Genomic DNA, 72,089 nt, shown 5'->3' with positions numbered 1-72,089 from the left:
AAAAAATCTAAAGTTTAACACTTATTTTATAACTTTTGAAAGTTAAATGACTAAAAATATCATTTTACTATAATTCAAAGATCATTTGTAAATTTTACCCTATATTATATCCATACACATTGGTATTAGACGTTCGTTGTAGACTCATCTATATGTAAAATGATTATCTAATCTTTATCATCGATAATTTATACTAAATAATAAGTAAATTTATGTCTATTCATAATAGATGTTAAATAATAGATAATTTTGAATAATAGATATATTAAGGCTCTATCTGAATCGGTGTCATGAGTTAATCAAACATTAAATCAATTAAAAATATTAAAATATTTATTTTTCAAATAATAATAAATATTATTACAATGATTTTTTTTTAATTTTTAAACATTTATATAATTTTTAAATTAAAAACCCAAAGGTCAAACATATACATGTCTAGCAAAGATCTAAATATAAACTATTTATCACTCCACCTACAATCATTCATTAATTTTTTTTAAATAAAATTTATACAAATTATTTTTTTCTTCATTTAAATCTTGAATGTGACAAAATTTAATATTATTTATCTATTAACTGAGTTAGTTTCACGAGTTAACTGAGTCAAAATTAGTTAAAAATGTCATTTTCATATTTTTATATAATTTTTAAATAAAATAATTAAAAATTATTTATTTTATTTGAAGATTGAATATATGACTAGTTGATTTTTTTAATATATCTTATATAAATAATATCACTCTACCTATAATTATTTATTAAATTAATTTTACATAAAATATTATCTTCATTCATTATATATAAATTTAATATCAATAATTATGCATATTCAAAATATCCTAAACCTTTTAAAATCTTATAAATCAAAATTCCATGAATTTGGATGGGCTCTTCCACGGCCGGATGCATGCAGTAATCCCTTAAGGGGTGTTTGGTTCAAGGATTGTGGGATTCCTATAGGATGGGAATCCCACATTCCCATGTTTGGTTGGACGAGAATCTTATTCTCGGTAATGTTTTATTATCAATAGTAGATTTTTTAGGGTATATTACAGGGAATGTCATTACCTCCCTTCCCTTAGGTATCGTAACATTACCGGCGTTTTGGACTAAAATGCCCTTAAATTTTTTATTTTTTTTCAAAAATATCATTCTTCTGTCATTGAATAATAAAAATTCTACGAAGGTTAAATTACAAATTTATCCTTAAATTATTTTAGATTTACAAAAAAAAAATCTATAATTAAAATTTTATATGAAGTTCAGGGGTTAATTTTTTTTACCCTTTCATTAAACCTTTTTTATATTTTTAATTTTGTAAAAAAAATTATATAAATATTATGAATTTAATTTTTAAAGAAAATATATAAATATTTTACAATTTGTAATATTATACAAATATATAATAAGGACAATTTGGTCAAATATACATTTCAATAATCTTTTATTCCTTTAACCAAACCCGGTAATATTACATTCCTGTTAAACCAACCAAACACAAAATACAACATTCCCAGTAATCATATTCCCTGGTAATCTTTTATTCCCACTGGTAATCTTACATTCCGTGAACCAAACACACCCTAAGAGTGTGTTTGGTTGGGGAATGTGAGATTCCCATGGAAATAGAATCCACATTCCCCTGTTTGGTTGGCCGGGAATATCATTCCCGGTAATCTTACATTACCAATAGTAGACTTTTTGGAGTATATTACTGGGAATGTCAATACCTCCCTTTCCTTAGGTATTGTTGGATTACCGGCATTTTGGACTAAAATACCCTTAATTTTTTTTCTTTAAAAAATATCATTATTCTGTCATTGAATAATAAAAATTTTACGAAAGTTAAATTATAAATTTATCCTTAAATATTTTAGATTTACAAAAAAACAATCTATAATTAAAATTTTATATGAAGTTCAGGGGTAAAATAAAATTTTACCCTTTCATTAAACCTTTTTATATTTTCAATTTTGTAAAAAACATTATATAAATTTTATGAATTTAAATTTTTAAAGAAAATATATAAATATTTTACAACTTGTTAAAAAAACAAATATATAATAAGGACAATTTGGTCAAATATACATTCCAATAATCTTTTATTCCTTTAACCAAACACGGTAATCTTACATTTCTGCTAAGCCAACCAAACACAAAATACAACATTCCCTGGTGTAGACACCCATTTTTGTCTGAGTTTATATTATTATTATTATTATTATTATTATTATTATTATTATTATTATTAATTAGTATTATTACACTATTTTGCAGGCCCAAAACAAATACAATCCAGAAGCCCAACAGCCTACCAAGGCCCAAAACAAATATAATCCAGAAGCCCAACAGCCTACCAAGGCCCAATACAAGTAGATTTGACCCAGCAGTAGAATCCATCATCAAACTTGGGTACAACCCAGACCTACAACCCAAACCCATGAACCCGATCCAGTAACCTGAACCAGTTGTGAACCGAGTCACCCGAGCCATCGACGATCAGAGCCAACAACCTTCTAGCCGCCGTGTCGTAACCGTCTTTCGGTTGGGCCCTGCAATTGGGCTTCGACTTGAAAAATGTGGATTGGAGTCGTCACCGATCATTTTAAAACGAATTTAGGTGGGTCGGACACCATTTTACCTGATCTGCATTTTTACCAGAAATGTGTCGGGTTCGGGAGTCGGTTACGGTCAAAGAAGGATTAGCACCCTTGAACCGCCCTTCAATTAATTTTCCAGTTATCTTAGTTGCGAAAATTCAAAATTAAAATTAAAATTTAACAGACCCGATTCAAATTACTTACAATTGCTCCCAAATTCCCTTTCCCCTACGCCGGTTTCTGACTTAGATCCCGACGCCGTTCGAATTCCGATCGTTGTTTTGAAATCACCATCGTGTTGAGTTAGGAACAATCCCCTTAAATTAATTGAAGCGAAACGCTGCCAAACGTCGGGAATTTCAAGTCAAAGCATCGACGTTTTTTTTAGCTCTATCGCCGGGAAAATCTCAAATTCACTGCCGATCGTTGCTCCGTTTATGACACCTCCTGCACCATCGTGTTCCTTATGCCGTTTCGAGTCTGTCGATGTCATCCTCGGTCTCAGTCGACGGCGGCGCGTGAGGAGGTGGAGCAGTCAAAGATTCGGCCGAGTTGAAATCAAGCTCTCCGCGGTTCAAAAATTTGAACCGATCTTTGTAAGTATCTCGAAATTGCTCAAAATAATTTTTAGAAAATTTTCCGGGATTTTTACAGCCCCATAGGAGGTCTCACGTGCCACACGCGCCGCCGCAGGGAGAGTGGAAGCTGGAAAACCGGTTTAACCGGTCTGAACCGGTTTGACCGATCTGACCCGATCCGACCGTTGACCCGACCCGACTGTTGACCTCCTTTGACCAAAACTTAAAATGGCTTTGACCGACCATTAAACGACCGTTAATCTTTTCCGAGTATACCTATTCTGATAGTTTTCGACGTCCCGAATCCGTTTTCGAAGTCCGTTTTGTCAAATTCGAACCCAAAGGCCTCCAAATCGACGGTCAAAGTGGTTGACTTTGACTTTGACCAAGAATTTAAATTTTTTGAAAAGTCATACTTTATGTTTTTCGACGTCCTAATTCCGATTCCGCAATCCGTTTGACCAAATTTAAACTCGAAATCCTCCAAATTGATAATCAAACCCTGAAAATACTTATATACTTAAGAATTTTAGCTTTGAACAATTAAGTAAGATTTGGGGCTGATAATTATTATTATTTGAAGGTATAAGAGACTTTTCGGATCGTTCGACAGCTTGACCCAACTCTTCTAGATCAGTTAAACCACGTTCAAAAACTGTAGCAGAGCGTGGTGAAACCAGCAATCAGTAAATCTACTATTTGAACATATTATCGAGATGTGTTCCCTAATTATTACTGAACTGTTTTATTGGTTTTAATATGAGGTACACTGAGTTCTTTGGTTACTGTTTTATTGATGCACCAATTTAATGTGATGATTTATGGAATTTGTGTCACGGTGCAATTGAACTTTTGGATTGAATTACAATAGTATAACTCTGATCAAGCTAATAAACAGAATGAGCCTAATGTGACTCTTTGGGCCCCAAGATACATTAGGTTGGCTTCCCTTGATGTGTGCTTAGGGTAAGCTATATGAACTTGGACTTACGAGCCTAAAGATACAAGATCTAAAGCTTATCCTTAGGTTGGCTTTCTTTTTGTTGTGTGCTTAGAGTAAGCTATATGGAAAATAGTTTTGGAAATTACTGATGGTGTACAAGAAAAGAGTTTAAACTATGATTTTCAAAAGTTAAACTCTTTTATGAATTTATGAGATTTACTGGACTATGATTTGTTTAATGTACCTATTGTGATTTTAAGGTAATATTGGGACACACTGAGCCTAGCTCACCTTTCAAAAATGTTTTTCCCCCTTTCAGATACTGTTGGTTAGATACATCGGTTCGAGCACTTGGAGGATCAACATATCTCTTGAAGTATATTTGATTGTAATGTTTTTATCATTCAGGTTGACTTTATTTTGGTGACATAGACCTTATTTTAAAGTATTGGATTTTATAGTGATTACACTTTTGCTATTAATATTCGGTTTATCGTGATTTTGATTTTTAAGACATGTTTTAAATTAATTTTTTTTACTTATTGGTATTATATTTATGAGTTGGGTTTTGAAAGTATAATATCATGTCATTTATAATGTGATTTTACAATGATTGAATAACGGTTTCAGAAAATGTCTTTAAGAATCATGTATGTGATCCACTAGACTTAGTCGAAACGCATAGGCCGGGTCTAGGGGGTGACATGAATACCCTTAAAAGATAAAAATGTTAGATTCGTAACAAAGTATAAAACTGAATTAGGATAGCAAGTGTGCAAACGTGAGAATAATAAATAAAACAAGAGAAATGGAAAATAACAAAACACATAAAAAATAATAAAAAAATAAAAATAAACAAAATGAATAAAATGTTAAAAAACAAAAACACAGATAAAGGGAAAATATTAATTGAGTAAAAAAATAAAAAGGTAAAAGAAATTAAAAAGGAATAAAAATAATGTGTACATATAAAGTATGTTTACTAATTAAAAATAATAAATATATAATACTAAGTAAAACAAATAAAAAATAAAGAAATACATGATATTAAAAAATAATAGAAAAAAATAAAATAAAGTAAAAATAAAATATATATAAATAAATAAAAACAAAAATAGAATATTAAGAAAAATATATAAAAACGTATAAATATAATATTAAGAAAAAATATATGCATAGTAAATGGAGAAAAATTAATACATCTATACATATATATATATATATATATATAATGATATAAGATATATATAAAATAATATAATATAAATAAAAAAGGAATATAGTAAAAAAATATAATTAAAAATATATATATAGGGGACGAAATTAATATAAAAGTAAAATTAAAGGGTAAATTTCAAGGTAAATTAAATATTAAGATTAACTTAGGGGAATATTAAAAACTTTAAGAAAATGAACATGCCTCGGGAGTAGATATAGGTTCGAAACTTCGAAACCCCACCCCTTTTAGGTCATCAACACAACCAACGCTTTGGGCTATTCAAACCAAATCTCAAGAAAAATAACATGCATATGCGAGAAATAAACGAATCAATGTAAAAAAGATGCTACCTTTCATTTCCTTTTCGAATCGTTTACAATAGTTTTGCCTTTGTATTTTTTTCGTGCTTTCCTCTATATCTTGTATGTAAATCGTTCTGTTACAAATGGGGAGGATTACATGTATTTATAGTGAAAAAAACTAACTAACAATAGAATCCTAATGCAACTAGACTCCTTGCTCAGTTGTTGCTTTAAAAGATATAGTGGTGGAAGAGTCCTCTTAAGAGATAAACTCTTGCTAGTTCTTTCTTTTAAGAAAACGAGTGTCTACACGCCGGGCCATCAAGCAATTGTTGACAAACCTGCACCAAACCCATAGACAAAATCACACCAAAGTCAAAAGAAAATTCATAAATCATACCTAAACTTCTCATTTTCATACCAAACGCAAAGAAATTTCATATACATCCATGAAGATTAGGTGGAGATATCAACCATAAAATACAAAAAGGATTCAAAGACAGAGGGGGATTTTATTTGAAGAAAAGAGAGGGGAAAATACGGAAATCAGAGAAATATTTTGGGGAAGGGGGTCTAGAACGAAACAGAAAAAATAGAGAGATATTCGAACGGGGGGTTTTGAATGAGAACAAATACAAAGGGGGAAGGAGATGGAGAGTTTTGTAATGGGTATGGAACCCAAACGAAAAGCAATGTAAGGAGGACCGATTATCAGCAATAAACAAGAACATTTTCATCAATAATTGAGGCACAGTCCTTTTAGCAGCAAATCAAAAAAACAAATCGAAATATTCAAGCAAGTTAAGAGATATTTAGGTCCTTATTTTCGGTTTATTTGCTAGATTCTTAGAATGTAACAATAAAGGAGAGTTTAAATCTTGTTCTTGGTTTCATGTAATTTTAAAGCTTTCTAAAATAAATAGGTTAGGGATTTTAGAGTTATCTTACTGTCGTTGAGTGTTCTTTGGGGTAACACTGTCATCGGAGAGAGGGAATAGGTGGTGTTGGTTTACGGTTCAAGGACCACCGCGTAGGGTGGTCTGATGTTTGTCTCTCGGTCGAAGAAAGGAGGGCAAAAAATGAGAGCGCTCTCTCCTTTGATTTACACCAAACAGTTGGGATTTAGAAAATGGGAAATACTGTTTCAAAATAACCTTTAAATGGATTATAACTAATGCATGATGGGGTTTAAGTTCAACGCATAGGCCACTAACTCATAAAATATGCTATGCAAAATTGAGATTCTTTAAGTAATTGGTTATAAATCAAACAATGGCAGACAAACCAAAGTGGATTTGACTACTAGTGTGCTTAATTAAACTTTAATCCCACTATCATTTTAGCCCAAAATACATGTCTTTACTTCCATACGCTTGTTTTAATGTTTTGAAAACTAAGTATTTCACTTAATCACATTTGTAATTTTAACTTTTAAATTAACTCATGGTCCCCAAACTGTTATAACACTTGTATTCCGGTCACTAATGAATTTTCAGTTCTTTTTATTTGAGCAGTTTATTTATTTATATTATATTTTAATCTTGAATTTCTTATTAAACATGTTTATATTTATATTTATACATTTTCCATCGTATTTTAACTTAATCATGATTAAGTAGCTTAGGTTGATATTGTTTCGTTTTAGTAATCTTATTCATGTTGTTTTATATTTTGTTATGTTTCTGTTTTAAGCATGACATTTTACCTTTGTTATACTTTGGTCCTGCATATTTCTTTAGGATTTATTGCTGCTTTAGTACTCAGGTTATATAATGTTTACATATTAGCTACTATTTTATGTTTGTCACTTATTATGTCCTTAAAGCTTTTGTTTTCCCTATTTTGGTTTTTGTTTTATAAATTTAAATACATATTTTTGCTATTTGTATTTAGGTTTGTAATATTTATTTGTTTTTATTTCAGTCCTTCCTTTAAATTATTAATTTGAAGCAAATTAATTAATATTCAATAAATGGATCATATTTTAACTTGATATTTGATTCAGGATTTCCACCATTACGACAATATGTAAGTGACATAGTACCAATTTTGGGCGCTGTAGGGGTGTTAATCCTTCCCTACAGGTAACCGACTCCCGAACCCGTCTTAATCGAACTTTTGGTAAACGCATACCAGTTTTTTGTCTTAAAAACGATTTTTCTTAATTTTTTTAAAAAGACATTTTTAGGTATTTAATCTACCTAACCCAAAGATTGATGGCGACTCTATCCAATTTAATCTAAAACCGCCAATTTTTCAAAATTAAAGTCGTAACTATTTTTAAACAATTAAACAATTGTTCTACCTAAAAACGGTTACGACAGCTTGGGACTCTGCTGGGGACATTTTTTAAGAGAGTCAAGCTGTAAGTCGTTTATACATTTTCGTTGTAATGGAAATTATGAGTTCAAGTTTTTAGTTAATTTATGATTCATTTATTGAAGTTTGTAATTGCTTCATTTTTGTTATACTAACATTTTGGTTTTTGCTTTCAGATCTGTCAAAGTTTTTGTCGTGGTTTCATTTTCTTTTTGAGTTAAAGGGTTGAATGTTCCTCCTCACACACATCACATTCATTTGCATACCATAAGCTCACTTACGAGCTTTGTCCCTTTTAAGTTGAGATGAAAGCTTAACCTACGTGAGATAATTTGTTTCTCCGCATGGGTTTTAGTAAGTAATCTTTGGGGTTCATATACCTTATGTCTACGTGAGATAAATTGTTTCTCCGCATGGACATAAGGGAATGTATCCTCTCGAATTAAACTCGATCCGTACGAGCCTGTAATGGGCCAGGATTGAGGGTTTGGTAGCTCAAGGGGGCACCAACTTTAAGGACAATTCGAGTACCTTTTTCCCGTTAGAGCCAAAACCATGCATATATTGAACCGTAGAACCGTTACCCTAGGTATTAGACATATCGAACCTTTAACCGTTAGTAGGTACCCAAATTAAGTGTACACAAAGGAGGAGCGTTTCTGAACCTTTTTATTTTCTGTTGAATAACATCATGTGAACTAGATATTGTACGGTTAGGATCATTTCATTGAAATAATTATTTTGGGTAGAAAACATGTTTGGGTAGGATCACTGTCTAATAAAAGCATGATCGGGTAGATATCATGATTGGGTAGGTGTTATATTTATCTTTAAATAGAATCTTTAATTTTATGATTATTTCTCCCATACTAATTTATTTATTTCTTTTGTGTATGCCATTTTTTCATCCTTCTTTGCATTGCATCACTTTCGCATATGTATTTGCATCTTCACATTTACATAATCATCATGAATAAAAGAAAGGTGTTGATTAAACCAAGTAATCATCAGATTAGAAGAGCGATCATTGAAATGGAAAAGAGTTTTCATAACAAGGAAGAACTCAATCCAGCGGTTTAAAATTAGTCTGAAGAAACACAAAGGGCGAAAGGAGACAATTTGTCTGGGGATTATGTATCACAGATGATCACAAATGTCAATGTCAATCTCAAGCAAGAATGATCTACAAGATCTGATAGAGATTTGGGATATTTAGAGAATAGTTACCAAGGAGAAATTTCACAAAAAATATGGTGACATGGTTTATTTCCTCTGCGCAATGATAGATGAGTCGTTGCTTAAAATCTCCGGTCTAATGCCGGAATTCTGCATACAAATGTTTCACTTTTAAAAAATAAGATTTGACACCAACGATAGAAGAGTAGTGCTCTATTTAATTTTGAAAACATACATGTGGATAAAGTTTATTCCAGACCTCCAAAAGTTCAATCCTTCAAGAATAAACTGATAAAGATTACAGGTATAGGTGAAAATTGGATAGTACAACATTCAACAGAAAGAAGAAAGTGAAAGATTTCATTAGCATTGTCTTAATAAGGTGATACTCGAGCATATAGATGAAGATAAAAGATTGGACACATTTTCTCTTGCCATGTATGGTCTAGTGATATTTCCAAAGACTTTGTTCCATGTAGAAAGTGTTGTTGTAGATTTCTTTGACATATTGGAGAATGGTATAAATCCAGCACCAACAGATTTGGCAAAGACTTTTTGATCCCTAATTGACTATCATAAATTGAAAAGAAGGCAATTCAGATGTTGCACTCAAATACTCACCGTCTGGATTCAGAATCATTTCTAGAAAGAGGAGAAAATTATTGGGGTCATGATCATAGAAATAAATAAAAAGGCAAAACTGCATTCATAGATTGATCTTTCTTGTAAAGATAAAAGTTCTTTTGGAAGAATGAAATTCTTTTTAAGAATGATTACTTTTGGAAATCGATACCTTTTGCATTTGCATTTACATTTGCATTCACATCTTTGCATTTTTTACGTTTGTATTTACGTTTTTCGCATCTTTGCATAGTTTTAATCTTACATCATGCATTTGCATTTTGTTTCAAACTAATTTACATGCATTAAATCATGAAAATTTGAGAATAATTCATGGAGGATTCCATGACAGAATTTTTGAAATCAAATTGGAGCTAACTTGGTATTCTTAGAGAATGATAAAAACCATGAACGAGATTGTAGCAAGGGTTGGTAGAATCGAGAAACTCCAAGAGCAACTTATCAAGATTCAACAAGAAATGATTGATGAAGCTAGGAAATTCCAAGTTGAATCCAGAGAACATATGTCCAAGTTGATAAGCATGATGGTTACAGTAATATATGGAGAGAAATCATTAGAAGACCCTATTATGCAAGAAAAGATGAAAACTTCAAGTGATAATATGAATAATAGTGGTGCAGCCAATGCGATGACAGAAAATGATCAAGAACCTGTTAGGGGATATGGTAATTTAAGTCAACTCCAAAAATCAATTATGATTCCAGAAAATACTATAGAGATCATACTGGGAAAAAAAGAAGTTAATGGTGAAACTTCTAATACGAAAGTAAAGCCAGACTCAAAGAAGAGAGGCATAGAGGATGTTCAAATGGCAGTAAAAAAAGCCAAAAAGAATAGAAATAATAAGAAGATGATACCTCTGATTCCGATTCCGATCTCATATTCATACTTGTTACCCTTTCTCTTTGAAAGTGGGCTCCTAATGTCTATTCCTCTAAGGCCTAATATTTATTTACATCCAGATTGACAAGGTGCCAAAAATTAATGCGGTTATCATTCTGGAGAGTTTAGCCACTCCACGGAAAATTGTGCGATACTGAGATTAAAAGTTCAAAACCTCATCACAGAAGGATTGTTATACTTTGAAAATGGAAAACCTAAGCTCCCCGGAAGCTCAAAACTTATCGATGAAGGGATATCTGCAAACCAATGTCTTTCCCAAGACATTGGTCAAATGTTGAACCTTTAAAATGAACATCTCAATGATCAGTCACATGGTCTTCAATATGGTCATAATAATGGCAAGGAGAAAGTGAGGTCAAAAGAACTTTCGTACAACCAGTTATATCCCAAGTATCTCCAAGCCCAAATGATTGCTCCACGACTGGCTAAGCCTCTACTTCCCCCTTATCCGATCTTGCATAATGAGAAAGTTTCTTTTGAATATCACGTCGGAGCCCGAGGACACTCTATCAAGAATTACAACAACTTCAAGCGACAAGTCTCAGATCTTTTGACTCATAGAGTTATAGAGGAGGATGTTAACAATCAGTCTGTTTAGGTCAGACAATTGGGAGTCAGTTCCCTGAATGGTGTTGATGAGGTAAGAAATGAAATGCAAACGGAAGAGGACGTAAAAAGAGGAATGAGCAAAATCAAGGAAAGCAAGGCATGTGAGGCAGATATAAATGATACAACTTTTGAGACCTCTCTGACACTGAAAAATAAGATAAGTTTGGGAAATGACAGGCAAGAAGCTAAAGGAGAGGTAATCCGAGACTGGCCGCAAAAGATGTCTTGGGAAAATACGACCCTCAAGGTTTTTCAAGTGCCCATTTCCAACTTGCTATCCCCTTTAATCAAGAATCAATACCTCACTCCAAGGCCTTTAAGAGTGAAGACTAGTCCATATGCTTATGGTTATGACCTGAATAGTGCTTGCAATTTTCATCTAGGGGCATTGGGCATCATACTGACAAGTGTATACCATTGATGGAAGAGATAGAAAGGCTCGTTGACAATGGAGTCCTAACTAAAGAAATAATCAAGAAATGGGGGGCAGATGAGGACAAGGACCCCGGGCAGATTATACACCCAACATTATAGGAGTAATGAGGCATGATAGATAAATAAGTGGAAGTTATTATCTACCACTGTAGTACTTTCTATTTTCAACATCTTGTTTGAACTTGTTTTTGTTCCTTTCTCTACCTTTTGTGTAATAATTAAATTTTTGTTACTTTTAAGGTTATGAGCATTGAATCAATTTTGAAATCTTGCAGTTCTTTGAATATCAACAGGATTAAAAACTCTTTATGATTAGAGTTACACATCTTTGACAAATTATCAAGATTGGAAACTGGTAAAACAAGGACCTTGACTTGACTTCAGATGAAATATACCCAAACATTGTACCCTTCTACAAATATGAGATAGCCTTCTCCAGTGCAAGGAATTAGATAAAAGACTTGGTATTTACATATAGGAGCATACAATATGGGGCATATTTTGTGTGACTTTGCGAAATTGTCTAGATTACTTTCTATTGATGATGTTCGATGATGAAATCTTCACAATTAGGTAAAGTCAGTTGCTTGGGAATTGAACTCTAACGATGAGATTTTCTTATTTCCATCAAACCACCTAGACTATAACAGGTTTTTCTTAAGAGTTATATCTCCATGTTATATTATTATATATACAATAAAGCTTGAGTTATCCCTCTAGAGCAATTGGTTAATAGCCCCAGCTTTATGGATAATATTCAGCTAGCTTATTATATTATATGTATACAATAAAATTGAGCTATTCCGCTAAGGCAATTGGTTATAGAGGAAACTCGAAAGTCCTGGCTTTATGAATAGATTATATTCAAACCATGACCTTGATCGGGTATTTGGCAATTCGGTGTATGCTCCACTGTGATTGTCAAGTCAAAGACTTTGTGATGATATGAACCCTTCAGTTAGCCTGATAAAGGCAAATTACAATAAAGCTGATTTCAGTTAGCCAAACCATGGCAAATTTTAAAGATGGACTAAGGGAGTTAAGGAACACCTGTTATAGTCAACTACACATGAGCACACAAAAATTTCATTTTTAGATCGATATTTTCGTATTGCTTTGGTTAAAGGGGAGATTTCAGAGAAGTGAAATAGAGGTATTCTAGATGGTCTAGTAATTGGCTATGCTAGTTGCGTCATTTTGTCTGCATCTGGTTAAAATACCAAGTTATAAAAGTGAGGAATGTGGCAATGTTCACAAAGAATGAGAGAGGAGTGACATCTTCAATAGATGTAACCATAGAAAATAGGAAAGCCAACCTGAAATTTACCCATAAATCTTGATACTTGTCAAAGAACTATAACTTTAAAACATTAAAGATTTGTTGATTCTATTGATATTCTTTAAACTCATGCTTATGATTTGATTATATTGTGAACCTGTAAGAAACAATAATTTACAAAATTCTTTTATTCTTTGATAAAGAAAGAAGGAAAACATTTTTAAACAGGACAGTCTCAAATGAGAAAGGTTCTTGAATTAATTTGAGGAATGTTATGCCTCTACTTGAGAAAAATAATGAGCGATGAAGCACTTCACATTCTTGAAAGCAAGTGGTCAGGAAGATCAAGAGGGCTGGAGGAGAGAACTTGTAACACTCTCTCGTGACATTATCAGCAACATGATAAGAAGAGGATGATTGTCTCATTCGAAAAAAGATCACATATCCAGTGCATAGCAAAAAAGGCAAAAATGCAACCAACCAAGCAGAAGATGACCACCTTACTTAGAAGAAGTACATCTCTAAGTCATTTCTGTTAGAAATATTGATCACTTCTTAAGTTTGTGATAACATGAAGATAATCCCTCAAAGTTACTTGACAACACTGTTGTTTAGTAACACCAAAATGAGAGTATTCAAGATAAACACGTTTAAGCACGAATAAAGCCACAATGATCCACAAATAGGGTATTATCAAAGTTGACTTAAAGGTTGGAGGTCCATATTATCTATGTGGGGTATCATGAAGGTTCACATTAGCATGAAAAAGATAGAAATGATCCATGTGGGGGCATTTTGAAGGCACATTTTAGACAGAAATGATCCATGTGGGGCATATTGAAGGCTCACACTAGCATGCAAAGGTTGGGATATTTTGAAGGTCCATTTCAATCAGAAATAGAATGTTGGGGCATTTTGAAGGCCTATCTCAGACAAAAAATGATTCATGTGGGGGCATTTTGAAAGTTCATTTTGAAGGCTCATATCAGCAAGAAACAATTTTGAATACATTTTGAACGTTCATATCAGCAAATATTGGGGGATGATGATATGGGCCTTCATCATGCCCCAATATCAGCAAATCAGTGAAAGTGGAGCTAACTATACATAATTGTTTTGTTCATCAGAAAGTTGTATTATTCTGGTGATTTGATGCTGGCAGGTAAAGTATCTCACTTGCGGTCTCACTGAGCTTTGTTCTTAAGTGACATCCTACAAAAGCTCCAAACACTATTCAAAGAGCATCACTGATTGAGAAATCTGAGCATAAGCTACAGGAAATGATGAATGTGTGTCAAATACTTTACAAACCAGTGATTATGGTGTTGAACGAATATTGTGATCATATTGTGTTTCTATTTATGAAGTTTGTCTTCTTCAACCCCAAGGTTAGAAGTGAGAAATGATGAAGATTTCTTTCCACAGAAGGGGATCTAAAATTTTAATAACGAGAAACTAGTGAAGTCAACTAAGGTTAACAACATGTTGTTGTTAAGCATCTCGAAATCATATGGTCCAAATAGCATTGTTCGAGATCTGATTGGATATGGAGATTAGGATAAATCTTCCTTGTAATGTGTTTCAAAAGTCAAATTAGAACAGACGTTGCTCTCCTAATTAATCTCTGCTGAGTTTAGCATATCTACATTTACATTTTTAAAAGATGATAGATTCTCTTTTTAAAGATGAAAGCTTTATTGGATTTATGCACAAGTCCAAGCAAAGAAAGCTGGTGTTATCTAGGACAAAATGGGGCATCAAGATCATAATTTTGACTACGATAAGAGTTCCAAAAATGAAACATTTCTTTTGAGGCTTTAATGAAACAAAGAAAACACAAATATACAAGTGGATCAAATGGTTTATCAGAAATGCCAACTTGAAATGACATTTTGACTAAGTGAAGGAAGACTGAGTTCACCATTTTGAAGTCAAATGAAGATTGCATCAACATTTTTCGCATTCATAAGAACATCATTTGCATATAAAAAAGTCATGCATTACACCTACATGAATTTGCATCTTTGCATCAAATATTCATTCATAATAGTTGTATTCAGCTATATTTTTGAAGATTTCTGAAAAAAAATGAGAGTAAAAGACAACAAGACATCCTCAGCAAGAGGGATCAATCATCTCATTTAATACAGAAGATTTTATCTCACTCAAGATTGTTTTTCCTTGAAACATAAGATTTTATCTCATTCAAGATTGTTTTTCCTTGAAACAGAAGATTTTATCTCACTCAAGATTGTTTTTCCTTGAAACAGAAGATTTTATCTCACTCAAGATTGTTTTCCTTGAAACAAAAGATTTTATCTCACTCAAGATTGTTTTTCCTTGAAACAGAAGATTTTATCTCACTCAAGATTGTTTTTCCTTGAAACAGAAGATTTTATCTCACTCAAGATTGTTTTTCCTTGAAACAGAAGATTTTATTTCATTCAAGATTGTTTTTCCTTGAAACAAAAGATTTTATCTCACTCAAGATTGTTTTTCCTTGAAACAGAAGATTTTATCTCATTCAAGATTGTTTTTCCTTGAAACAAAAGATTTTATCTCACTCAAGATTGTTTTTCCTTGAAACAGAAGATTTTATCTCATTCAAGATTGTTTTTCCTTGAAACAGAAGATTTTATCTCGCTCAAGATTGGTTTTCCTTGAAACAAAAGATTTTATCTCGCTTGAGATAGTTTCCCTCGAAACAGAAGATTTTGTCTCTCTTGAGATAGTTTCTCTTGAAACACAAAATTTTGAGAACGTTTCCCTTGAAACGAATTTTGTCTCCCTTGAGACAGTTTCTTTTGAAACAAGTTTTTGAGACAATTTCTCTTGAAACAAAGTTTTATCTCCCTTAAAATGGTTTTTCTTAAAATCAACTTCGTCTCGCTTGAGACTGTTTTCTCTTGAAACAAAGTTTTGTCTCCCTTGAGATGGTTTTTCTTAAAACCTACTTCTTTTTGCTTGAGACAGTCTCACTTGAGACAGTCTCGCTTGAGACAGTTTTCATTTGAAACAAAATTTATCTCACTTGAGATGGTTTTTCTTAAAACCCTTGAGACAATTTTCCTTCAAAATAAAATTTATATCACTCGAGAGAGCTTCTCTTAAAACAAGTTTCTTATTAATTTCCATCAAGTGTTAAATTTCTGACAGGAATTCAAAAAGCCAACAAAGATTTTATTTCACGACTTCAGCAAAGAATCAATCCATATTTTTCACCATCGAAAGAAATGGATCTCAACAAAGATTCAAGAACCTTTAGGTAAATACCTTCAGGTGCTTCAAACACATTTATTACTAACACATGATAATCTTTTGTAGGTTTGAAAATCTTCAAAGAAAAAATAATCAGATCAACATTCCCAATGGAGAGTTCATAATGAGAAGAACTCATCAAATAAGAGATAAGAAGTTCATAATGAAAAGAGCTTGTTCGACCTATCACTCGATTCACGACATTTCGAATCAGTGACGCCTCGCTTAAGGAATCAACATTTTCAGTGAAGAGTTCATAATGAGAAGAACTCATCCAACGAGAGAGAAGAAGTTCATAATGAGAAGAACTTGTTCGATCTCACATCAGTGTTTCCAGTGGAGAGTTCATAATGAGAAGAACTTATCTGACAGAGGGAGAAGAAGTTCATAATGAGAAGAGCTTGTTCGACCTATCACTAGATTCACGGCATTTTGAATCAGTGATGTCTCGCTTGAGGAATCAACATTTTCAGTGAAGAGTTCATAATGAGAATAACTCATCCAACGAGAGAGAAGAAGTTCATAATGAGAAGAAATTGTTCGATCTCACATCAGTGTTTCCAGTGGAGAGTTCATAATGAGAAGAACTCATTCGACAGAGGGAGAAGAAGTTCATAATGAGAAGAGCTTGTTCGACCTATCACTCGATTCACGGTATTTCGAATCAGTGACACCTCACTTGAGGGATTGACATTTCCAATTGAGAATTCATAATGAGAAGAACTCATCTGACAGAGGGAGAAGAAGTCCATAATGAGAAGAGCTTGTTCGACCTATCACTTGATTCACGACATTTCGAATCAGTGACTCATCGCTTGAGGGATTAATATTTCCAAAAGAGTTCATAATGAGAATAACTCATCCTAAAGGAGAAAGTTCATAATGAGAAGAACTTGTTCCTTTCAAATTCACCAGAGAATGAGATGGATCAACATTTCCAGTGGAGAGTTCATAATGAGAAGAACTCATCCAATGAGTAAGAAGAAGTTCATAATGAGAATAACTTGTTCAACCTTGATTTCAAGTCCACCACAGAAATAGGTGACTCAACATTTTCAGTGAAGAGTTCATAATGAGAACTCATCCACATGAGAGAAGAAGTTCATAATGAGAAGAACTTGTTCAATCCAACGACGAAGGAAGAATGTACAAAAACTATTTGTCTTTTTCATCTTTGCCATATTCTTGTTAACACAAGAATGTACAAAGAGGGGCAGCTGTAGACACTTGTTTTTGTCTGGGTTTATATTATTATTATTATTATTATTAATTAGTATTATTACACTATTTTGCAGGCCCAAAACAAATACAATCCAGAAGCCCAACAGCCTACCAAGGCCCAGTACAAGTAGATTTGACCTAGCAGCAGAATCCATCATCAAACTCGGGTACAACCCAGACCTACAACCCAGACCCATGAACCCGATCCAGTAACCCGAACCAGTTGTGAGTCGAGTCACCCGAGCCATCGACGATCAGAGCCAACAACCTTCTAGACGTCGGGCCACCAAGCAATTGTCGACAAACCTGCACCAAACCCATAGACAAAATCACACCAAAGTCAAAAGCAAATTCATAAATCATACCTAAACTTGTCATTTTCATACCAAACACAAAGAAATTTCAGATGCATCCATGAAGATTAGGTGGAGATATCAACCATAAAATACGCAAAGGATTGAAAGACTGAGGGGGGTTTTCATTTGAAGAAAAAAGAGGGGAAAGCAAGGAAATTAGAGAAATATTTTGGGGAAGGGGGTCTGGAACGACACAGAAAAAATAGAGAGATATTCGAATAGGGTGTTTTGAATGAGAACAAATACAAAGGGGGAAGGAGATGGAGAGTTTTGTAATGGGTATGGAACCCAAACGAAAAGCAATGTAAGGAGGACCGATTATCAGTAATAAACACGAACATTTTCATCAATAATTGAAGCACAGTCCTTTTAGCAGCAAATCAAAAAAACAAATCGAAATATTCAAGCAAGTTAAGAGGTATTTAGGTCTTTATTTTCGGTTTATTTGCTAGATTCTTAGAATGTAATAATAAAGGAGAGTTTAAATCTTGTTCTTGGTTTCATGTAATTTTAAAGATTTTTAAAATAAATAGGTTAGGGATTTAGAGTTACTTACTGTCGTTGAGTGTTCTTCGGGGTAACACTGTCATCGGAGAAAGGGAATAGGTGGTGTTGGTTTACGGTTCAAGGACCACCGCATAGGGTGGTCTGATGTTTGTCTCTCGGTCGAAGAAAGGAGGGCGAAAAATGTGAGCGTTCTCTCCTTTGATTTACACCAAACGGTTGGGATTTAGAAAATGGGAAATAGTGTTTCAAAATAACATTTAAATGGATTATAATTAATGCATGATGGGGTTAAGTTCAACGGATAGGCCACTAACTAATAAATATGCTATGCAAAATTGAGATTCTTTAAAGTAATTGGTTATAAATCAAGCATGGCAGACAACACCAAAGTGGATTTGACTATAGTGTGCTTAATTAAACTTTAATCCCACTATCATTTTAGCCCAAAATACATGTCTTTACTTCCTACGCTTGTTTTAATGTTTTGAAAACTAAGTATTTCACTTAATCACATTTGTAATATTAAATTTTAAATAACTCAGGGTCCCCAAACTATTGTAACACTTGTATTTCGGTCACTAATGAATTTTCAGTTCTTTTATTTGAGCAGTTTATTATTTATATTCTATTTTAATCTTGAATTTCTTATTAAACATGTTTATTATATTTATACATTTTCATCGTATTTTAACTTAATCATGATTAAATAGCTAGGTTGATATGTTTCGTTTTAGTAATCTTATTCATGTTGTTTTATATTTGTATGTTTCTGTTTTAAGCATGACATTTTACCTTTGTTATACTTTGGTCCTGTCTATTTCTTTAGGATTTATTGCTTTTAGTACTCAGGTTATATAATGTTTACATATTAGCTACTATTTTATGTTTGTCACTTATTATGTCCTTAAAGTTTGTTTCCCTATTTTGGTTTTTGTTTATAAATTTAAATACATATTTAACTTGATATTTGATTCAGGATTTCCACCATTACGACAATATGTAAGTGACATAGCACCAATTTTGGGCGCTGTAGGGGTGGTAATCCTTCTCTACACGTAACCGACTCCCGAACCCGTTTTAATCGAACTTTTGGTAAACACATACCAGTTTTTTGTCTTAAAAATGATATTTCTTAAAATTGTTTTTTAAAAGACATTTTTAGGTATTCGATCTATCTAACCCAAAGATTGATGGTGACTCTATCCAATTTAATCTAAAACCGTCAATTTTTCAAAATTAAAGTCGTAACTATTTTTAAACAATTAAACAATTGTTCCACCTAAAAACGGTTACGACACCTGGTAATCTTTTATTCCCACTGGTAATCTTACATTCTGTGAATCAAACGCACCCTAAGATTACTGGGTGTGTTTGGTTCACGGAATGTAAGATTACCAGTAGGAATAGGATTACCATCGGGAATAAGATTACTAGGAATGTTGTATTCTGTGTTTGGTTCGTTTAGTAGGAATGTAAGATTACAATGTTTAGTTAAAGGAATAAAACATTATTGGAATGTATATTTTATTAAATAGTCATTATTATATATTTTTTTAACAAGTTGAATTCTACTATAATATTACTATAATTAATTTATATATTTTCTTTAAAAAATTTAAATTCATAAAATTTATATAAGTTTTTTACAAAATTGAAAAGATAAATATGTTTAATGAAAGGGTAAAATTTTATTTTAACCCCTGAACTTCATATAAAATTCTAATTATGGACTTTTTTTTGTAAATCTAAAATAGTTTAAGGATAAATTTGTAATTTAACCTTTATAGAATTTTTTTTATTCAACGACAGAATAAGGATATTTTTGAAGAAAAAAATTAAGGGCATTTTAGTCCAAAACGCCGGTAATCCAACAATACCTAAGAGAAGTGAGATATTTACATTCCCAATAATATACTCCCAAAATATCAATGTTAGAAATAAAAGATTACTGAAAACTGGAAATGTTGGCCAACGAAAAGGGAGAATGAAATCTCATTCCCCTAGTAATATGAGATGACTCCATCCAAACGCCCCCTAAGGGAGCAAATGCATTCCTATTACTTTAAAAAATTATAAAAAAATAATTTATTCTGTCAAGAGAGTAAAAAATAAAAATTTATATATCTTTTTCTTTAAAAAAATATGTACTAAAATTTTGAATTCAAATAAAAACTTTTACAGTTATGGTCAGAAACTATCGCAAATATTTATCTTAAAGGATACAAATTTAAGAAATTATATTAAAAATATAAAGTAAAAAATTATAAAATTAGATAATTAGATAATTTATATAAAATATCAAAAAAATATTTAAAATGTAAGAGGTTTTAAAGTTACTAGAGTGCGACCGTACCTCCGGCAATAAATATATTTTATAGCGGTCACTGACCAAACAGGAAATTCAAACCACGTGTAGTAATGTTTTTTTATGACTTTTCCTTGGTTTAAAAGAATATTTTCAAAAAGAATAATATTCAACTATGATTGTTCAAATTGGTCTGCATGAGATACATGCATGTTTGTCATTTTCATTCGTTGGAATATCACTTCCATAAATTTTAATCGGACAACAAGCCTATGACCATAGCTTATATAAATTCAAATAAATCATGGGTCAATTACATATTTAATCGTTGAATTATCACTCTAGTTTATTTTAGTCGTCTAAATATTTTTTCAACATTATATCTACAATTAGATTTTGGTTTTGTTTGCTCACATGATATTAAAAATTAATGGTGATGTTAATGTGTCATCGTAAATAAAGTTATGTCATCATTGAAAAATAGAAAAAATATCATGTCAACGGTTTTGTTATTTTTAACAGTGGATGATCAAAACGTAACGTTAAATATAATTTTAAAAGAAAAAATGGGTGACCATCACGAAATTAAAATAATAATTGGGTGGCTAAATATAATATTTACCCTAAAATCCTTTTATAGGTATGCTATACTATTAATTTGACCTTTCCAGTCAAAGAGCACTGACAAGCAATAGTTCCATTAATCTAGTTTAATTGTTTTGAAGATTGAACATTTAATTTATATTTTATATCCAAATAATAAACTTGTAACTTAATTGATTTATTCAATTATGTAACTTAACTTACTTAGTTTATTATAATATAGAAAGTTTTGAATTTCAATATTTATGTTAGTATTTTTTTATACAATGCTTAGTTTATATATAGCAACTTAAAACTTTTAAATTAGATAATATTATGTATTTGAGAAGATTTGAAGAAACATCCTCATGGATGTTGCAATAATAATCATATTAAATAAATGGGTAAAGTACACAAATAGTCCCTGACTATAGGATATTATTTTGTTGAGTCTATCGACTATTAAAAATTATAAAATGGTTCCTCAACTATTTTTGAGTTGATTTGTTAAGTCATTCGACTATTAAAAGTTATAAAATGTTCGCCTGACTATTCATTTTGTTTTAGACTCGTCATTTTCTGTTAAAAGGTAACGATCGTCTGAGCCGGACGTTAAAATGTTGACTGAGATATGATAGTCGTTTTAGATTATGAGAGATCAGATTTTATCATATATCATCCAGCTGGTTGACGTTCAACTCAGATTGTCGTAAGTTTTTTTAAAGGAAAAGGACGAGTTTGGAACATATTGAATAGTTGAGTGACAGTTTTGTAACTTTTAATAGTTAAGGAACTCAATAAAGCAACTCCCAAAAAGTTCATTTTGTACCTTTTAATAGTCGGATGACTCAACAAAACATTATCTTATAGTCAATGGACCATTTGTGTACTTCACCCTAATTAAATTAAGACTCGATCAACTTATATTAGTAGGGATAAACATTCAATTAAATGAGTGAAAATTTTGAGTAGATTAAGTTAAAAATTTTATTTATTTTTTCTAGTGGAGATGAACAAATAAACTTTCCGGAATCTTTTCTACCCACTTTTATCTTCATAGAGAATTATTTTTTAAAACCTTCAGTGGCCGCAATTTAAAGTAATCTTTTTTTTTCTTAGTCATAAAATGAATTTTATCAATAAAAAAAGGTACATGATCACCAAGACCTATCCTTCCCTCCGAGTTTAAGGACAAAGAAGATTATATATATATAATATATATATATATATATATATATATATAATATATATATATATATAATATATATATATATATATATATATATATTGATCAGAGTTTGACTTGTGACCCTAATAAATACAATTATGAAATCAATTTATCTATATTAAACTCTTGTAATTGCAGTAACATAGACCGAGCTTTGAAAAGCATAGTGAAATAGTTGAAAATGGAAATATTATAATATACTTAATCAATACATTATAAAGTTAGACATGAAATTCAATGAATCATAGTATGTTATTTCATAATGTCGTAACCGGTTTTCGTCCGGGCACGAAATATTAACTTTATGGGAAAAGTAATGTGAATAAATGTTTTTTTTACATAATTTGGGAGTCGCCATCGGCCTTTTGGGTCAGGTAGGTCGAATACCTAAAAAAATATCTTTTAAAAGAGTTTTTAAGAAAACATCAATTAAAAGATAAACTGATCTGCGTTTTAACCAAAATTTGTCTTTTTAATAATAAAAAGGGATTCGTTGTCGGTTACGTTAGGGAAGGATTAGCACCCCTACAACGCCCAAAATTGGTACTTTTTAATTATATTGTCTTATTATTAAAAAAATTCAAAATATATTTAATTTAAATTTATATTATTTCAATTAAAAAAATATTTAAAAATATCGGAAAAGAACTTCAGGTGCCTTAAGACAGCTCTTTTCTTTAATATTAAATAAATAAATGACAAACATTTTTATGACAAAATTTATTTAATATAGTAAGATATTTATTTATTCAAAAATATCAGAAAATGGTTTCTAGGTATCTTAAGATAGCTCTCTTCTTTGATATTAATAAATAAAAATATATTAAAATTTTATATTTTAAATAAACTAAATTATAATTTTTATAATATTTAATTATTTAAAATACCAGATAGGACATCCAGTTATATTAGGACTGCCCTTTTTTTTTGATATCGAAAATAAATAAACATTATATTTAAAAATATATATATTTTATATGACTAAGATAATAATAATAATTAAAGCATAATTAAGATATAAAAGTAATAACAAATAATATTGTAAAATAATGATCAAAATAAAAGAAATTCAAAAATTATAAAACTAAATAAAGTATTAAAAATAAAGATAATAATTCGAAATATTATGAAAGATAATGATTAATAGTGTAATTTAACCTAATTAATTAATACGTGATTAAAATAATAATAATTAATAAACTATGAGGGACTAAATTTGATATTTTTCTAAAATATTATTAATATAAAGGACTAAAATAAATAAAATAAAATTAAAGAACCGAATTATAAAGATCTAAAATTGAGTTCAGTGACTAAAATATAAAGTTATAAAATTATAATGGCTGCGGGAAGGGTTTACCCTTTCTTAAATTACACATATACCCTCCCCAGAACGACGTCGTTTGGGGAGGGTTTTAAATACCCTAAACGCCTGGCCCGAAGGGCCAAGCTTCTCATTTGCCTCTTTCCTTTCTTTCTCAAAACGAGAGAACCAGAGTTCTCTCTGGTTTCTCTCTAGTTTCCCTCGCCGGAGGGAAACCGGCAGCCATAGGCCACCGTACTCCGCCCCGGCCACCGCCGCGGCCACCGTAACGGTAGTCGGAATTCACCAAAAACACTCCAAAGCGTAGATCTAAACGCCCTAAGACCGATTCCGGTCTTTGTTTTCCCTAAAAGACTCCTAATCGGAGTAAATCTACGAAAATACCTTCGGTATTTTCTGTTCTCCGGCGATGTTTAGTGCTTCCGACGGTGGTCAAGGCTCCAAGGGTAAGTTTCTTTCTTCTTTCTTTGTTTTCTGTTTGGTTTTATGTTGGTTGTGGTTTCGCTGTCGGTTCTTTCCTCTCTGTTTTTTTTTTTTTTTTTTCCGTTTTCTGTCCTCGTTTCTCTCGTGTCTCCGTTGCTCTCTGTCCTTGCTGGTTTTTTTTTTCTTTCAGTTCAGTGGTGGCTTTTATAGCCACCACAGTGTACTCTTCGGACCGGTCCCATGGGTAGCATCTCTGGTGAGTCAAAGCTATGGCGGTGACTCACCATAGAGCACTGATTTGGTGAGGCAGCTGGCTTCTGAAGCTCGACGAGGTCGGCGTCGTGGAAGCAGCAGCGTCGGAGCAACTGGTTGGACCATCTGGCATCAGAGTCGGTCGTCGGGTGGCTTCTGGCCTTCTGGAAGCCTCAGAAACGGCTGGGACTCACTGGAACTTTGGAGCGGCGGCGGCGTCTGGAAGCTAGGGTTTAGACAACCTAGCCGAAAGTTACAAACCCTAAAGGGTTTGGGTTCTGCTGGGCCAATTGTAATCGGGCCTAAGTTTTGGGCCTTGTAATATTTTATTATTATCATTATATTTTTATTTAATATAATATATATATATATATAATATTTTAGTTAATAATAATAATAATTAAAAAATATAATGAAAAATTGTCTCTACAGCTGCCCCGCTTTGCTCATTCTTGTGTTAACAAGAATAGAGCAAAGACGAAAAAGACAATAATTTTCATTCGGCTTCTTTTGAGTAGATTGAAATATGAAACATCATGCACTGAAGGACTTACAGATGACCCGAAGGCTTTGAAAACATCAAAAAGCTCCCGAAGGCTTTTTGGAAACATCATGCACTGAAGGACTTACAGATGACCCGAAGGCTTTGAAACATCAAAAAGCTCCCGAAGGCTTTTTGGAAACATCATGCACTGAGGACTTACAGATGACCCGAAGGCTTTGAAAACATCAAAAGCTTCCGAAGGCTTTTGGAAATCATGCACTGAAGGACTTACAGATGACCCGAAGGCTTTGAAAACATCAAAAAGCTTCCGAAGGCTTTTTGAAACATCATGCACTGAAGGACTTACAGATGACCCTAAGGCTTTGAAAACATCAAAAAGCTCCGAAGGCTTTTGGAAACATCATGCACTGAAGGACTTACAGATGACCCAAGGATTTGAAAACAATCAAAAAGCTCCCGAAGGCTTTTTGGAAACATCATGCTGAAGGACTTACAGATGACCCGAAGGCTTGAAAACATCAAAAAGCTCCCGAAGGCTTTTTGGAAACATCATGCACTGAAGGACTTACAGATGACCCGAAGGATTTGAAAACATCAAAAAGCTCCGAAGGCTTTTTGGAAAACTCATGCACTGAAGGACTTACAGATGACCCAAGGCTTTGAAAACATCAAAAAGCTCCCGAAGGCTTTTGGAAAACATCATGCACTGAAGGACTTACAGATGACCCGAAGGATTTGAAAACATCAAAAAGCTCCCGAAGGCTTTTTGGAAACATCATGCACTGAAGGACTTACAGATGACCGAAGGCTTTGAAAACATCAAAAAGCTCCCGAAGGCTTTTTGGAACATCATGCACTGAAGGACTTACAGATGACCCGAAGGTTTGAAACATCAAAAAGCCCGAGGCTTTTTGGAAACATCATGCACTGAAGGACTTACAGATGAGGGAAATAGTTACTAAGTAAAAAAACTAAGGAAATCGTTTTCTTACTTTCACAATTTCATTTTAGAAAAGATTGAATGAGAAACTATGGAAACGTTTTCTCATTATTTTCAAATAACATGTTGATTGGGTACATGCCCCAATCTCAAAATAATGCTCATTTTTGTGGATTACGTCCATCTATTCTTCAGATGTTTGCGTGATTCCTGTATTTACGGTTTTGAATACCTTCTTCTTGTAAGGTTTTTACCATGAATTTTTGTTCTCCGAATATCTGTAAAACTTCATGTTTGAATGCATTCAGATGTATCATGTAATGCATTGTATTGTGCAAATGATGTTCTTATGAATGCATGAATGTTGATGCAATCTTTATTTGACTTCAAAGTGGTGAACTTGGTCTTCCTTCACTTCATCTTTATTGCCAGGATTACCTCTAGATTTCAGTGTAGAAACTTATACTATCAAGCTTGCATTCATGCAGAATCATCTGATCAACTTGTATCTTTGCTGTCTTCTTTGCTTCATGAAAGTCTTAGAAGAAATGTTTCACTTGTGGAACTCTTGTCGTAGTCAAAATGACCCTGATGCCCCCATTTTGTCTTGGATAAAACCAACTTTATTTGCTTGGACTTGTGTAGAAATCCCATAAAGCTTTCATCTTTGAAAAGAGAATCTATCATCTTTGAAAAGAGAATCTATCATCTTTAAAAAGAGAATCTATCATCTTTGAAGAGTGTAGATGTAGATATGCCTGACTCAGCAGGATTAATTAGGAAAGTAGAGTCTGTTCTAATTTAACTCTTGAAACATCACAAGGAAGATTTATTCCAATTCCTTTCTGTCTCTACATATAATCAGATCTCGAATAAAACAATTCAAACCATATCATGTAAAGATGCTTAACAACAACCTGTAGTTCAACCTTAGTTGACCCCATTAGTTCTTGTTTAAAATTTTTTCAGCTCTCTTTCTGTGGAAAGAAATCTTCATTATATCTCACTTCTAATCTTGGGGTTGAGAAGAAAAAACTTCATCTTGGATCAATAAATGGAAACCATATGATTGCAACATTGGTTCAGCACCATAATCACTGGTTCGTAAAACATTGACAATACAATCATCTTTTCCTGTGGTTTCTGCTCAGATGTAAAACATTTGAAAACACATTATCCTTTCATGTGGCTTCTGCCAAGGTTTCTCAATCATTGAAACTCATTGTCTAGTGGTCAAGCTTTTGTATGATGTCTAGACCATTTGAGAACAAAACTCCATGGGGATTCAAGTGTGATGTTGGTATGACAAAAAAAAATTAGTCAAATCCACAGATATGCTAGTACTGAATTAAATAAGAGACACCAACTGATTTTGATATCATCTCGGGCAAAGGCAAAGTGTGATACAGATCACTTTTTCTTCCGTCATGAGCATGGTAAAAATAGAAACACTTCAGCTATAGGATCCATGTACAGAACGATATCTGTAGAATTCTTGATGCTGGGGATGAAAGCACATGATAAAACCCAAATAGATAAAATTCAGTTCAGCCTGGCTGCAATGATAACCCTAGTAATAATGGGAATAACAGTAATAGTGAGTCGATTCTCCCTTTCCATGTCATCGATTAAGCGAAAACTATTGTGAAAAAACAGCTTCGTAACCTCAACAATATGGTTGAAACTAACTGCCAGGAATCTCAAAGAAATATTTTCAATTGTCACTGACACAGAGAATACAAAATTCAAAGCTGAGATCTCGAGGAACTGATCCTTGGATCGAATGTCTACAAAGGGTCCATCTCTATTCATGCAATCATGATGTAGCTTAACAAAGAACATACTTTCATGTGACACATGGTTTAAGAAGATTGGGTATTTGAAACCATACTTGCTGAATAAATATTTGTTTAACAACAGGACCCTAATGCAACTGCCTGATGAACGAGCAATTAGTGTAGTCGGATTGACTGTTATTGTTTCACCATTTTCATTCATATCTTTGTATCTCATTGGAAATTTGTTCAAGTCAATGATCTTTACACAGGATATTGTGGGCCTTCAGCATGCCCCAACATTGGCTAATACAAGTGTTCAAAATGCATCAACAGTTCTGATTCTGATTGAAATGGGTTTTCAGCATGCCCCAACATTTTGCTGATAAATATTCAGAATATTTCAACATTTCTGATTCTGTTTGAAAAGGGTTTTCAGCATGCCCCAATATTTACTTCTTGTTAATCTGAGTCTTCAAAATACCCCACATGGATCTGTCTGAAGGAACCTTTAAAATTCCCCAACATTTTACTGATACAGATGTTAAAAGTGTGCTCAACATTACTTCTTGTTGAGATGAGCCTCCAAGAATGCCCAAATATTCATATTGCTGTGAGCCTTCAAAATGCCCCAATATCTATTTCTGGTTGAAATGGGCCCTCAAGATGTCCCTCTAGATTTATCTGATTCACTCTCAATCTCTGTTTGAATGGAATGTCATGATCCCCACGAGGTCCAATTTTGACAATGAATTGTTGTAGGTACTTGTAGCTTTATTCGTGCCCCAAATCTATTTATCTTGAATACTCTCATTCTGGTGTCACTAAACAGTAGTGTTATCAAGTAACTGAAATTCTTTTCATGTTATCACAAACTTAAGAAGTATTCAATCATTCTAACAGAAACGTCTGATATATGTGTCTTATGAATGAGGTGACTATTTTTTGTATCTGGAGGGATTTAGTCAGACAGTGAAGTAAAAATAGCTTGGTAATCCGTTCCAGGCTGACATAGTGGCTTATCATCTTTCAGTGAAGGCCATATCTGAAATATACTTTTCTGTGGAGAGAAACCAATTTATGCAAACAATAATCTGATGGAGAGGTAAGACTACATATACAATGGTACAAGCTCATCAAAATCTGCACCCATGCAACTGTTGATTCTGATAACAACTCATCTGATTATGAAGCGATCTTCAGGATGATTTCACATATATTGATAGTTCTTCTGATATCGAGGAAATCATGAATTCTGATTCTGATGAGGAGAATAAACTGTTATACTTGACAAAAATGGGATTCTCAGAGGCTGAAGCTTCAATAGCCATGGAGAGATGTGGTCCAGATTCATCACTTACAGAGTTGACAGATTTTATATGTGCTGCTCAAATGGCTAAGGCTGCTGACGCACTTCTTTCAGGAGAAGATAAGAAGCCATTATGCAATGATCCCAATTACAAGAAAAGGCGAAACTTGGGCTATGATTTTTGGGAAAGGAATAAGCAAAAGAAGCTTGAAAAGAAACTTCTTAATGAAGATGATCATGCAGCTCATCTTTTAATTCCAATGATTGGTTCTGTAGTTCCTATCAAACCAGATCAGATAACTCAAAGAACACTTCCAGAAGATGCTATGAGCACATTCATCTTCTAAATTCAATGATTGGTTCTGTATAACCAGATCAGATAACTCAAAGAACACTTCCAGATGCTATGAGCACATTCATCTTCTAAATTCAATGATTGGTTCTGTATAACCAGATCAGATAACTCAAAGAACACTTCCAGAAGATGCTATAGCACATTCATCTTCTAAATTCAATGATTGGTTCTGTCTAACCAGATCAGATAACTCAAAGAACACTTCCAGAAGATGCTATGAGCATTCATCTTCTAAATTCAATGATTGGTTCTGTCTAACCAGATCAGATAACTCAAAGAACACTTCCAGAAGATGCTATGAGCATTCATCTTCTAAATTCAATGATTGGTTCTGTCTAACCAGATCAGATAACTCAAAGAACACTTCCAGAAGATGCTATGAACACATTCATCTTCTAAATTCATGTTTGGACTAGGATATCATAATGCTTATTTGATGTAGAGCCAGAATTGTAGATTCGAAGAATTTCCATGCTACTACTGAAAAGGGCTATATTCATAATTCTGCCAATTAAGAATAGATTTTCTCTTATTCTGCTTCCTCCATGTGCTGATGCTTTTCCATTGACAAAGAAATGATGGCTTTCATGGGATCCAAGAACAAAGTTGAACTGTTTATAAACATGTACAGGAAGTGCCAAATTGACAGAAAGGATCTGTAAAGCTCTTGAAGCTTATGACAATGAGCCAACTTCGAGTGTTCAGAAGTGTTCTTAATGAGTGCTGAAAATGGAATCTAGTAGTTGGAAGGAATAAAGTTGCTACACTTGAACCTGATGAGGTGGGAATGCTTCTAGGTTTCCTTAAAAACCATATACAAGGATCTGTATAGAGACATGTTTCCCAGTAATATCAATGTCTTGTTTCTTTTTGCTGGAATCAGTGCTGCAAAGATCGCCTTCTACTGTCTTAGTATATCTTTGAAAACAGATGTGCAAGAACTGAATGGTGATCGATTGGAGCAATTGATGAGTAGATTTGGCGGATTCGACCTTGTTGTTAGTGGCATCCAGCGTAACAACCTTACTGGAAGAAATAAACATCATTGTGAATTTGAAGTTTTTGTTGGTGCATTTACTTGCAATGATTGCTACAACAAACTGTCTCTTCTGCTGCTTCATATATCCCACTCTTTTCGAATTATGGAACGTTTAGTTGACAGTAAATTTGTCATCTTCAACTTTTGGAATCCTGTAACCAATGTTACCCTATATAAAAGGCCTATAAGGGTAGATTCTGTTCCAATGTCTTATTCTGTGCTATAAGTCCTTAAATTCAAATTCAGCAATCTTCTGAAGGACATAATGAATATCATCTTGACAAAGAAAATGATCGGCCTAGAAGAAGTAGCAATGATGTATCAAGACTTGAGCCATCACGGTATAACCAGAGTGCATGTAGTGACTTATTCATGGCTTTATGATGTAATCTTCTAGAGAACATGAATTGATGGTTGGGGAAAATAATCTATCTGGTGATGCTTATCGCCCTCAGCATGAGATAAACGATAATCTTTCTTGATGAACTACTGATAATGTCATAGAAGAATGTCACAAGTTCAATTATCCATACTTTCTTGCTTCTTAGACCACTTGCCTTCAAAAGTGTGAAGTGTTTCATCACTCTGGCCTCGTTCATTTTTTTTTTACAACAGAGGTAGAATAAGCAACAATTGCTTCAAAGACCTTTCTCATTTGAGACTGTCCTGTTTGAAAATGTTTTTTTCTTCTCCTTTCTTATTGAAGAATGAAGAATTTTGCAAAGTATTGCCCTTCTTAGGTTCACAATAGAATCAGATAAACAATGAGTTTAATAAATATCAAATCACTACACTTTTAAATCATTCAAAAATCATAGTCCTATGGCAAGTGTCAAAATTATTGACTGATTTGAGGTGCGGGTGGATTTTGGTAAAGTAGGTTCTTTCAAGTTGGTTCAGTATGGTTTTGGGCTTACACTAACTTGTAGAGATGCTTCTTGTTTCCCTACTCTCAGGAACGTCTTTGGGATGTGCGGTGCTTTATTAAGAGCTTAAGATCGTCTCTTATGTCATTGTTGCACCATTCATTATTCGAGCCGCCTTTTTTAGGTTTTCAACTCGAATCCTCCTTTGGTTTCAAGATGTTATTTAAAAATTTACATCTTGAACCCCCCTTTATCATTTTTCATATCATGCATTAAAGATTTAAAAAAAAAACAATTTTTGCAAATAACAATCAATCTTGGAAGGCGGAATGAATTCTAAAGTTATCATCTTTTACTTAGAAATCCATGTATGATTAGAATGGACTTTTCAGGTACGTAACGTAGGCCATGGCTTATGGTTATGAAAGAAAGGGATAAAGGCCCAAATAAGTGTTTTAAGGGTCATCAAACCAAGGATCAATTCATTCTGATGCCATCAATCTTGTTTTGTTTGACTTGGATCTGCCTTGCTGGGGAATTTTCCATCAACTGGATCCCTCTAGACTGCCAAATTTTGGATTCATTTCCATTTCTTATATCTCCAGCATTTCTTGCTTCTTGTTTGTACTTGATCAACCTTGTAACTTGAGGCTCAATAAGTCACCCATTGATTCAATTTTCCTTTTCTTTTTTTTCTTTTTTTCTTCTTTTTCTTCTTCTTTGTTGGAGAGTATAATACTTCAATTGCTTTGAGCACCTCCTTTTCCTTTGGCATTTTGGAGATTTTCTATTATTCTTGATTGGATTGATCTTCAAGCACTCTGTATTTGACATACTTTGTAGTTCAAAACTTTCATGACTTCATGGAAACTTGTCTTCATAATAAAACTGTATTGACAATCTTGATTCTTGTGAGCCAATATCCTTTATCTTGCCCATCTAATGTAGAGGTGATCCTTGGTTAGGGTTGAATTAGAAGAAACATTATTCAGGCTCAAATGGGGACAACAAAGGATATATATATATATATATATATTAAAGGATAAATGAAACAATGCCATTCATCATCTTATACACAGAAACCTTTGTAAAAAGAGGTATCTCCAGGGGGATGAATATTCAAGATTAATTTTACTTACATGAAAAATGTAATTAATGCATGATAATTTTTCAATCAATCACTTTCCCCTCTTCTTGAGTATGCCCTAATCACCCGAAATCATCTTCAATGAGTTGGTCCATGATACCTCATCTCGTCTTCTTGCAGTCAGATTCACGGATAATTGAAATTTTGGTTCTTTTGGTTTATGATGGTTTTGTGTTTGGAAGGACAAATGTGTGACTTTTAAAGTCATGTATATGGTGGAAGGTAGTATCATCAATCAACTCTACCCGAAAAGATAAACATCTGGAGTATGTGTCTCAAAAACAGGTGGAGACATTTCTTCGGAATCTTTGTAGTGTCAAGATTTAGTTTGAGTAATTGGCATTGGATGGGATATTGAAGATATAATTTTACCACTTGCCAATAGATCTATAACTCTTGAAAAATTAAAAGAATATTTATTCTACTTGATACTCATAATTTCAAGATTAAAATTTGATTCATTGCTCATAACCATAAAAGCAATACATATTTATTTATTGCACAAAGGTGGAGGAAGGAAGAAAACAAGTTCAAACAAGATGCTGAAAATAGAAAAGTACTACAGTGGTAGATAACTTCCACTTATTTATTTTATTATGCCTCATTACTCCTATAATGGTATGTAATAGGATCAGGGTTCTTTCTTCATTTGCCCCCCATTTCTTGATCATTTCTTGTGTCAAAACCCCTTGTCAACAAGCATCTCAATTTCTTTTAACAGTGGCCTACAATTGCCTGTAGAATGCCCTTTTACCCCCAAGTGGAAATTACAAACACTATCTTGATCATATGAGCAGAAAGGTTTGATGTCACTTTAGTTGGTCTTGGTGTGATGTATTGACCTTTAACCAAATGAGGATACAAGTCTGAATGGACGTTTGGAATACTTCCAAAGTTTTTCTTGATCGCATGACTTTCTTTGGTCGATCCGAATAGTTACTTGCTCTTTTTCTTTTGTAATTACTAGGACTCTGGATGCAACATTCATTCACATGATCGGCTTTTGCTTTTGATCCATCGGGCTCTTGGATGTGACTTTTGAGTTTTCTTCACTGATTACATTCTCAATTAAATCTCCACTTGTCACAAGATTCTCGAATTCGTTTGTCGGATTTGCCTGCATTAACTTGAAGAAAGGCGCTGGAAGGGAATCATGAAACATACGTGATATTTCTTCTCCTAACATGTGAGGTTGAACTTGTGCTGCCACTCCTCTCCATCTTAGGGCATATTCTTGAAATCTTTCATTGGTTTTTTTCTTTACTCTTTGAAGATCCATACGTGTTGGAACTAAGCCTTTAACATGCCGATATTGTCCCAAAAATGCATTAGCTAGATCTACCCATTCTTGATCTGTTCTTGGGTCAACTGATTGTACCAGACTACTACGGGTTAACAAGGCTATCATGGAAAGAGTGAATTAACAGGTCATCAGAATTTAAAATATCCTCCCATTTTTCTGCAAAACATTCTTAGGTGGATTAAGGGACAACTTGTGCCATCATATTTCTCAAAATCAGGCATTTTGAATTCATGGGGAATAATCAAATCTGGAACCAAGCTGAGCTCTCTTGCTTCTAATTCTTTGTGGGAAGTATCAACACATTTCATATTTTTGATTGCTTCATCCATCTTTTGAATCTTTCCTCATATTGTGAATAATGAACAAGGCTATTCTTTGGGTTCAATTGGGATGCCCCATAGGGTTTTACTATTTTCGACTCTTTAATCTGACAGCATGGTTGCTCTTTATCAATTATCTCTTCTTTATCAGATGTCACATACTGGATAATTTGATTTGATCCATCTGATACTGAATCTGATGTTTCTTTCCTTATATCCGGAGGTAACCCTGTCAATTGTTCTGGCCACTGATCTTGTAATCCCTTATAAGATTGCTCCATGATGACAGTAAAGTAATATGAATGAATGACCTTGGTTTTACTGTTACAAAACCTTTCATTAATTATTAACATGTTTTTATAATTAAAGTACATAACAGTACTTAAATAAAAATGTGAAAAATGCATAAATGGAAAAATAAGAATGCAAAATGTGCAATTTCAAAGATATAGAAAGTAAAAATACAAAATGAAAATACACATATACAAAATGTAAATGCCTGTATGAAAAGGTGTTACTTAAGAGTGATCATCTTAGGACAGATTTCATTGAACACAAAAGCTTCAGTAAATCAAACAAAACTTTTACATGTAGGGGACAACTTTCAGTCCTAACTTCAACAAAACTTTACATATAGGGAATAACTTTCCCATTTTCTTCTATAAGACCAAGTTAGTTTATCAGCTTATGGGCCATATTGCTTGTATGGACTGCAGCTTCTTCCATTCATTCTGGTGTTCTTCATCTCCTATGTCAATTCTTGGAGTTGATCATTTCCTTGTGAGAGAACATTTGTGTTCAAAAAGTTTTTGGACAAGATCTTCATGTATGTTGCAACTCTTTTTCAGTTTGGTGACCCTGCTATCCACTCTTGGGGTGTTTCCTATACCAGCATTTTGAAAGGCTTGACTGACCTTCTGGAAGTCTTCATGTATGGTTTCCATTTTGGTGCTCAATTTATCGTTTTCAATCTTCAAATGACGTATTTGAGCTTCAAACCTCAGCAAATCTTCTTCTCTCTGGGCGCCCCTACTGATATTCTTACCTTTGAAGACTTTTGGTATTAATCTAGCAGGACCCTTGGTTACCAAACTAGGTCGATCATTTACCATAAATTGTAAGGTTCCATGATCCAAAAACTTTGGACTCGACGTTTGAAGGCAAGACAATTCTCGATGGATGTCCTTGAGCTCCGGCATGATATTCACAGTGAACGTTGATGTATACCAATTTGGATACGGAGGTTGGAACGGTTTTATATAATATGGATCCACTTCTCGTGCTTCAAGTAGCTTTTCATATAACTCTTATATGATATAGGTATAGCATCAATATGAGAACCGCCTTTTGTCTTGGATTGAACCTGAGTTTTAGATATCGGGAGCATACTAAACTTCGATGATTTCAGGTTACATGATTTCTTCTCTTCTCTGAGAGCTTTTACAATTTGTCATCATTTCTTGGTATCTCCAGATGACTTGTGAATACGGATGATGATTGTCTGTAACTTCTCCAATTGATTAGGATCAGAAGTCCCTTGCATATTTGAGATTGCAGGGTTATGTTCATTAAGCTTTCTCTCTTTCTGTGCAGGAAATCTTCTCTTTTGGCCAAAACAGATATTCTATCCATCATTTTGGACACCTGCTCTTATTTCTCGTATCTCCTTTTGCTCTTCAATGGGCATACAATCTTTGGGTGCATAGCTCTTCTCTATCTTCAGAGTTCCCTCAGGATGTCTTTTCTTGGCCGTGTCATATTTTGTTCGATCATAAACTTTTTGTCCATTTATGATTTCTTTCTAATTTGATGAACAGTCTTTTCAGTTAACACCTTTTGGTCATGATCATGCAATGCAAACAAAAGAAAATAATTTAAACAAATTAGAGCAAAAATAACATACATGGGAAAATAAGAAAAAAAATAAAATGGTTAATACCAACTAATTGAAAGAAAATATTTATTTATCATGGTATATAATAAATCCTAACCTCATGCTTTCTAGTTCTATGCTTTGTTTGGAAAAAAATAACCTAATCGCATGATTTCTAGTTCGCATGATTTATTCAGGGAGAAAGAATAATAATAAATTAAAAGCTAGAGCTTATTTCTCCTTTGTGTACACCTATGAACAAAGGTCAGTACTGTCTTAGATTAGGTGAATTTCTAGGGTTTATTATATGCAGGTTTTCAGTTCTAGGAGTAAAGGTACTCGAATTGTACTGTTAGTGCCCCTTAGGCTGCCAACCCTCAATCCTAGTCCACACAGACTTAAGCGGATCGAGTTCAAGTCGAGAGGACACATTTCTCATGCCTGACACGGAGAATAAATTCTCACGAAGACATAGAGCATATGAACCCTGAAAGTTACTTGCTAGGTCTGACACGGAGAATAAATTCTCACGAAGACGTCGCTTTCACTCCCACTTAAAAGGACAACTCAATTATAGAGCTTTATGTTATGCAATGCAAGTGTTGTGTGTGAGGAGAAATATTCAAATCTATAACAAACAAATAAATAATGAAATTTAATACTTGAAAATAAAATAATAAATATAATAAATATATGAAAATAATAAATAAAAAAATTGAAAAGAAAAATTAAATAAATGATTTTTTTAATTTCTAATTAGTAGAGCAATTTATAATTGATTTTAAAAGTTTGACAACTGAGTCCCCAGCGGAGTCGCCAAGTCGTAACCGGTTTTCGTCCGGGCACGAAATATTAACTTTATGGGAAAAGTAATGTGAATAAATGTTTTTTTTTACATAATTGGGAGTCGCCATCGGCCTTTTGGGTCAGGTAGGTCGAATACCTAAAAAATATCTTTTAAAAGAGTTTTTAAGAAAACATCAATTAAAAGATAAACTGATCTGCGTTTTAACCAAAAATTTGTCTTTTTAATAATAAAAAGGGATTCGTTGTCGGTTACGTTTAGGGAAGGATTAGCACCCCTACAACGCCCAAATTGGTACTTTTTAATTTATTGTCTCTATTATTAAAAAAAAATTCAAAATATATTAATTTAAATTATATTATTTCAAAATTAAAAAAATATTTAAAAATATCGGGAAAAGAACTTCTAGGTGCCTTAAGACAGCTCTTTTCTTTAATATTAAATAATAAATGACAAACATTTTTTATGACAAAAATTTATTTTAATATAGTAAGATATTTATTTATTCAAAAATATCAGAAATGGTTCTAGGTATCTTAAGATAGCTCTCTTCTTTGATATTAATAAATAAAAATATTAAAATTTTAATATTTTAAATAAACTAAATATAATTTTTTATAATATTAATTATTTAAAATACCAGAATAGGACATCCAGTTATATTAGGACTGCCCTTTTTTTTTGATATCGAAAATAATAAACATTATTATTTAAAAAAAATATATATATATTATATGACTAAGATAATAATAATAATTAAAGCAATAATTAAGATATAAAGTAATAACAAAATAAAGTAAAAAATTATAAATTATAAAATTAGATAATTAGATAATTTATATAAAATATCAAAAAATATTTAAATGTAAGAGGTTTTAAAGTACTAGAGTGCGACCGTACCTCCGGCAATAAGTATATTTTATAGCGGTCACTGACCAAACAGGAAATTCAAACCACGTGTAGTAATGTTTGTTTTATGACTTTTCCTTGTTTAAAAGAATATTTCAAAAAGAATAATATTCAACTATGATTGTTCAAATTGGTCTGCATGACCAGATACATGCATGTTTTGTCATTTTCATTCGTTGGAATATCACCATAAATTTTAATCGGACAACAAGCCTATGACCATAGCTTATATAAATTCAAATAAAATCATGGGTCAATTACATATTTAATCGTTGAATTATCACTCTAGTTTATTTTAGTCGTCTAAATATTTTTTTCAACATATATCTACATTAGATTTTGGTTTTGTTTTGCTCACATGATATTAAAAAATAATGGTGATGTTAATGTGTCATCGTAAAATAAGTATGTCATCATTGAAAAATAGAAAAAATATCATGTCAACGGTTTTGTTATTTTTTAACAGTGGATGATCAAAACGTAACGTTAAATATAATTTTAAAAGAAAAAATGGGTGACCATCACGAAATTAAAATAATAATTGGGTGGCTAAATATATAATTTACCTTAAAATCCTTTTATAGGTATGCTATACTATTAATTTGACCTTTCCAGTCAAAGAGCACTGACAAGCAATAGTTCCATTAATCTAGTTTAATTGTTTTGAAGATTGAACTTTAATTTATATTTATATCCAAATAATAAACTTGTAACTTAATTGATTTATTCAATTATGTAACTTAACTTACTTCGTTTATTATAATATAGAAAGTTTGAATTTCAATATTATGTTAGTATTTTTTATACAATGCTTAGTTTATATATAGCAACTTAAAACTTTTAAATTAGATAATATTATGTATTTGAGAAGATTTGAAGAAACATCCTCATGGATGTTGCAATAATAATCATATTAAATAAATGGGTAAAGTACACAAATAGTCCTGATTATAGGATATTATTTTGTTGAGTCTATCGACTATTAAAAATTATAAAATGATTCCTCGACTATTTAAGAGTTGCTTTGTTAAGTCATTCGACTATTAAAAGTTATAAAATATTTGCCTGACTATTCATTTTGTTTTAGACTCGTCATTTTCTGTTAAAAGGTAACGATCGTCTGAGCCGGACGTTAAAATGTTGACTGAGATATGATAGTCGTTTTAGATTATGAGATCATTTTATCATATATCATCCAGCTGGTTGACGTTCAACTCAGATTGTCGTAAGTTTTTTTAAAGGAAAAGGACGAGTTTGGAACATATTGAATAGTTGAGTGCCAGTTTTGTAACTTTTAATAGTTAAGGAACTCAACAAAGCAACTCCCAATAATCGGAGTTCATTTGTACCTTTTAATAGTCGGATGACTCAAAACATTATCCTATAGTCAATAGACCATTGTGTACTTCACCCTAATTAAATTAAGACTCGATCAACTTATATTAGTAGGGGTAAACATTCAATTAATTAGTGAAAATTTGAGTAGATTAAGTTAAAAATTTTATTTATTTTTCTAGTGGAGATGAATCAAATAAAACTTTCCCGGAATCTTTTTCTACCACTTTATCTTCATAGAGAATTATTTTTAAACCTTCGGTGGCCGCAATTTAAAGTAATCTTTTTTTTCTTAGTCATAAAATGAATTTTATCAATAAAAAAAGGTACATGATCACCAAGACCTATCCTTCCCTCCGAGTTTAAGGACAAAGAAGATTTATATATATATATTGATCAGAGTTTGACTTGTGACCCTAATAAATACAATTATGAAATCAATTTATCTATATTAAACTCTTGTAATTGCAGTAACATAGACCGAGCTTTGAAAAGCATAGTGAAATAGTTGAAACTTGATGGAACATATTATAATATACTTAATCAATACATTATAAGTTAGACATGAAATTCAATGAATCATAGTATGTTATTTCATAACATTTCATAAATAGGTGTTTATATATTCAAACCTAACAAGAGCATTCAATGAATCATAGATAAAATAATAATAAAATCTTAATGTTCAAAGTTTGAGCAAATCTTATGAAGATCTAAATTTAAAGTACTCACATGCTATTTTACGATTGGATCATGTTAAATATAAATATAATAGTAAATGGTTTGATAGCAATATCTTCATAAGTGCCCAAATTACTTTATTCCCCGACCAAATCATTAAAAAGTCGTCCAATATTCTTGACATACAATTAAACGGGCAATAAAACAAGTTAAATAATCTAACTTATTTGTTCTACCAATTTCTTTTATTTATAATACATTACGTGCCGTTTACGCTACTAGCATGGGACAAACGGCATGGCTGCCTAGCCGTCGGGCCGCCATTATCTTTAAGCTTCTCCTGCTTTCCTCCAACCTTTACAAAAAACTCATTTTTTTTTCTCACTCTTAATCCGCTCTTCTCTTTATACACTGCATGGTGTATTAAAGTACGAACCAGTCTCCCTGAATCCATCCATCGTTTTCTATCCGAGTTTCTTCGCCTCTATATGTCTTTCAAGATGGAAAATTTCGAGGGTTCATTTCCATCATCCATGCCCTTGTCGTTAAACCTCACGGATTCCCTTGGTTATGGTGACAGAGGTAATGGGATATCGGGATTAATGGCGGCGGCCGGAGTTCCTGGTCATGAAAACAAGGGATTAGGCACTGAGAGTGGAGTGAAAATAGGTAAGACGATGAAGACGAGATATGTTTTCCAAACCAGAAGCCAAGTTGATATACTTGACGATGGCTATAGATGGAGAAAATATGGTCAGAAGGTTGTCAAGAACAACAAATTTCCAAGGTATGTTAACACTCTTATATATTTCTAAATTTAATTACAATATATTGTTTAAAATATGTGATAGTATTAAACAAGAATCCTAATTTCTTGTTTATTATCTTTAATTTATCAGCTAATTACACAGTGATAGTATTACTTGTTAGCTAAAAGTATGTTGTATATTTAGTCGGTCAAAGAAGTTATTCATTTTTATTCTCTCATAAATTTAAATTAGTTAGGAATATCTTTTTACCCTAGAGCCTCTTTTCCTTTCATTTTAAATTAGTTAGGAATTTTCAAAGTCATTTAATTTATTAAATAATATTACAAATTTTATTGATACATGTAAAAAATATAAAAATATATTTATCATAAATAGTTAGAGATATTTGCTTGAATTATAATCAACGAGTATCGTAACATTATAAATAATTATATTGAAATTTGAATAGAAATTCAAATAAATATACTCGATTCAACTCGAGTTAAATTTTTTTTTAATAAAATTTAAATGATAAAATAGTATTTGTAAATTTTATAAACCCAATATTTATTCACTCGACTCGATCAAATATTTATCTCTCTAATTGAAGTGACATCAATTATTGCTATATTGCATTTTAGTTCGAACTCGGCATTAAGTTGATTGTTTCCGCACGTACTGCAAAAAAAAAAGATGTGTACAACTAAGATGTGTTTTACGGGATGTTATACAGTGCTACACTTTTAATATATAGTTAAAAAAGGTGTTATCGATTTTGTTATTATTTAAATATTAAAATCGGTAAAAAAATTATCTAAAACATTATTATTTCTACCTAAACATCAATGTTTTTTAACATTTTCGGTAAAGTGTCCAACAATAACAAAATCGGTAGAAAAAAATAACAAAACCAGTAAAGCGCCCAATAATAACAAAACCGGTAGAAATAATAATGTTTCTGGTAATTTTTTACCGGTTTTGTTATTTAAATAATAACAAAATCGATAACGTATTTTTTTAATAGTATATTAAGGCTGCCGCACCTTATCATTTCCCGTGTTTTACTCCCTGGTTTGTTTGGTTGTTAATAATATACATTATTTTGTTTCTGCAGAAGTTATTATCGATGTACACACCAAGGATGCAACGTGAAAAAACAAGTTCAAAGATTAACTAAAGACGAAGGAATCGTTGAGACAACCTACGAAGGCATGCATTCGCATCCTATCCAGAAACCCAATGACAACTTTGAGCATATCTTGAGCCAAATGCAAATTTACACTTCATCCATTTAATTAACACCACCGTGTTTTATTTTATTTTTTACCCTAAACTGTCTATAAATTATAAAATAATTATGCATTATTAGATTTAAACCATTGATTCAAATCATATTTTAGATCATTTCTTGTAATGAAAGATCGAATAGTAATAAAGTAATTAGAATATGTATTGTCAAGAGTTGATTCGCGTATACAACTCTTGTCAAGAGTTCTTTTGTTCTCGTATCCCATAGGTTTTTTATTTCTCTAGTGGGCTTGTCAAAATGGATTTCAAATTGAGTCCAAAAGCTTTTTCTTTTTGTGTTTATGATCGGTTATTTATTGAATTGAAAAGCATTTTGAAAAATATTGTCAAAGTGTGAGAAAAATATGATTTATTAATTAAATTCATCTTTTAATTAAGTAATTCTAATGATAATAAGAAATACTATTCTCTTTAAATTCAAATAATTGTATATGTAAAATGTATATTATTAATAATGTTGATTGGTAAAATAGTCAACAACCTTAGAAGGTGATCGGATAGCTATCTGAGCCATGAGAGAAACAGTTCGGGAGTTGTTAGGGTTTAGAATATTGCTTTTTAGTATCTCTCGTGTGGTTATTTATAATGTCTCGATCTTGGTCTTGTTTAAGAGTTGTTATGTCATCGGTCTTGATTAGCTGCTCGAAATTAATTTTGATTAGTTATTTTGAGAGACAACATGACAAATACTGATTGATAGTTTAGATCTATCATATCATCAATCTTGACTGTTTTAAGAGATGATGATTCAGATTAGAATATAGCACGTATTTGTGCATAATCTTTCTAATTACACTAAAATAGGTTCGCGTGAGTGATAGATGATTAACACGGTCGCTTGTATATTCATTATACACATGGATAATATTGAGATTCTCGGGTTCTATCAATTCGTAAAATAATAACAAATAATTGAAGAAATTTTATACAAATATTATTTTATAATTATAGCAAACTAATAGGGATGAGAGAGTCGCATTACATCAACCGATTTGGAGGCCAGCGGCACTCTAGTCAGTTTCCCGCCAATTTCCCATATACTCTCAACCTTTTGGCGCGCTTTTGTACTTTTCCCTTAATTTTTTTTTTTGAAAGAAAGGGAAAAAGAAAAACGTCGTTTGTAATCTCAGTAATCGGAATTATACACAGAAAAAGATCGAAGAAATGGAAGTAGTTCAATCTCATAGGAAATTCAGTTCCAACAATGTCAACGTTTCCACTCTTCCTCTCTACCGATACGCACCTCCCCTCGAAGTACGTCTCGAAGATTTCGAGCTCTTCGCCATGGGTCGCCTCCGAGGTACCCTATTTTCATCGGTTATTATTTTTCTAGTCCTTTAATTTGTCAAGGGAACAAAAACCGCCTCGTACGGATATTTTAGGTTTTGCTTTAATATCTATTGTTCACTGGTTTGTTACCGACGAAACGTTAAAGAATAGGGATCCAGAATATCAGGTTTCAGTTTTATGACAGTTCCAAAAATAAATATAGTTAATTTCATGATTAAAGGTTCAATGTTTCAGCTCTATCAAAGTCTCATATTTGATTTTTTGTGTTATCTCATTGTTTTAATTGCTCGATACAGTTCTTAAAGGTATCTCAGATGGATTGGGCCGTGGAAAGAAACCTGAAGAAATGGAAAAATTGGTAACACTATTGACTATGTTCACATTTCTTTGTAACAATTGAATTGTTTTCCTCGCCAGTTTCACATACTGGTTTTGCTCAGGTAGCGGATCTTGGAAAGCAAATATGAGACATCCACAAGCAAACGAGGAAGCAAACAAGGATGTTATATCACACTTTGTTCTACGACTTGTGTACTGTAGAACGTAAGATCATGCTATTTTGATGTCTTTTCTGCTTTATTCTTCTCTAATTATTAAATTAATTACCATTATTATTCTTTTTCTTGCTATGATTAGAGAGGAGTTAAGAAAATGGTTTTTTCCATGGAGACTACACTCTTTCGCTACCGTTTTCGCTTTGAAAGCTCTGAGGCACAGGTAGCACATGTCATTATTTTTGGTGTTGGGTTTTCTTGTTTTCAAGCATATGTTAATTGCTTGTATGCTGATGTCATAGAGGGCATTGATGTCTGAGTTTAAGCTTCCCTACAAGGCAGTCAGCAATGCAGAATTTGAGGTAGTTTTTCTTAACTGTTTTCTACTTCCCTTGAGCTATTTGTTTTCAGCAAGATGCAATTGCTTGAACCTTATTACATTAGTACATATGAGGCCTTTTTATTTTCTCTAGATTTTGAGTTCCTAGTAACCCGAGCTATTTGTTTTTTTTTATCGGCAGAGTGTGAAGGATAAGTTGGGCCAAGTTGCACGCTCTATGGGTCAGACTTTAGCTGCTGGTATGAGATTACTGTCTGGCTTCTATGTCCATTTTCTACATGGAAGGCACAAATTTATCTGTCTTATTACATCACTTCTTATTTTGCAGTCATTTTATCATGCATATGACCTTTAAATTTTATTCTATCGCCGGGAAACCTCTCATATGACTGCTATGTTCAGTTACAAGCATGCTTGACCAAATTTTTTGAAAACTAACAGAAAAAAAATAAGTTTAACATGTTATCTGATGTTTATATTTTCTCTATTTTAAGTACTCGGAATCTCTCTCCTGTGATGTCCATTGTGAAGCATGAGCGTTCATATCCTTGATTGAGCTTATCACTAGTTGTTATATTAACCTGCCTGTTAGGTTTTTGAATGAGGATGTTTCAAAGACATCCGATTGATTTTTTGCTCCAGAATGTCCTCAATAATTAGTTTTCCTTTTATTTTTGCAGTTGATGCAATATTCTACAAGGTACTACTGTGCTTTCTTGATTCTTCTTCATTTCAAACAAAAAGCAGTGGTAGCTTTCCCTTGTGAAAAGGAATTGATTTGCTACTTGAAGTCATCTCCTGTAGCCATGTGTTAATATTATGTAATTATTTATTTCAATTGTACCAAAAATACGTATATAGATTGCACTGGCCACTTACCTGTATTAGCAAGCACATGGATTGAAAAATAAAGGGGTCATGATTAAACAGTGTTAAATATAATTATCATTCTAGGTTGGTGATGTGTGGTTCAGAGAGAACACTGATGGTCCCGTGTTAGTCTTCGTAGGCAGGGTTAATCATAGCGTAAAAATCTGATTTGGTTTCTAGATTTAACTGGCTTATTTGTGCATGCTTCCACCCTATGAAGGTTCCCTTTGAAGAAGTTCCAGAACTTGTGGCTGGTCGTCGAGTGTTTATATACAAAGGGCATGCTTATGTTGCAATGAATCAGGTAGTAACTTTCTTTTAATCTTACCTAAAAAAAATTAATATCATCAACCCGTATCAGTATTCATACTTGCTATCCCCCTTTTTCCATTTAATCTTTTCAGGTGGTTTCTCTTGTAGTCACACAATTCGAAGTTATCTATCAAAGGCACTCATTTTAACAAACAGGTTTCTTCTTTGTCCATTAAGTTCTCCAGAATGTTGCCTTATATTCATTTGTGAACATCTGCATTGGTCTTTGTCAAGCATCGAGTATGTCTATCAAAGGCATACATAAATGCACAAAGACACCATGCTATAGGTTATCTATCAAAGGTACTCATTTTCTGCAAGCAAGATTGCAAATTGAAACTTGGTTAACACCATGAAATTCGTATAAGTACCTTAAATACCAGCATGGAGCTCCTGAAATCCATCTTATTAATTAATTTAATTTCTCTTTGATGAACATATTAATATTCTTAAAAGGTAAAGGAAGTATGTATCACAACCAAGTTGCTGCTGTTGAACATCATTTCCGTTTCTGTTTTGAAATTTCTGCTTTGTTCATTCGAATTTCATGGTGTTAACCAAGTTTCAATATGCAATCTTGCTTGCAGAAAATGGACGTCTACTGTTAGAGAACAGGAGAAGGATCGCCTGGCTCCAGTAAGAATTGGAATGTGAACCTTGTTATTGAAATATCATTTTGTTTGATTTTGAATGTTTTCTTTTTCTACCTGATTTGTTGTTTAGATTGTGGAAGCACTATGCACAAGTTATCTGGGTGCTGATTACTCTCAGGTACTTATATATCATTGTATCAGCTCATCTAATAGCCTGATTATAGCTGTTTTGTGTATAAGATCATTTTTTCTGAACTTGATTGTTTGTATATTTTAGCCAAGTGAAGTTGGGGAGATATCTGTTAAGGACATTGATCATATTGCTAAGACTTCATTTCCTCTCTGTATGCGTCACTTATTTGAAAAGGTAAGAAATTGATTTTGAAATAGGGTTAGCATTATTTTTTGTCTCTTTGTTTTATAATAAAATAATTCGTCTATATCTTTTACTTTTCAGGTCAGAGAGGATCATCATTTAAAGCATGGTGGAAGGATGCAATTAGGTCTTTTCTTGAAGGTTGTACTTTACTAACATGATTTGTCTTCAGTATAGTTGCCTGTAACAGTAGCATTATAAAGATCTTTCCCATGGAAATCAGGCAATGGCAGGGTACACCAGTCTCATTGTTGGATATGCATTAATTCTCGTGTTCAGACATTTTCTTTGTGTTTTTTTATACCAATTGATAATAGGTGAAGAGGTTCAACTTCAATTAAATTTCAGTGCAAACTCTAAACCTGATTGATATGAGGGTCAATATTAGCGGCTGTAAATATTGCATGCTGATAAATCATGAAGCTTTTAGTTCTTTCCTCTTTCTCATGATTCTGTCGTTGTTCTCCATTCCCTCTGCTCAGGGTGTTGGGCTGAAGCTTGATGATGCCTTGGCATTTTGGAAATCTGAGTTTGCATCAAAGGTAAGTGGTTTGCTGAACAGGTATTTATTGTTGTATGTATAGTGCTGCAGAAGTATGCTGTTTACCTTGTGGTTTTCATTATTTTCTAACTATTTGGTTTATATTCTCAATTCCAGGACTTAAATTAATGTCTTTTCATTGATTCCTCTTAAATTTCATCTCTAACCATGTGATCCCCCCCTCCTGATACTAAATATCTGAATATTGTGATACTTTATTTGGTTTTATCATTTTGTAGATTTCAATGCTTTGTTTCTTGCTGCCCATTCAGTGGAATACTGGATAATTAACACTAAATTAGTTCTTACAGGTTAGTCCCGAGAGATTTGACAAGGAATACGCATACAATATACGCCATAATTATGGAAGAGAAGGGAAGAGAACAGTAAGATATCATCTTATCCGTATGTAAAAGTGTGCCGTGTCTCAAATTTGGATTACTAAATGTATTTCATATCACATCAGAAAAATGTAAATTTTTTTACAGGCTCTTGGATTTTTGGCCCCCTTTTTTTCTCTGTTTTTGGAACTTGAGGTTGGCTTGTAATCTCTTCTAATCATAATAATTTGACGGTTATTGCAGGATTATACACCTTATTCCTGTCAAAGATTATCTCGTCAACTCCTGGAGTAGGAGATCATCATGGTTGCCCCTATAGGCATTTCAGGTCAATATTGTTACTAGCTTTCTTTATTAAGGAGAGTTTGCTAGGCTTCGTTTTGGGTGTTGTTCCTCTTGGAAAACTGCAGATAGTGTCCTTGGATTTAGCTATACTAGTTTGGTTATTCCTGATAAAATAGATCCGGGACAACAACATATAACAAATAGGTTTAGGCATGAATTTGTTTAATTTTAATAAATTTATCAGTCCTATTGCAGATGTGTGATTGTTGTTGATAACACAGCTTAAGCAATTATTATATAGGCATCTTCACTCTATTTTACACATAATATTGCTTACTATTTTCACACGACAGTGAGGAGAATTTAAGGGCTGCACTTGTAAGAATGGGAGTAAGCAGTCGTGCAGTAGAGGATGTAATGGACAAAGTGCGCAATAGGCATTATCAGGTCATAAGATTGTCTTTTAACCACTACGAGGTGTTTTCTGTAAAATGGTTTATTTCGTGGAAAATCATAATTGTGAGCAATGATGAAAATGTGTGCAGTTAGCTTGTACCTTAACTTTTGAAGCTGTTCATGGTTCATCTTGCGATACCGGTATCAATCATCCAAACCAATATTTCATTGACAGCCAAAGGATCCTGCAATCAAAGGTAGACGGTATACACTTTAATATGAGTGTTTGGGAGCACTTTGTGGGTCTGATTACTTTTGTGTAACCCCCCTTTTTCCCTTTCAATGCTAGAATGGTACTGTGGCATAAGGAGACACTTTCAGGCAACGGTTGGAAACTCGGAATCACATATTTTGCACTTTATAAGGCAGGTTAGAGGAACCGTAATGCTTGTTTAATTACTAAACTGAACTGGATAATGTTTTTAATTTGTGAAGTTAGTACATCTTCATTCTAGAAATCCCATCTGTTAGAGTTCATTGTGCCGTCGCCTAAGATGCAGAATATGGCATTATGTTAATATTAAAGAAAAGAGGCTGCCTTGTTACCCAAATTGTGTAAAAGAATTTATATATTGATTTTTGTTTGCGGTGTTGCTGTGAGGTTCTAATTTAGTTTTAAGAAGTGGCCAATGGAGGAGCCTTTAATCAACGACCATGAAAATGGTGGTTGATCTTCTCTATTTTGATCTTGATTTGGTCACGGGGCGTGCCTGACCTATGGAATCTAGGCCACGAAGGGTAAAACAAACACTGAATATTGCATTATTTGGGACACTGTTAATCTTATTATTAATATTCTGCAGTTGAAAAAAGTTGCCAAGTGTTCAGCTTTGCAATGGATGAGCCTTTATGTTCTCTTTGGTTGGTTGAAGGTTAGTTGTGAAGGTCTCTCTCATTACACAATGCTTTTAATTTACTTTTGCCGTACACATAAATATTTGCCATTTGGCAGGCAGTAGCTTTCTGCCTCACATGATAACTATCCAATTATTTATATCATATTACTTTATTAAATTATTATAGTTAGATTAGATTGTTTTAAAGTATTTATGCTTGATTTGGAAGGTGAAGTTAAGTTCCTAAACCGTTAAATGAACAAAGTTCTTTGGATCACCCAAATAAAGTATTTTATCGCAATAATTTTCCACGCCCTACACAAAGTACACCCATAGGTTTGTTTTGTTGATTTGTTTAGGAAAGGCGGACTAATATACGACGTTACCGGATATATTAAAAGATATTTGATAAATTCGATTTAGTGTTATCGGAAATATCGATTAATCATGTAATAAGTGAAAATCATTAAGAAATATTAAAAAATTTGGCAACCTGCAAACATAGCTTGTCGGTTTGTGTCGATACTTTATAAAAATGTATTGATCCATAACAATATAACAGGTAAAAAAAATAACAAAATCAGTTTATAAATGATAAAACAGGTAAAACGTTACCGGATATATTGAAAGTGTCGATATTTTATAAAAATGTATCGATCCATAACAAATAACAGGTAAAAAATGATAAAATTGGTCTATAAATGACAAAACAGGTAAAGCGTTATCGGATATATTAAAAGTGTCGATACTTTATAAAAATGTATCGATCCATAACAATATAACAGGTAAAAAAATGACAACCGATCTATAAATGACAAAACAGGTAAAACGTTATCGGATATATTGAAAGTGTTGATACTTTATAAAAATGTATTTATCTATAATAATATAATAGGTAAAAAAATGATAAAACCGATTTATAAATGACAAAACAAGTAAAGCGTTATCAGATATATTGAAAGTGTCGATACTTTATAAAAATATATCGATCTATAACAATATAACAGGTAAAAAAATGACAAAACAGGTAAAGCGCTATCTGATATGTTGATAGTGTCGATATTTTATTATAAGTATCGACATTATTAGAATTTAAAAGAGAAGAAGTTATAGCGTTAATAAAGTATTGATATTTTATAAAAATATATCGGTCCATAACAATATAACAGGTAAAAATATGACAAAATCAGTCTCAAAATGACAAAACCAGTAAAGAGCTACTAGATATGTTAAAAGTGTCGATACTTTATTATAAGTATCGATACTTTTGAAATTTAAAAGAAAATATGCTATAGCGTCAATAAAGTGTCGATATTTTATAAAAATGTATCGATCCATAACAATATAACAGGTAAAAATATGACAAAATTAATCTCGAAATGACAAAATCGATAGAAAAAAAGTGTGCTTGTGTGGTATTTGTATTTCAGAATTTTCATTTTTTAATACAAAAAGTTAGATATTTTAAATAAAATTCAATAAGAAAAAAATAAAAACTTTACAGTAACAAAAGAATAACATTGGGAAACCCACCATGTTATCATTTTCTCAAAGAACAAAAATCCAGAAACATGTAAATTTACAATGTAACCGGTAAAAATATACTTATTAATTAGCAAATAAGTTTATATTATGTATCGACACTCTTTAAATATGTGTCGATATTTTTTCTCCAAAATGAAAGCAAAACGAGGTGCACGCATAAAAATGTCGATACATTTAAAATTGTATCAATCTCAAAAACATCAAAATCGATAATTATAATGTAATAGGTAAATTTACAATGTTACCGGTTTAAATATACATGTTTAATTAGAAAATAGGTCAATATAAACGTTACCTATTACATTATATAAGCGCTACCTAATATATTATTGTATTTGATAATATTTTCGATTAAATGATATAACATAATTGATCTAAATTTTAATCGACCATTTATTTAATAAATCACACTATTTTTTAACTGTTTTTTAGGCGTCGCGTAGTAAAATTTCACCTTATCAAAATATAAAATATTTCCTCTTGAAAAGATATCGGCGTACTGTCGAGTTAAAGAACCAACTACGCTTTTTTTAATTAATTATAAAATTCATTCTCTTCTGCCTTTAGCATTTATATTAATTTTTTCCTTCTCGGAGTGTTGGTAGAGGTGATTGGAATATGAAAAATTAAAATTTTGAGAAAATTGAAGTTAATCATTTATTTCATGTGAAAGTATTAAACATATATTAATAAATATTTTATATCAACCCGATAAAGATATTAGATTGATATAATAAATATTCATTCATATTATTATAATCAATATCTAGTTTGTGCAGGCAATGTTAGATTCTCGGGTTCATTTAATTTGTTAGGGGTAGTGGCGTTGGATCTCAATTTGATATTCATTTACGTTTGTAGCAGATTAGGGTAATAATTAATATTAAATAATAGCAAATTCGGGCAATAATTGTGGTAGTATTTTATTAACAACAATCAGGCTTTGTTTTTTTTTAATATTATTTCCTAATACTGATGAGTGCACAGTGACATCAGGTGCGGCGCATTGATCTTATCATTATGTAACGTTAAAAAATAAAAAGCTAAATCTTATGCTTATTGTACTCTTCTAACTATTTTCGTAATGATTTTTTTAGGTTCCACAGCGAGATTAGTCATTAATAACTTTTTTAATAAAGAAATTAGTGAGAGATACAACGGTAAAAATAAGATGTGAACGAAAATCTTCATACTAGTAAAAATTATTAACAAAACATTTATATATGTTTCAAATGTTTGAGATTATAACATGTATTACCTTATATATTCAAAGCTTTATTGAGTTAACTAAATTATTTTATAACCGTGTAAATCTTTTTATTTTATTATGCTATAGTAGATAAATTATAATATATGTAAATAACTAAAAAAAAGTATGAATGAATAAACATTGAGAAAGGGTCAAAGCCATCGGACATCTAATGTCATCTTTCTTTCAGGATTCATTGATTGCACGAAGAAAACATGTAGAAATTTAGAGGCCAAGAAAGACACACGTAGATAGATAATACGTAATCAAAATACTACAACCTTTATTTTTATTTAAAAAAAATCAATTTTAATCCGATAATCAAAACAGTTGTTATTATCATTATTACTTAAATTAAATTAATCTCTCTTTTTAAAATTTGAAGCTATGTTTCCCTTAAGTACTGGTTTTTTTTATGCGTTGCAATTATACTACAGTCCTATGTATACTCACGATGTAAGTAAGAAAATAAAAATAACATAACAAGAAAATGAGTGCAAATAACAAAAAGGAGATTGAGAATAAATTACTTTATTATTGCATTTTAAGTAATGATTATCAATGAGATAGAACATAAATGATTGAATGATATTTTCTGAGAATTTGAGAAAAAATATAATAATTAATAATCTGAAAAAAATATCTATTCGCTTTAGTGAATATTGATGATTTTTAATTTTGAAAAGGATTAGAAAGATTTCGTGAATTGAGTTTTTAATCGTGAACCTTTATGTTAATATTGTGACAATAAACATTTGATTCATTGGTTAAAAAATAAATTTATTTTTTTAATTTAAATTTCATATTGAATACAAAATTTTTAAACATGACATTGAATTTTTTTAAAAAAATTAAAATCCTATAAACCAAATAAAATCTCGATCGAACTTTCAAATCCAAGTCAGAAATACAAACTATTAGGATCTAATTATATACAGTTTGTGCTTACAAAAATTTTAATGTATAACCCAGGGTCTTTAGGATGCAAACCTTGCATTTAACCACTAGGCCAACTTAGATTTTGAAAACAATTGTAACACAAATCGTATATATTAAACTGCTGTTGAAATTAATTTTAAAATCATAAATAATTCAGGGACCAATCATCAATTTTACCATTATATTTTTCTCTCCTACTGCATTTCATCTTCAATCTCCAAACCCTAAAAACCTCACCGCAGCGGTGTTACTCTAAGTCTTATAAATTCGGTGATATCTGATATAATTTATCCTTATTTTTAAAGCCAAATTACGAATTTAAAAGCTACACTTTTTTATTTGGTTTAACGTATTGTTTAAAACTAAGATTTGTTTTATGTTTATATTTCAATTATTTTGATATATATATTAAAATGTTACATATTTAATATTTAAATTTGATATTTTTATCAATGTGGTACATATTTTAAGGATATTAATTGAATAAGACAAGTGCGAGACGTTCTTACATTACCCATCCCATCCCGCGACCTCATGTAATTGAGTATAAAATTTAAAATCATCATGTCCTACAACTCACAAGATTAAAATTATTTTTGTCCTGTCATTTAAGTAGGTCCCAATACTTAAATTTTTGTTATATTTATCATTATCAGTTAAATAAATATAAACTATTTTTTTATATAAACAAAAAAGTATGAACTATATATCTTCTGGATTCCCCATATATGAGATATTTCGACTATTATTATTAAAAAGAACCCATCGCTACCCTTTAATTAATAAATAAAAATAAAACTTCAATATAAATTTTTTTTTAAAAAATCCTTGCATAATATACATATACAAAAAATAATGTGTGGCAGGAGGGGTGGAGATAAGGTCAAATTCACTCGTGTCTCACTACCCACGACATTTTTAATTTTGATCTCATCCCACTCGTGAAATTTGTATAAATTTACGTTCAATTAAATACGAAGCACCAGGGGCGTAACTGAGGATGTGCAAGGTGCGCGACCGCGCAGTACTCTAAAAAATAGGGCTCCTAAATCAAGTATATCTATCAGTTGTTGTCATTAAGAAACCCTAAAAAATAGAGGTCCCAAAAAATAAGAGCCACGAAATCAAGTATATTTATCAGTTATTGCCATTAAGAAGTCCCAAAAAATAAGGGTCCAAAAATAAGTTCGAGATCTAAAGGCCCCTTTATAAGAATTTATACAGAACCTCTAACAACTTAGCCAAGGCCATGTGAAGCACGACAATTATATGTGAAGCCCATCCCACCAACATTCTTACTTGTATGTTTTTCCTTTTAACCAATTTAACATTTAAATTTATTAAATATTGCACATTTGATACATGTATTTATTATACTAGTATCAAATATTAATAGAGATTCTACATTAAAATTTCTTATAATTTTTATTTGTTTCTAACTTATTTAATATAGAATATTTTGTATGACATCGGACAAATAAGAATATTAAATATGTAATAATATTAAACTTATTTATGGGTTTCTCTTATTTTCTCTTATTTTCTTTAGCTGTTAATCTCTTTTCTTTTTATCTTTGTGATCGATGGCTGTATCAATTTTGATATTGATTGTCGATAGTCGCTATTCATTATTTTTATTACTTTATTATACCATATCTTTGTTTTTTTTATTATTTTATTCTTAATATTTCTGTCTTTTTGACATGTAATTTTATGCCTTTATGACACGTTTTTCTCTGTCTCCATGATACGTTTTCGGTTGTTTGAGTGTTATTTTCGTTTATCTTTTTTTCAAGGTTAGATTTGATATCGTCACGACTGATCGAGATGACGCTTGTTTGTTATCATGATGATTTCCTGCTTTGGACTCTCTAATTAAATTTGGATATGCGATTTGCGTTCGTGGATAGTATTTTCACATCGTTTGATTATGATTTGTGGTTTGTCGGTGGACTTTCAATAATTTTATTCCCTTTTGTGGTTTGTTTGTCAATATGGTCAGATATGTTTGTATTTACCTTGTATGGTTCTTGTGTGATCTTAAGGGGTTAGTTTTCTTGTGTTTAGGAAAATATTCTTATCTTGTGTATAGTTTACAGTGGTTGTAAACCTTCATTGTAATTTGAATGTTTTCTATTTTTAATAAAATTAACGACTTCTATAAAAAAATATTAAATTTATTAAAAAACATATATATATATATGATAAATTCAAACATCAAATTAATTAAAAAACATAATATATCTATAAAAATGGTAAAAAATATTCATAAGTTAGAGTGAATACAAGATAATATATATTCATAAACTCTCAATCATTTGATAATGGATACTCATACCTTAACATAATCAATGCTCGAAATTAAAACCTCAATACATAACAATAATCCCTTAATCATTGAGGCTGCTCAATTCGTATATAAATGCGATATATTTAAATATGAAATGATATGTTAAACTTTTTATTTTAATAATAATAAAAAATAATGACGATATAAAAGAAGTAATACTCCGGCGAAGCCCATCAATCGTTTCCAAAATATCTTGCAAAGTTGCAAGCTACTTGTGGTTGGAATGCGAGTGCCCCACTCCACTCTGTTTACAACATCTCCGATGAATTATATTTAACCCCAAATTGCCAAACCTTTGTTTCCATTAAAATTCAAAACTTATATTTATTAAATATTATTTTTTTGAAAGATTAAATTTATTAAGTATATGCTAGATTCTTTTGTCTGTCTCTTTTACAATCACAAATATTATGAATTTATAATTATTTCATTCAGTATTATTTTTAAAACACATTGAATAGTTTTAATGATAAAAAATGTTATTTTTTAGAAAAGATTCGAGTTTAAATAGCTATGTTTACGGATTGTGTCTAGAATAATTATAATATAATATTGGTTTAGAATTTTATTTAATCTATTCACATTGAGTTGGTGCATCATCCCCGTTTAATCATTTATTTCTCTAATTAAGCTTAATATTTTTTTTAAAAAAAAGTAGCTAATCAATTAGCATTGATTAGAAATTAATTGTCAACTACTCTTTTGATTTAGTGATATATGGTGAGTTACTTATAGTAGGCGGATCATTATTATGAGTTTCCAACCCAACGAATCCCCTCCCTCTATTTCTTCTTCAAATAGCCCAGAACAAGTAAAAAGAAGCTTGTAATCTTAACACCCAGAAGCATTATTTAATTTTGATTAAAATAGGTGTTTGAATTTGTGCTATTGTTTTGATTAAGGTGATGGGATTGAAGAACAAGAAATAAATAAATTAAAGCTGATATGTTTTCGGCGGTGTTAGCAGGATTAAATTGAGTCGCCATTGTTGGATTTGAGAGCTTGAGTCATTTTGAAGACACTGTAAGGTTCCGGAGCTGCCATTGATGGAATCAGCACCGTCGTTTAAAAGGGCTCGGCCGCGTGGGAGTGGAAACCAAGTACCTTCGTGCTCCGTCGATGGTTGCACGGCAGACCTCAGCAAATGCAGGGACTACCATCGACGCCACAAAGTATGCGAAATCCATTCCAAAACCCCTAAAGTTTCGATTAGGGGTCAAGAGCAACGTTTTTGCCAGCAGTGCAGCAGGTAAACTATTATAACTTGCTTTATGCAGATTCAAGATATTTGGGTATTTTTCCTTTTTGATTTAATGTTTATGATTACGATTTGTTTATCTTAATGCTTGCTTTATGCACCATGAAAGGGAATTGAGTTACTAAATGTTCTCATGTGATTTCCTCCTTTGTAAGATTCCGTCTCATGTTTTTGTTCTTAGCTTATTTCATTTGATAAATGATTTAGAGTTTTGTTTCTGGTTAATGGATTTTATTAGGTTTCATTCCTTATCGGAGTTCGATGAAGTGAAACGGAGCTGCCGGAAGCGTCTTGACGGTCACAACCGACGGCGGAGAAAGCCTCAACCCGATGCGCTATCAGTAAATTCTATAAGGTTTCTTCCAAATCACCCTGCTACTAGATATGTACCATTCAGTAGTCCCCAAATGTTTTCCACTACATCCATGACCGATTCTTCGACCGGAGTGATACAATTCGAATCTGATACAAGTTCGTCGTTAAACTTCGGCAGTCGAAATAGCTCGATCATCGGATCCACATCTCTCAACTACAATGGAGAAAAGCAATTCTCATTCTCACACCGTACTAATTGGACACTCCCTGGAGTGTCTGTTTGTCAACCATTTATCAATACCAATCCTTCATCAAGCAATGTTGGTAGCAGCCGGAAAATGTTCTCGAATGCGCTAAATCGAGCCTTCGAGTCCAACCGTGCTCTCTCTCTTCTGTCATCGGAACCGGCTGAGACTCAGGAGATTAGTTTGAGCCCCATGGTGCAGTCAGGCACACCTCCACCCTTGATCCCAAGCTTGCAAATAAGGATGAGCAAGTAGGAACCGGGCATTCAGGGTCATCCGCAAGTGGCACTCAACATACACTTTCCTTCTCATGGGAGGAAAATATATGAAATTCCCTTCACCCTTGGAATCAGAATGTTTTGTTGCTAAAGCAGAGGCATTTCCTTTTTGGAATCATTATGTAGCCCTTGTTTAGGTGAGTTCCCTGTGATTTTTAAACCTTTTGACTTATGTAAATGAATCTGACTTGAACGAATAAAGTTATGTTCGTATTTATTTGTTTATTTTAAATGTATTCATGCTCGGTTCTTGTTCGTTTAAATGTTCAAAATGGTGCTCGCTTTATTTATTTTTGAAGGTGTTTATGTTCAGTTTATGTTCGTTTAAATTTTTAGAATCATGTTCTTATTCGTTTAGTTAATTTTAAATGTGTTTGTTTAGTTTTTACAAACATATTTATTTGGTGTCTCACACCTAACACTAAAGCCAAATAAGTATGATGAAATTACGTCATTAATCCTTAATTTTCTTATACTTCATAGTTTAAACTCTTAAAGTTCACCTTATTTTAATTTAGTCTATATCTTCAGCAATATTTCATTTTTTTAAATGAACCAATTAATGAGCTTGTCCATTAACGAGTTTATAAACGAGCCTATAAATGAGTTTGTCCATGAACAAAAATGAGCTGAACACACCTATGTTCGAGTATGTTCATTTATTAAATGAATATTTTTTATTTATACTATTTTATTTAGCTTAATGAATGAACGTTATATGAATAATTCACGAACAATTATCGAATGCTCTTTTCATTTCCACTCCCAAATAATTCACATTATTTGAAATAATGATAAGAGTATCTGGTGATTGAATAAGTTTAATTTCAAAATTTTTGTTCGAATCAAACTCAATTATTTCAGTTTCGAAGAGAAATTTATTTTATTAATTTATAAATTGAAAATTTCAGATTTTGAAGTGAATCATTATAAACTATAAAGTAAGAGTTACATGTACTATATAATAACTTAACATTAAGTGGATTTTAATACAAATCAAAGTTGAAAGTAGTTAAAAAAACCCCCATAAAATGACTTATTTTAATGAAACTCTCATCCTTCCCTCTACCAATTATCATTCTTTTTGTCTTTCAAGAATTTTCCATTGAAACCCAGACATGCCCCTCATAAAGCATAATAATTACTGAAAGTTAGGAGTGCGATTTCAACACTTGATTTAGAAAATTAGTATAATTATCTTCTTTTAATAGTTTAAGGTAATTACAAGGTAATGTATGTTTATAATATTTTTTAACCATTGACAATATACACATTCTATATGGACGCAATTGTTCAAATCCAAAATTTTAAAGGAAAATGACATTCCCTCTACCACTGATATCATCCGATGGATTCTAATATAATTATCTTAATACCTCTTAAGTTGGGGTTTTCTAATATATGAAAGGATGGACTTGTTTTAGTTAGGTAAAATGCCTAAATGTGGTTACCAATTAATTTCTAAGAATTAAATGTTGGGTTTCTTAGACGCGTAAGTTTCCTTTTTCGTCAAAAAGAAGAAGAAGAAGGAGAAGAAATTCCTGCTTTTAGGTAAACCGCAGAGCTTGACTAAGTTCGAATTAATCAATGCCGATTGGGCTTAAGAAATTCCCATGAAGTTCATAGTGCTCTGCTTTACAAACAACATATCACAGACCTGGAAAAGCAAACCATTCTTTTTTAGTATTTTGGTTCAATTAGTTTTGAGTATTAAGTAAACATATGGTTGAATTAATTTATTAATCGTTAGTCGGTTAACAAAGCGTTATCATTTATATAATCGTTAGTCATTGTAGTGATCATACGTGCTCTTTTGAGTTTTGATCCATCTTGAATTTATGTTATTGTATTAATTTCTACCTGTATACACTCAACCTTGATAATTGATTCAAAAATAATAATGATACTATCAGGGGTGAAGACATGACTGAACTATCAGGGGGTACGTTGTTCAATTTTGAAACAAATAGGATCTTTAAAATTGAATAAACCATAAAATATAAAGGAGTTTTGGTTTAATTTCACTAATTCTAAAGTTGAAGGGTCTTAAATGGTAATAAAACCAAAAATATTTGGAGGTGAAGATATAATTTCATTTTAAAATTGAAAGAATCTTAAAAAATCAAGTAAACCGTAAAATTTAAAAGGATAGGTTCTCCATGGTAACGATTTCAAAAATATTAATGAACTAAAAATAATTATACCGATAAAATTTGGGAGACAATTGCCCCTTCCACTTATAATGTAGGTTCGTCTTTAGATGACATGTTAACAACATCAACCCTATGTATATAAAGTATTAATAGGGATGGGCATGAGTCGGGTTTTTGGTCCACCCGACCCGAGAACAACCTGATATTTTTTTAAAATCCGACCTGATCGGTCGGGTTGAAATCCATTGGATTCGGGTTGAGTGTCCATCCCTAAGTATTATCCTATATATATATATATATATGTGTGTGTGTGTGAAATATTCATGGATCTTTATATAAGATACTATATTAACTATATTAAAATTTTAACATTTTATTTTATATTCGTGTTTGAAAAAAATAACAACTCAACTGTTTTTGAGACGTTGAAGGTTAAATTTAATTAAAATAATGATTAAATTAATACAATTATAAATATTAAAGATTAAATTTATCATTATATTTAACAAAAACCGAAATTAATAAGTTAATTGGTTTGAGGAAATATTATGGATGAAGCTTGGAATTACTTATAAGAAAGGCACTAATCAAGAAAACCATTTGGAAGCCTACAAATTTGGTCAAAATAAGAAGAAAAATTTCTAATTGTTGGTCTAAGAAACTTGAATTCACCAGAAAAAGGTACTTATGACAACGAAATTCATCTACCTGAAAAAAGAATTAGAATGATTCTTATTCAGTTACCCCTACATTTTTCTCGAAGGTCCATATATTTGAAGAAAATTTATTTATCTTACCTAAATATTTTAGGACATAATAATTTGGAAATTTTAAAGTTAAAATTGGTGTCACAAATAAAATTTGATTTAATATGTATTACGATATATATATATAATTTTTATTTTAATATATTTCTATACATAAAATTTTGATTTTTATATTAAAATAAACTTTAATTTTTCTAAATCGTATACATTTAAAAGAAGAAAATAAAACACATATCTTAATATTAAATAAACATTATTGTTTATGCACACAATAAGTAAACATAAAATAAAATGTGTAGCTAATGATGTAATATTTTTTTATTAAGGTGTCACAATGTAACATAATTAACTACTCCGTGATTAAAATGAAAGAAATCGATAATATAAATGATCAAAATATTTATTTAAAAAATTAACAATCAAAATAAGATACATAAAAAATAAAAGTGATATCTAATGTAGAATACTATAATAATAATAATAATAATAATAATAATAATGTTTAAGTTAACAATTAAGTTGTAAAAGAAGAGTATTATTAAAGAATGCCCTTATATTATAGTATCCTTATCCTCTCTTAACTAATTTTCTTTTTATTAATCTAGGGTTATTAGAGATGGTAGTATAAGTTCTAAAGATTCTTGATCATTTGATAATATACACTCAAATACTCTAGCAATCGTCAATCGTTGATACTCGAACCCGAGATTTCTAGAAATAACAATAATTTCTTTTAATCACTAAAATAACTTGATTTGTGCCTCTCCTAAGTATTTTTAACTGCGCATTTAGACCAAAAAAAAAAGATAACATGGTATAACAAAGTCAAAACAGAAGTAAATGTTTCTAGAAACAAATGGATAAGTGCAAAATGTTAACAACTCCATACTTTGCTAGCATATATAAGTATTGTGTCAAGCTTGAGAATGAGTTTGATATAAAGTATAAATTTCAAATAGGAATGAATCGAGGGGAGTCAGCGAAGATAATCGTCCCTCTTAAAATTTTTATATAATATACTTTAAATATTTTTTTGCATTTTTTTACTAATTTATTTTTGTTCTTTAAATTTTAGAAGTTTATCTTCCTTATAGTTTCAGAAGTTCATCTCATTAACATAAAATCTCGTGTTCGTTCATAGTCCCAATAAATGCTGAAAAATAGCCGTACATTCGCATAAAGAGAAACAAGTCATGAAACATCAAATAAAGCTAGCAAAAGATAATGAAGGGGGGGAGAATAAGGTTCTGTGAAGAATAGGAAAAGTCATTTTAAAAATTCTTGAGGTCTTTTTCAAGTCATTATATGGCCCTCCACAAACATTCAAAGGGTGACTCTTTTTGGGACAAACCCAAATTTATGGGCCTTGACTTATTACCTGACCAGACCATAAGCCCAATATCAAAAGAACATAGCACACTCCTACAAGTTTAGACGTAAGTTCTCTTTGCTCCCAATTTCTTGCTTTCGACTTGTAGCAACAATGGATTAAGGGGTTGGTTTGAAAATTTTAAATTCTTATATAATTTAAATGTTACTTACTCATCTCAAAACTCGAAGCAAGGAACAATAAACAAGCTTCTTCGTTCGCAAAGCATTCAATAATTACAGCATTCGATTGTCTGAGTGCTTTGAAAAGAACTAAAAGCGTCTAAAATATTTTAAAAATCAAAATTAAACTAATTATTTGTATAAATGTTGAGGGGTTATTTTGTGATTATACCAATCATAAAACTAAAAGCGTAGGATTCAGAAGTCGTCTGTGGTAGGTGATAAAGACCTCCAACCCCACCAGAGGTGACTTGCACAAAGAGGAGTATCCAAAAATGGAAAGATGACCACGTGTCAACCTGTTGACATCGATAGTGTCTTCCTAAAAAAGGATATCAAAATCTGACATTTGCTGATTGACACCTTCAATTATTTACCTTTACCCATTGGATCTTTCGATTCACTCCTTTTAAACTGGACCCCAACTCGAACACCGCGACTCAGTTTCCGGTTCATGAACCGGTTCCGGCGAAAAACATTTAAGCCGTTGAAAACCATCTCTTTCAAATGGGCCAGAGCGATTGATGTAAATAAAGGCACAGCGAGATTGGTTAGATATCGCTTTCAAAATTGAAAAAATAAAAACAAATTTTTTGTCTCCATTGAATATTGATAGGGAGTGGTAAACTTCTCTCCCATGCTCTTTTGCCTTTGCCTTTATAATCCCCTTTTGTTTATTTAAAAATGTAGCTCAATCAAGGGCGCATCTTAATTTGTATAGGTGGAAATTTTAATAAGAGTGATTGCCATATAATTAAATTATGAAAAAAAGAGTAAATATATCGATTTGATTCAGTAAAATTTGATTGATTAAAAATAAAGATTAAAAATCGTAGATGAGACCAACGAGTTGTAATAGTTATCATTGATTTATTCTTTCTGATTTGAACGGAGAATCACAATCAATTGTTTATGGAAGAATTGCATGCAGTTAAAATAGTTCGACTCAATTTTTAAAAGAAAATAGTTGACGATGAAGAAGATTAACACCCATAAGACCCTTTTCTACATGTTATAGGGGTTTATATATTGATCTTTATTGTTGGTATCAAGCACGAGACCATGATAATTATTCGTAAGTTGACAGATAATGAATTGCATATCACATGAACGTGTCAAGGTATTGAAGCAAATTGAGGAGATCTACGAGAGGTATAAAAGAGTATAGAAAACTAAATTTATAACTTATACATAATGTAAGAACTAATAGCAGAATTTAACACATAAGGCTAAACAGTCCTCAATAAAATAAAATGTTCCTCGTACTTCCCAGCAAAGGTTATCTAACCTAAATACAGCATCCCTTCTGATTTTATCCAAAACGTGGGAAATCTATTGCCGTCGAAAAGGATATTTTGTTTTTGTCGAATTTGAATCCTATTGTTTCCTCTCATTTGACAAGTGCAAAGCTTACCCGAAAAGGTCTCGATGCCCACTGGATCGGTTTCTTTGTATCCCTCACCCTCTTTCATCTTTGCAGGAAATTGGTGATGCTTTTTATTACCATATAAATGAATGAATGAATGTCGTGCTTATGCTAAAAAAACCCTTACCTTTGTTTCGTGGAACATCAAAATCCTTACTAAAAACGGTTTTACATGCATCAAAATTACTACTAACTATTCATATGTGGAGTGAGTTTATTATCAAGTTCATAACCCTAGTTTTCCAACAGAAACATGGACCGTATGTAATAAGATGCAATGGTGAACAAAAGTAGGAAAAAATTGCAATTTCATGCACAAATATCATTGACATCACTTGTTATTAACACATAGTTGAATATAAGTACAAGTGTCGATCTTTAAATATATGATCAATTCAAGGGACGATAATTATGTTTGTAACAATGTCTTTGAATTCAAGACTTATCCAAGTAATATTGACCGAGACTTAACTCGATTGATATCTCCTAGTGTTCCAACATTACAAAAATCATTGATTGTACTTGTTATTAACATATAATTGAATACAAGTATAAGTACTGATTTTTAAATATATGATCAATTCAAAGAACAATAATTATATTTATAACTGTACGTGTTTATATTTAAAACTTCTTTGAACCCAAACATTTATTTGAATTAATCACATCTACAAAAAAAGAACTTTTTTAATTGCTTGGAAAATGTACAAAGATGATTAAGAAATTAATGTGAGAGCCGCATTTAGCAAGATTCTTCCTTAATTCCTTCAAAACTCTCCAACCTTTGAACTAATAAATATTTATATAAATTTTTTTTCAGATTTTCTTATCTCGCTCAGTAATATTGCTTCGACTCTAATCATGCAGTTTTCATTATTATATTATTAAAGTTATGGATTTGACTCAACAACTGGAGTAACCTCACCATGCAAGGCCACTGTATACAATACTAAGTTAAACTTATTATAGTAAAAATCAAGGTTTTTTAATTAATTGCTTTACTATTTTTAATCTTTCATTACATTGTTAAGAGCTTAAGTATTATTAGCGTTTTAGATCCTGTTTTGTTTTTAACCAAATCATGATTACGTTATACCAGGATTGTTGCAAAGAATATTTTAAGACAAGGATTTGTCTTAAAAACAAAAATACAACCGAGAGATTCGGACACGGAAAGCTGAGCCCCACAGACGCTCAGAAGGGTAATTCCGTAAATATAAGGCGAGATATTACCCTTCTTAAGGTTAGGTCACACGATTGCCCGAACCCTAAAATGGTCCAGTTGGGTCATTACCAAGTCTATCTACTTCTCCTTTCGACACGTAGCACTGTGACGGTACCACTTTGCATTTATTGGTTAAGGTTTTCCCGGCTTCTTCGTCTTTGACTGCTCTTCTTTTTCCAACCCTTGGATCAACCATCCAACGGCTGAACCTTAACTGAAAAGTACATAAATTAGGTTCCTTTGGAGATACAAAGGAAAATCCTTTCTTTTAGTGTGTAAAACAAAGCAAAATATTTTGTTTTTGGCTTTGAATTTTGATTAGGACCAGATATTGTAAAAGGAGGCTATTAGTCTATGTAAAGGGTTAATAAAGTTCAGCAAGAACATCAGAAGAAACATAGTTTTTGTTTTGTTTTCTCGGGAAAAACAAAGAAAATGGGGAGAGGTAGGGTTGAGTTGAAGAGGATTGAGAACAAGATTAACAGGCAAGTGACTTTTGCTAAGCGAAGGAATGGGCTTTTGAAGAAAGCCTATGAGCTTTCCGTTCTTTGTGATGCTGAGGTTGCTCTCATCACCTTCTCCAATAGAGGAAAACTGTACGAGTTTTGCAGTAGTTCAAGGTATATCACCAAAACAACTAAACCTTTTTTTCTTTCTTTCTTTTTTGGTACCCTCTCTCTCTCTCTCTCTAAAGCCAAATCAAAACACAAATACCACAAAGGGTTGTTTTTGTTTTTGTCAGAAAACAAAGCAAGTTCTCTCTCTCTCTCTCTCTCTTGCTTGTTTTGAATTCTGACTTTTGGATGTTAAAGAGGGTTGAAACGATGGGATTTTTTCTGTTTTTAGGTGTTGAATTTTCGAGAGAAAATTTTGAGGAAAAGAGTGACAGATTATGAAATAAAGTTGTGTTTTTGAGATTTTCCGTTTCGGTGAATGCCTTGGCGTTTATGGCAGGGCCTGAGTGTTTTTCCTGTTCTTGTTGATGTTAGATCTGCAATTCTAAAACATCAAACACAAGATCACTGTTATGTTGTCTTTCTTATTTGATCTTTTCGCTTTATCAACCCTTTGTTTCCTTTCCATTTTCTTCCTCTATCACCTGATTTTCTTCTAAGATTTGTTGCATATTAGCTTCGAACTTCACGAATCAGTTCTTTTTCTTCCTTTCTTTAATTCATCTCATTCAAGCTTTGTTTAGATCTTTATTGTTTTCCCTTATATTATAAATCATGTATGTTAATTTCTTTTATAACTTCTAATTATTACAATAATCAGCTCATAATTAGGATTTTATTTCAAAGTTTTGGACTTCATACATCTTTAAAGCTTGATGATCGATTTCGGTCTGATTTGTAAAGAAAAAAATAAAGCAAAAGAGATGAAAATCCAACGGATACCTGTTAGAGATGTTTACGAACAAATCAAAACAGGAAAGACAAGCAGGAGACTTCACCACTGTCGTTTCTGTTTTTCAGATATGTCTTTTCTTCTTCTTAGAAACGAACTTCCTTTCTTTCCGATGGATTATATTCTTCCACTTTCTTTGTTTCTGGGAATTATAATATTATTATCCCAATCACTCGAGAGTAGATGGAGACTTCTCCATGAATGCTTCTGAATTTCCTAGGGTTTTGATTTTCCCAAAGCTGCTTCCCTCAGTAAATTAGGGTTTTCAACTTTCAATTATTTCAGGTTAAATTAAGCTGTAAACACCCAAATATCTCTTAGATCTAAAGTACAATTATATGTAATCATTTTAAGTTTTTGTCATTTGTTCAAATAGAATTTTTTTGTCATTTACCAAATTAGATATTTGTTTTGACGGAAAGAAATAGTTTAAAGACTTAAAATAAAAAGTCATAATTTAAGACTTATTTTGATCAAAATAGTTTAGAAACTTAAAGTAAAAAAATAGTTTAAGCCTAAAAATAATTATATGTTCCTAAATTTCGAATGCAATATAGTGATTACCTTAAAAACTGTTACAATGTGATCATTACACTGTGTTGCAATTGCAATCTAGTATTTCCTAATTTCCATTGCTGTCATAATTCCACTTGTCTAAAATTTTAATTCACAGGATTGTATGGGTTATTATGTGTTTACGAATGTCTTTGAACGAACATTTAATGATCTATATGTTTATATAGCATGATGAAAACATTGGAGAGGTACCAGAAGTGCAGCCATGGAGCTCCAGAGACAAATGTTTCAGCTAGGGAGGCTCTGGTATTCCTATTCTCTGCAACTTTTATTACAAAACACCACTTGGGTTTTGGTTATTCTTTGTCATTTAGTAACTCATTTTGTTTCTCTTTGGAATTGAGGCACGCTTAAGCAGATTAGTAAGCGGGGCTGGATCGAGGGGTTGGTTAGCAATAGTCTCCGTCAAAATTTTAAGTTCTCGTATAATTCAAATATTTTACTTACATTTTCTATTGATAATCTAATTTTGTCACCTAAATTTTTATAAATTCATTCCCTAACATATAATCCTAAATCCGTTCCAACCAGTAAACTTGCTCTTTTCTCTTATTCAACAATATTATCGAAAAGGGGATGACCAAAAGCATTAACTTGGGCAAATGCTATACCAGAACACTTGCTGAGAACAGTCTTTGCTTGTTCATTTACAGCATTAACTTCGTTCTTTTAATGTAATTTGATTTCAATTGTCTATATTTAGTTAGATTAAATGTGGTTTGGCTTCGTCTATCTCACCATATGAGATCACCAATAATACAAATCTATGGTATCTCATGTATTTTAAAATCCGGTATATATTAAAACTCGATATATCCCACAATATTTTCTCAATATCTAACATAATATGCATTTGGCATACATTTCTTGGGCTTGTGACGATTGAATTGCCCATGTCGTCAATGCTAAAACTATAGTGCAAATCTGAAGTTTAGTGGGAAATCAATGCATGCAGTAAATGAGATTTTGTTGTATAGGAGCTAAGCAGTCAGCAGGAATATCTGAAGCTCAAAGCACGCTATGAAGCCTTACAAAGGTCTCAAAGGTAGCCATTGAAATGACCCCAAATTGTTTGTAATTCTTAAACTAAATGCTAATGAAGCTGATGGAGATGATTCATTTATGTGGATTTGATTTATTTTGTTAGGAATTTACTAGGAGAAGATCTGGGGCCTTTGAGCAGCAAAGAGCTTGACTCGCTCGAAAGGCAGCTTGATTCTTCGTTAAAACTGATAAGATCAACGCGGGTACTTTGTCTCCATTCTCTACGTAAAACTTTTGTCTCTTAAACATGGAATTATGGATCTGATTTGAGTATTTCTGGTGTAGACCCAATATATGCTGGATCAGCTCACTGATCTCCAACGAAAGGTATTCATCCCATTAGCTTATTTTGACTTCTATTTAAAAAAAAAACACTTTAGCTATTCAAAGTTTCATTTTAGAGCAAAACGATCTCTAGTTAGATAGAAATCATTAGTTGATTAACGGTCAATAATTGTTGTTGACGTGACAAGTCCTACATGTTTAAAGTGACGGCGTGATAAATGTTATATATACATCAATGATGATGTTACATATACATCAATGATGATGTTACACAATCCACATGTCCAAGATGACGACGTAAAACATATCATGTGTCTAAAGTGATGAATTAATGCATACCATGTATATGTATATAAGTGATGACGTGACATGTAACACACACATATATATATTTATATATATAGGTTATGATGGGATATTTATGTTGTATATGTAAGTGATGTATTATGTGACACACATCATCACTTTGAACATATAAGATTCGTCATGCCAACGACAAGCGTTTACGTTAGTTAACTAACGGTTTTCTTCCAATAAGATGTATTTTTGCTCCAACATGAAAAGTTTAGGTCAAAGTGTTAAAAAATAGAAATCAAAGTAACTATTTTTTCAAATGTTAAAAGAGTGAATTTTGACACCTGCCTAAATTAATTACCTCTTTCACTAAATTAATTTTGACATCCTTTCTTTGATGCAGGAACACCTACTTAATGAAGCCAATAAGACCCTAAAACAAAGGGTAGGTGCCATTTTAACAGCTTTTAAGATTACCAAAAGATCATATTTAATGACTTGAGAGAACCGAGGGTTTTTGCAGTTGATGGAAGGCTACCAAATAAACTCGCTTCAGTTGAATCCAAACGCCGAAGATGTTATCGGTTACGGCCGACAACCAACCCATCAGCCTCAGGGCGATGTCTTCTTTCATCCACTGGACTGCGAGCCTACATTGCAAATCGGGTATTACATACTCGTATCCGTCGCTCACTACGAATTTAATTACGTAACAATAACATTCTACATTCTAAATGCCCGGTTGTGTTGGATTGCAGATATCAGCCGGATACCATATCGGCCGTCACTGCCGGTCCAAATGTGAATAATTACATGACGGGATGGCTACCATGAGTATGATACATGAAAAAAGAGATATAAGAAAGCATGCATGCATGCATGGTGTACGCATTCCTTTCATAAGAATATCAGCGCATTTTATCATCTGTTTGCATTGTTTTTTTTTATGAAACACATTGTGTGTAATGTCGTGGATTTAATAGTATTAACTTTCGTGTCTTTTTAATTAGGGTGCCACCATAAACACTGCGCATCTGTCTGTCTTTTGAGAAGTTTGATTCCTATTAAAATGTTGATTGCTTGTAACTTGTAAGAGATTCCGACTGAGTTTGATCTGCCTAATTTAGTTTAAATCAACATACAAAAGAAAATACTCTTTTTTTTATGAGAATAAATTTATTTCGAGATTGACAATTTATTCTTTCTAATTTAGATGAGAATTTACCATTGATGAGATCCCACAAAAGAAGTTTCAAAAGGTTGAATCTTCCATCATAATACCATCTATATCTCTAAGGTTACCAGAACTATAACCGGAGTCACCTTTCTTTCATCTCGAACCACCCTTCGCATAACTTCACTTGTCAATAAGATAATAATTGTTGGTCAGTATTTCTATACAAGAAAAATAAAAACATAATAAAAATATATATGAATGAAAGTGAAGGAAGTAGAGAGAATTTTTTTTCTTCCGATCGCGATGGAAAGATATTTATAATAATCCTAACTAATGATCTAAAATGTAAGATAATTATGATTATTTATATATGATTAAATTAAATATATTAATTTAGATTTTGTTATAATAGATTATGTGGATGTAACACCCTCATACATTACAGGTGATCCGATTCATTCTGGGGTGTCACATTAAGGCCATCGGAGCGACCCAAACTGAAGATCCTAAAAAATTTAAAATTTTTGTTAATCCATTTAAAACTGTAAAATAATTTATAGATGAAATACAAGTTCAGAAAATCATTTATATATTAAAAAAAAAGTTCAACAATATCCAGTAATGAAACAAGATTCAGACTTGAATATAAAAACAAAATACAACTTACATGCCCCGTAATTACATGCATCGTACTCCGCAAGCAACGCCGATGGAACTTCTTCACTGATGTCGATAAAAGCACAAGATTAAACTTTTTAACTTGAAATGGTAAGTAACAGAGTGAGCTTTGGGAAGCTCAATTGTAACATCCTCCATACCGGGTTAGTGATTAAAGTGTAAGATTTTAAAATGTCAGTGATCAAATTCAATTAATCGAAAAGTGAAGGAATTAATTAAAGATGTTGGGTAGGATGAATTATTAAGTGAATGAGAACTAAAAGGGTAAAAGGGTCATTGAGCAAAGGTAATAATTAAATAATAGATAATGGTATTATAATATCCAAGTGAAAGAAACAAGAGTTTCCAGATAACTCTTGAATCTTCTTTCTTCTTTAACGTGAAGAGCCCAAGCTAAGGTGAGTTTAATTTCTCTTGATTAATCCTTCAAATTCAAGCATGGTTTTAATTATGGAAGCCTTAAGAAAGATTATAGAAGGAAAAAGAGTTGTAGAAACTCAAAGAATTGTAAGTTAAGGGAGATTAAAGGTTAGAAGCCATTGAATGAAATATTGGATTAGAGGTCATAATAAGAATTTGAAGTTGGATTTGACTTGTTATCAAGCTAATTAAGAAGTATAAGGTGATAGAATTAAAGTTAGAACATGTTGGTATTTGAGTATGATTCTTGAATATCATGTAAAAGATAGGATTTTGAGTTTAAGGAAGTGATTATGGAGTAGAAACGAGTTTAATTATGTGTATGAAAGTTAGGAATATTAATGGAAGTGAAGTATGAGGTATGGAGCTGAAAATGAAGGGATTTTCGAGTTCAAAAATGTAATTCCGGGCTAGGGGAATCGGTACCCATTCAAGGGGAACCGATACCCCTTCAAGCGAATAAAATTTCCAGAATGCCATGGGGGAACCGATACCCCCACAGGAGGGAACCGATTCCCCCTAAAGGAAAATTGTAAATATTGGTTTAATAAGTTCGTTTAAGTTGCTAGTATCAAATTACAAGGTGTAGGTATCTAATAATTGTCTTAAAATGTATAATTATGTAGATTCAGAGCCTAAACGAGTTCCAGAATCATTGACAAGTAAGATCGATAAAAAGGGAAGATAAGAGATTGGAATGGACTAGTGAGGCCAGGTGAGTGCATACAAGTTAGTTTATGATGTTTAATGGAAATAAGACTTGCGACGAGTCTATTTCCTATATTATAATGCATTAATTTATGATCATAGGCATATGTTTGATTTGGGTGTATGTGCTATATATTACAATATGTGTTAAATGATTGTGTGAATACATGTATTGTGATAAGTATAGGAATTAATATGAATGGTCTATATGATTGCATGGGAATATGAAATAGGTTATATGATAAGTGGCCATACATGTTAATAGTATAAGTGATCAATTATAAGAATTTATATAATAGATTTATATGACTACATGAGAAAGGTGATGAGTTAAATAAGATTAGACTATAGAGTAATATGAGAATAATATATTAGTGAAGGGAATTGAGTATAAATGATGATACCAAACCATAAGATAAGTATTTACTTATAGGATAATATGATATTATATGAATATAATATATAACTTTATGAGGAAGAATTGGGTGTTATATGATTTAGGTATGAAAATGATCTATGCGTAAGTATATTACGTGATTATGTGACTATGTGTGAAATAGAGTAAACTAGGTAAGTATAAGATATGTAAATATATGGCTATGGAACAAAGTATGTAATAATACAATGTTATTTGATTTATGATTTTGATATGTGCACGGATACATGAAATGGATATATGTTACATGATTATATGCATGTTTGATATATGCTATGAGACATGCCCAATGTGAAATGAAATAAGCCAAGTGACTATATGAAATATGTGAGATATGAATATAAAATCATATGAGAAGTGAAAAGAATTACATGAAAATAGACTAAGTGATTACATGTATATGTGAAAGAAGCTATGAGCTTATATGAACATGTGATATGATATGGAATACATGGTTACACATACATATGGTATGTGACAGAAGAGAAATGACAAGTAATGTGAACTGTTAAATGACAATGCCCATGTTATGTGTCATGAGAGCTAGGGGTATAGTTGGCATGCCAAGAGTCGAGGGTCTATGTGGTCCTTCGGGACATATATGTATTCTTTGGAACATGTGTGAAGTCTGGTGAGACACATACTTGATCCCTAGTATATGTATATGATTCTTAAGGAATGATATGTGGTCCTTCGGGACATTGTGGTCCTTCGGGACATATATGTATTCTTTGGAACATGTGTGAAGTCTGGTGAGACACATACTTGATCCTTGGCATATGTATATGATTCTTAAGGAATGACATGTGGTCCTTCGGGACATTGTGGTCCTTCGGGACATATATGTACATGTGTGAAGTCTGGTGAGACGCATACTTGATCCCTAGTATATGTATATGATTCTTAAGGAATGATATGTGGTCCTTATGGACATTATTATATGGCACTACGGTGCAATTCTATGTGGCACTTCGGTGCATTTATATGAGCTATGGTGACAGCATTAGTGCACAACCTCCATAAACTCACATATCTATAGTTCTCACATATGTACATGGGCTAATCCAGAGATATGAACAAATATATGTTAGTGGTATGATAAATGTTATAGAAATGATATGATGTTGTGTGTGTATAGTGTTTGATTGAAAAGGTTAAGCATAAAAGTATGTGATTACATGATAAACTGTTAATGATGAGTTATGTGTATGTATGTATTTACTGTAATTAATCTGATATGATTTTATATGATACGAAGAAAGCATGTAATTTGGTATAACATGATAGAACAGAACATGCATGTATTGATATATGTTATAAAGAGCATTATAAGTTTTTATGCCTC

At 31.9% G+C, this 72,089-nt stretch overlaps 3 protein-coding genes and 1 pseudogene across 3 annotated transcripts; all 4 read left to right on the top strand.

Moving 5' to 3' along the window:
* Positions 1-40,112: 40,112 nt before the first annotated feature.
* LOC120215080 (probable WRKY transcription factor 75) lies at positions 40,113-41,699 on the top strand. The gene is made up of 2 exons (XM_039212859.1): positions 40,113-40,414; positions 41,491-41,699. Exons 1-2 carry the CDS (start codon positions 40,116-40,118, stop codon positions 41,669-41,671), a joined length of 480 nt encoding a protein of 159 aa, XP_039068790.1. The 5' UTR covers positions 40,113-40,115; the 3' UTR covers positions 41,672-41,699.
* Positions 41,700-42,739: 1,040 nt separating this feature from the next.
* LOC120215062 lies at positions 42,740-48,122 on the top strand (annotated as a pseudogene).
* A 7,160-nt stretch (positions 48,123-55,282) lies between these two features.
* LOC120215334 (teosinte glume architecture 1-like) lies at positions 55,283-56,689 on the top strand. The gene is made up of 2 exons (XM_039213055.1): positions 55,283-55,750; positions 55,998-56,689. Exons 1-2 carry the CDS (start codon positions 55,548-55,550, stop codon positions 56,572-56,574), a joined length of 780 nt encoding a protein of 259 aa, XP_039068986.1. The 5' UTR covers positions 55,283-55,547; the 3' UTR covers positions 56,575-56,689.
* Positions 56,690-64,120: 7,431 nt separating this feature from the next.
* On the top strand, positions 64,121-68,336 carry LOC120215335 (agamous-like MADS-box protein MADS4). Its single transcript, XM_039213056.1, has 8 exons — positions 64,121-64,339; positions 65,870-65,948; positions 66,680-66,747; positions 66,850-66,949; positions 67,032-67,073; positions 67,729-67,770; positions 67,849-67,991; positions 68,084-68,336. The coding sequence occupies exons 1-8, from the start codon at positions 64,155-64,157 to the stop codon at positions 68,157-68,159; spliced, it is 735 nt and encodes a 244-aa protein (XP_039068987.1). The 5' UTR covers positions 64,121-64,154; the 3' UTR covers positions 68,160-68,336.
* Positions 68,337-72,089: the final 3,753 nt, after the last annotated feature.

Source organism: Hibiscus syriacus, unplaced genomic scaffold (assembly GCF_006381635.1).
Source record: "Hibiscus syriacus cultivar Baekdansim isolate YM2019G1 unplaced genomic scaffold, ASM638163v2 tig00110114_pilon, whole genome shotgun sequence".
NCBI lineage: Eukaryota > Viridiplantae > Streptophyta > Magnoliopsida > Malvales > Malvaceae > Hibiscus > Hibiscus syriacus.
The sequence above is the reverse complement of the archived record's forward strand: the minus strand, read 5'-3'. Positions and strand labels throughout refer to the sequence as shown.

Coding starts and splice junctions, on each gene's coding strand:
- LOC120215080 (XM_039212859.1), top strand. CDS start 40,116: ATGTCTTTCAAGATGGAAAATTTCGAGGGTTCATTTCCATCATCCATG. Junction 40,415..41,490: donor AAGAACAACAAATTTCCAAG/GTATGTTAACAC, acceptor TTGTTTCTGCAG/AAGTTATTATCGATGTACAC.
- LOC120215334 (XM_039213055.1), top strand. CDS start 55,548: ATGGAATCAGCACCGTCGTTTAAAAGGGCTCGGCCGCGTGGGAGTGGA. Junction 55,751..55,997: donor TTTTGCCAGCAGTGCAGCAG/GTAAACTATTAT, acceptor GGATTTTATTAG/GTTTCATTCCTTATCGGAGT.
- LOC120215335 (XM_039213056.1), top strand. CDS start 64,155: ATGGGGAGAGGTAGGGTTGAGTTGAAGAGGATTGAGAACAAGATTAAC. Junction 67,074..67,728: donor TCACTGATCTCCAACGAAAG/GTATTCATCCCA, acceptor TCTTTGATGCAG/GAACACCTACTTAATGAAGC. Junction 67,992..68,083: donor GAGCCTACATTGCAAATCGG/GTATTACATACT, acceptor GTTGGATTGCAG/ATATCAGCCGGATACCATAT.